Source organism: Hippocampus bargibanti, linkage group LG03, assembly GCF_051943395.1.
Source record: "Hippocampus bargibanti isolate YZ-2025 linkage group LG03, ASM5194339v1, whole genome shotgun sequence".
NCBI lineage: Eukaryota > Metazoa > Chordata > Actinopteri > Syngnathiformes > Syngnathidae > Hippocampus > Hippocampus bargibanti.
In genome coordinates, this window is record NC_142736.1 from 1 (window position 1) to 60,000 (window position 60,000).

At 42.4% G+C, this 60,000-nt stretch overlaps 2 protein-coding genes and 1 long non-coding RNA gene across 8 annotated transcripts in view; all 3 read right to left on the reverse strand.

Moving 5' to 3' along the window:
• Positions 1–3,066: 3,066 nt before the first annotated feature.
• Positions 3,067–4,526, reverse strand: LOC148899882 (uncharacterized). Its single transcript, XR_016114588.1, has 5 exons — positions 4,439–4,526; positions 3,649–3,699; positions 3,422–3,530; positions 3,264–3,338; positions 3,067–3,188 (listed from the first exon to the last, which is right to left on the reverse strand). It is a non-coding gene; the product is annotated as an uncharacterized LOC148899882 (long non-coding RNA).
• Positions 4,527–11,453: 6,927 nt separating this feature from the next.
• On the reverse strand, positions 11,454–30,218 carry cdh15 (cadherin 15, type 1, M-cadherin (myotubule)). Its single transcript, XM_088991357.1, has 14 exons — positions 30,002–30,218; positions 20,700–20,852; positions 20,431–20,586; positions 19,439–19,583; positions 19,180–19,361; positions 18,987–19,115; positions 18,681–18,863; positions 18,272–18,516; positions 17,525–17,661; positions 17,181–17,411; positions 16,843–17,082; positions 16,621–16,769; positions 15,898–16,077; positions 11,454–13,841 (listed from the first exon to the last, which is right to left on the reverse strand). Exons 1-14 carry the CDS (start codon positions 30,062–30,064, stop codon positions 13,641–13,643), a joined length of 2,394 nt encoding a protein of 797 aa, XP_088847483.1. The 5' UTR covers positions 30,065–30,218; the 3' UTR covers positions 11,454–13,640.
• Positions 30,219–56,874: 26,656 nt separating this feature from the next.
• acsf3 (acyl-CoA synthetase family member 3) overlaps positions 56,875–60,000 on the reverse strand; it is a 36,803-nt gene continuing 33,677 nt past the window's right edge. For 3 of the 6 annotated variants that reach the window (XM_088991358.1, XM_088991359.1, XM_088991360.1), the window contains one exon: positions 58,340–58,959. In XM_088991358.1, the coding sequence (XP_088847484.1) occupies positions 58,830–58,959 (130 nt within the window). In that variant the 3' untranslated portion in view covers positions 58,340–58,829. The other 3 variants (XM_088991362.1, XM_088991361.1, XM_088991363.1) reach the window with 3 other exon arrangements.

Below are 60,000 nucleotides of genomic sequence, written 5' to 3' on the forward strand. Positions count from 1 at the left end.
CCAAACCCAAACCCAAACCCCGAACCCAACCCCAACCCCTAACCCCAACCCCAACCCCTAACCCCAACCCCTAACCCCAACCCCAACCCCAACCCAAACCCTAACCCTACCCCCAACCCCAAACCCCCAACCCCTAAACCCAACCCTAACCCCCAACTTTAAAACCTAACCCCAACCCTACCCCCAACCCCAAACCAAACCCCAAACCAAACCCCAACCCCCTTAAACCCTAACCCCCAAAACCCCCCCCCCCCGGGAAAAAAGAGAGAGCGAGAGAAAAAAAAAGAGAGGGGGGGGAAGAGAGAGAGAGGGAAAAAAAAGAGGGAAAAAAAGGAGGGAGGGGGGGAAAGAAAAAAGAGAGAGGGGAAAAAAAGAGAGGGGGAGGGAGAAGAGAGAGAGGGGGAAGAGAGAGAGGGGGGCAAAAAAAGGGGGTCAAAAAAAGAGGACAAAAAAAAAAAGAGGGCAAAAAAGAGACAGAGACAAAGAGAGGGAAAAAAAGAGACAGAAAGACAAAGAGAGGGGAAAAAGACAGACAGAGTGAAAAAGACCAATTAAAAAAAATAAAATAAAAAGAACAGACATGGAAAAAAACGAAGTGAAAAAGAACCGACGTGAAAAAAGACGTAAAAAACGATGTCTTAAAAAAAAAGACGCCTGAAAACTAAACTCCTAAGCCTGGAAAAAAATAAAATTAAAAAAAAAAGCGACACCTGAAAAAAAAAAAAAATATCCCTAAGCCACCACACCTAAGCGTAAACTCCAATTGCCTCGGACCTAAGACAAATCCCCCCCCCCCCCACAAAAAAATATAATAAAATAATAAAAGCCATGGACACAGATAAAGCTTTATTGTGACAAGTCTTTATTCAGTTGGAGCAGCATTGAAAAATAGACAGGAAATGGATGGTAGGAGGGAAAACATTTATTAGCCACCATTGAGGGGGAGGGAGGGCAGTATGTGGAGGAGTTTAGACTGAAATGATAGAGATTAGGGTTTAGGCCCTGAATAAGTGCAAAACAGCAAGGGCAGCCCAAACTGTTGAGGATAATCTTAGGCTATTGTATAAAGTTTGAGAGAAAAGTGGGTAAGGATGATCCTATATTTAAGCTAGGGTGATTTGGTTCAGCATTTTCGTTAAGAATGAAAGTACTAGCAGCTTCCATTGGTTACGGATTGAGCGCTTGGTTGGAAGTTTTTTTTAGCACATTAGGGTTTAATGTTCCAAACTTGCTTAGGTTTTGTGAAATTATCGTGGTTATAAAAAGTCCTGCCTTATTTCCAGTTATCCAAGGTGCAACACAACAGAATCAATTGATCAGGATCGTAATGGAGAGCTGGCTGATGAGCTGATCGTTTGATTTAGGTGTATTAAACCTTGAATAGATGCAAACCGGGAAGGACACTTTGACGTCAAGGGCCCAAGTATTTATTAGATCTGGAATTCATCTGTTGAAGCTAATCTTTAAATTGTTATGATATTATCGTCATTTTCACAAGTGGGTAAGGTTTATAATTATAATAAATTTTATTTAAGCGCTTTTCAAAACCCTCAAGGACACTAGTCATAGGATTTTTTTGCGGGTGAGCAGCGGCAGACACACACACACACACGCCAGCGTTCACTCAACCTGGAATTAATAAAGTAAAATTCCAGAGATTTAAAGTGAGGTCATTTGAGGTTTTCAGAGTTTGATAATTTGAGGATACGTATTTTGAGGTTAAGTGCGAGTAGACGGTTTTATTTTGGAGTTTCTTTAGTTTGGGACATTACGGTTTAGTGTTCAAAATTTGGTTAGTTTTGTCAAGTCCTCCCTGATTTCCAGTTGTCCAAGGTGCAACACAACAGAATCAAATGATCAGGATCGTAATTGAGAGCTGGCTGATGAGCTGATCATTTGATTTATGTGTATTAAACCTTGAATAGATGCAAACCGGGAAGGACACTTGGACGTCAAGGGCCCAAGTATTTATTAGATCTGGAATTTAGCAGTTAAAGCTAATCTTTAAATTGTTATGATATTATCGTCATTTGCACAAGTGGGTAAGGTTTGTAATTATAATAAAATTTATTTAAGCGCTTTTCAAAACCCTTAAGGACACTAGTCACAGGATTTTTTTTTGCGGGTGACCAGCGGCAGCCACACACACACACACACACGCCAGCGTTCACTCAACCTGGAATTAACAAAATAAAACTCCAGACATTTAAAGTGAGGTCATTTGAGGTTTTCAGAGTTTGATAATTTGAGGATACGCATTTTGAGGTTAAGTGTGAGTAGACGGTTGTATTTTGGATATTGTTTAGTTTGGGACATTCGGGTTTAGTGTTCCAAATTTGGTTAGTTTTGTCAAGTCCTCCCCGATTTCCAGTTGTCCAAGGTGCAACACAACAGACTCAAACGATCAGGATCGTAATTGAGAGCTGATAATTTGATTTAGGTGTATTAAACCTTGAACAGATGCAAAACAGCAAAGACACTTGGACGTTGAGGGCCCAAGTATTTATTATTTTATTTATTCTTTAATTTTTACGAGACGTGGGTAAGGTTTAGAGTGAGTTGGAGGTGAGTTGGGAAGTTTATGTTTGACAATTTGTAAGGGTATTTAAGTGTATTAGACCTGAATAACAGGAAAACAGAAAGGCCAGCTAGACATACAGGGCTGACTATGTTTGGAATTTATGTATTGTGGCTAATCTTTGGCTTTTCTCTAAAAAAGTTTAGACAATAGCCTGACTGGGGCACTTTACTCCCAGAGCACGGCATGCCGAGGTTTTTGATTAGAGGTTATGTGGAGGGTTTAGGGATTATGGAGTCAAAGCAGGATTGCAATTAATTTAACAGTTAGCAAGGTTTGGGTCAGGTACTAGTGTTATGGTTTAGCTATGGGAGGTACTATGGAGATATTGGTGTTAAATGATTTGAAGGGGAGATGAGATGGATCAGAATTTAGGGGTTGGTGGTGGCGATGAAGCAGCAACCTGGGCAAAGACCAAAGAATATCTCTATGCAGACATTGCAACACTTAAACACAAGTATAAAGTTTTTGAGGCCATGCCCCAACTTACATACACGTGGAAGAGCTGCGCACTGCTTAGATTTCCAAACAAAGCCAAGCACGTCCACTCTGTCACCAGCGTGCATCTTGTTGATCATTCCATCAGTCACGGTGAAGCTGCCCATCAGCGCTGGGGGTGGCATAAAAAGACGTGTTCATGATGATTGAATGCATAATGAATTATTTATTCTTGGGTTATACTGACCTGCGCTGATGAGCTCACCTCACCCCAGCAATGGGTCAAATATGCCATATGCCTGCAGCCAGCATTAACACAATCCTGGACAACCAAGAAAACAGACAGGGCGGCGGTCATTGAGGACCAGGTTTGGACATTCGGTGGATTCTGGGGTTCGCGATTACGAGTTAGTTGGCATGACTCATGCATCGGGAAGAACTGCACACCGCCAACCACGTCCACTTTCTGTCGCCGGCGGGCATCTTGTTCAGGATTCCGTCAGTCTCGATGAAGCTGCCCCATTTGACCACCGGCGGTGGGGGAGGGATAAACAGACTTGTTCATGATGATTGAATGCACTACGAGGTTAACATTGTAGATATTTATTTTGATTTCGAGGGGTTATACAGACCTGTGCCGAATGTAGGTAGGTCATCTCAGCAGGAGTGGTGCTCAGCTCTTTCTGATGAATGCGAGTAGAGCTCAAGACCGACGTACATGAAACTGACAAATCCATCTGTGTTCTTAATTTGCGTACCACAGCAACCTAGCTGCCTAACAGTCAAACTAGTTAACCGGCTGCCTAATCAAACTCCATCATGATTTTATTGTTTTATGTATTGTTTTTATTTTAAAGTGTCCTTGGGTGTTCAGAAAGGCGCTTGTAAATTAAATGTATTATTATAAACCTCCTGTATAATGCCTGAATTCTACATTAAACCCAAAGCACACCCCAAGTCGAATCCACGATCCATAAAAACAGGGGTGTCCCAACTTGGCACCCGACCGCTGTCCTTCCATAGTCCAACTTCCCTGGGTGGGACACACCAGATTCAAACAATCAGCTCATCAGCCAGCATTTGAACGATCCTGATTGTTTGAAAGAGATGCGCTCATCCGGGGACAGCAAGAAAACAGACAGAACAGTGGCCATTGAGGGGCAAGCTTCGACACTCCCTGGTTTCTGGGTTTCCCGGATTACGAGATAGGTCGCCTTACTACCCATCTATTTAAAACTGCATTTTCTGTCTGGCTCTCTTGTTAACATTTATAATTGTATTTTATGCATTATATTTATGAATGCATTATTTATTTATTTATTAGAGTACCTATGCTTGACTGTGACTGTAAAGTGTCCTTGAGAGCTTTGAAAGGTGCTTAAAATAAAATATATTAGTCATTCATCAGGAAGAGCTGCGCACCGCCAACCACGTCCACTTTGTCACCGGCGAGCATCTTTTTCAGCATTCCGTCAGTATCGATGAAGCTGCCCATCTGAACACCGGCGCTGGGGGAGGCATAAACAGACGGATTCATGATAATTGAACGCACAATGAATTATACTGACCTGCACTGAATATTGGAAACTCCCCTCCCTCCAGCAATGGGTCAAACACACTGTATGCCTGCAGCCAGCATTAACGTCTCCTGGAACATCAAGAAAAACAGGACGGCCGTCATTGAGGATCAGGTTTGGACATTCCCTGGTTTCAGGGGTTTGCAGATTAAGCGTTCGGTGGCGTTACTCATTCATCAGGAAGGGCTCCACACCGCCAACCACGTCCACTTTCTGTCGCCGGTGGGCATATTGTTTAGCATTCCGTCGGTCTTGATGAAGCTGCCCATCTGACCACCGGCACTGGGGGAGGCATAAACGTCAGTCATGTCAACATTGATTTAATAAACTACGGGGGTTAACATTGTAGATATTTATTTTGATTTCTAGGGGTTATACAGACCTGTGCCGAATGTAGGAGTGGTGCTCAGCTCTTTCTGATGAATGCAAGTAGCGCTCAAGACCTCTACGTACATGAAATTGACAGATCCATCTGTGTTCTTAATTTCCATGCTGCGTACCACAGCAACCTAGCTGCCTAACAGTCAAACCGGTTAACCGGCTGTCTAATCAAACCTCGGACCGCTTAACTTTACCCAATCATGATTTTATTGTAAAGTGTCCTTGGGTGTTCAGAAAGGCGCTTGTAAATTAAATGTATTATTATAAACCTCCTGAATAATGCCTGAATTCTACATTAAACCCAAAGCACACCCCAACTCGAATCCACGATCCATAAAAACAGGGGTGTCCCAACTTGGCACCCGACCGCTGTCCTTCCATAGTCCAACTTCCCTGGGTGGGACACACCAGATTCAAACAATCAGCTCATCAGCCAGCATTTGAACGATCCTGATTGTTTGAATGAGATGTGTTCATCCTGGGACAGCAAGAAAACAGACAGGACAGTGGCCATCGAGGGGCAAGATTTGAGATTCCCTGGTTTCTGGGGTTCGCGGAGATACGAGATAGGTGGCCTTACTACCCACCTATTTAAAATTGCATTTTCTGTGTCGCTCTCTTATTACCATGCATAATTGTAATTTATTTAATTAATTTATTTGTTTATTTTATTTATGTATGCATTTGTTTTTTATTTACTTATTTTAGTACCCATGCTTGTCTGTGACTGTAAAGTGTCCTTGAGAGCTTTGAAAGGCGCTTAAAATAAAATGTATGACTACTCATTCATCAGGAAGAGCTGCACACCGCCAACCACATCCACTTTGTCGCCAGCGGGCATCTTGTTCAGCATTCCGTCAGTATCGATGAAGCTGCCCATCTCAACACCGGCGCTGGGGGAGGCATAAACAGATGTATTTATGATGATTGAATGCACAATGAATTATTTATTCTTGGGTTATACAGACCAGCGTTGAATATTAGGAACTCGCCTCACCCCAGCAATGATGAAATGTATCTGATAGGGTGCAGCAAGCCCAATGAGCCGATGCCGAATGGGAGAATGGTGTGCCGGGAGTCATTTTAACTGCCACTGATTGAACCGACCTCCACCTGTGCAGCTGCAGGCGGGGCCGACGGCATCACCCATTACACAAATTGCACACACGTTTTTTCCTTTGCTCACATAATCACAATGGCTGAATCATTTGACAATACAAGATTAGTTAATTTAAAGAGCCATCTGTTGAAAAAACCCTCACCATAAAATGCTATCGACAGTACTGGTGTCAGGGTGTGCCAGGTGGTGATGGCGGCGGATCCACCCCCAAAAAAAGCAGGCCAGAGGGAGCAGCAGGGTGTATTTGACAAATTGGACTCAAATAAAGTCAGCAGGAACAAATCCTCAAAGTCATCTGAAAAGAAGAGCACAAATTGTCAAAGAAACCCATGAGTTCAAATCTGCGTACAAGATGAACCGTACCTGACAGGGTGACGCAAGCCCAATTAGCCAACGCTGAATGGTGTGCCGGGAGTCCTTTTAACTGCCACTGATTGAAACGACCTCCACCTGTGCAGCTGCAGGCGGGGCCGTCGGCGTCACCCATTGGCCAACCACAACGTGAAAACTGGCCGTATACTGAGAACTCATCTTAATTTGACTGCAATGTAATGTTTTCTTCATTCTAAAAGCAGTTTAATGATGAATCTAATAATAAAGAACCATGGCCTTTTTATTTAGGTTCAAGAGCCTTAAATCAGAAATTTGGACCTAAATATTCAGGATTGAGCATACTATAATAGCAACAATGCATCATAAGTTTTAAATATTCAAAATAACACCAAGGGGGACGAAAATGTTTTGGAAAAACTGCCGTCGCTGCCAAAATTACTTTAAATAATAATTTCAATCAAATGTAATTGAAATTGGGCTTCAATGTTAAATGCACCTAAAAAAATGAAATGTCAAAACTAAGCATCATTTTATTAAGGATTAACACAAGGTTCAATATTAAAATAAGGCAATTAGCAGGTGGCAAACAAATTGTTCAATGCCTTTGATGTGGCTGCTGTGGGCCCACTCGGCCTTGTTTGGTGAGCCCGTGAAGCGCAGAAATCCACAGCGAACAAGCAAAAAGCATTGAAAAAGAAAACTGGGGCATCGTTCAAGGACAGGCCAGCCAATAGGAAATGTCGTTGCTTTGATACTATCATCCATTATCAAGTTGATGACGGACAACGACCAATGTAATCATTTTGTGGGCTCCGCCATGGTCATGCATTGGCCGGCAGGTGCGAGTACACTCAGGCTTGGGTTTGATGAGCACACCGAATCACACCAGAACATGGGGCGCTTAGCGCAGATATTTATTCGAACAAAATCGAATTTGTTCAGCGTATCCGTGTTGACATCACATGACAGGAAGAACGTGGGAGCCCGCGTCAAAGAAATCGACGGTGCAGTAGCGAAAACGCATTTCAAGACAAAAAGGGATAAACACGTGAAAGGTAGACGTCATCTGAAAATACACAGCGAACACGCGCCGCCGTTGATGACGGCGCCAAAAAAAAAATGACGTTCGACAGGCCGGCCAATCTGAGCATGTTCAGAGGACTTCGCATGGGCCCTGCTTTTTGATGACAGGTTGCTACTACGCGGCGTGTCCACTGGAGGGCAACAAATGCGGGAGGGACGTCAGAGAATGACGCTTTTGTATTTTTCGGGACTGAGACTTCATGGCGTTTTGAACGTCATGGCCTTATAATAATAATACGTTTGAACTCAAGGCACTTTTAAAAACTCTCAAGGACACTTTAGTCACGGGCTTTTATTGAGCGGATGAGCAACAGCAGCCATTCGCGCCAGCGTTCACTCTACCCGGAAGTAACACAGCAGCAAAGTTACGAAAGAGGAAAGGAAAGGAAACAAAAAAAACAAAATAATAACAAATAATATGACAACACAAACACACAGAGAGATTCACCGACAAGTGTTTTTGCCTCCGAGGCGCGTCTCATCTTGATGCCGTTATCACGGATGACATTGAATGTTTCCATAGATATCGTGCTCGTGGATAGCAGTGGCAATGAAAACGAACACATTCCGTCCTCGAGAAGAAAAAAAACGAAGATGGTTTTGGAACAACTTGTCATGACTCATTTAAACTACCAGTAAGACTTTTTTATTGAAATTGTAATTTTTGATTGAGCGTAGTTTAAGCCATATATATAGTGATATCATGAGAGGCTGGCTCTCTGTGGGACAGGACAAGAAGTGCAATGGACGACAGGTTTGGATACAAACAAAGGTTTTAATCAAAGGTTTCAGGGGGGATTCACAAGCAACAAAGGTTTGAATAGTGTCTCTTCCAATACTTAAATCAAAATAAAGTCTCTTCTGAGGTAAAACTGAAGACGGAGTTCTTTTCCAAGAGTCTCTAGGCCTCACCCCTCTTGACGTCCTCCTCATGTAGCCTTAGCAAGGTCCAAATCCAGTGTCCTGTCGTGTGGTCCCAACTGGCAATGAGTTCCACGCAGCAATCAACATCTTCACAGAGCACAGCAATCGACCTTGTCTTTCCCCAAGCTCCACACTCAGGGGCTCTCTGCCTTAAGAGCCTTGCCTGCCAATCCCGCCCTGATCAGCTGCAGGTGTGTGGTTTTAATTGCTGCCTTCCACCATATGGGGCCAAGACTCTCTCTGGGTGAAGCCATCTTAGGGGGATGTATTTGCCCTCCAGGACACAGCGTCTCGTGACATCACTATATATATATACAAGAAACAAAACTAAAATGGATCAATATGATTCGATTTGTTGATGGCGTGGTCTGTTCAAAGTTGACAGAAATATTGTTTTAGGTGTTGGCCTTGCTGGTCTGTGATGAAAAGATTTAGGTTACAATTAAAATTAATAAAGTTCAAGATATTGAAGCCTGATTTTTTTTTCTTCAGTTTTTGTCACGGTTTGCAAGGGTGTATTTGACATATTATAATAAAATCAAGTCAAACAAAAATCAAACATCATCTGAACAGAAGTAGTTCAAAGTATCAAAGAAATCTAGGAGTACAAATCTACCAAGATGAAACAAACCTGACAGGGTGAAGCAAGCACAATGAGCCAACACCGAATGGTTATGCCGGCAGTCCTTTTAACTGCCACTGATTGGAACGACCAACACCTGTGCAGGTGCAGACGGGGACGACAGCGCCACCCGTTGCTCGCCAACCAGAATGTGACAGTTTTTCTTTATTATTTTCTTAAACCTGTTCCGATTTCAGTAAGCAAAAATTCAATCCCAATATATTAGGATGGTTAATACAGTAGTTCACTGGATCTTAAAGATAACACAAACAATTTTAAAAATGTAGTCTAGCCCTCGACAATGTTTTTTAATTTTTTTATTTTGGCCCTCTGAATTTGAGTTTGACACATCTGATGTATAGTAAGGCGTTTTCAGCCTGAATAAAACAACCGTGTATAGGAAGGCGTTTTGGTTCACTTCTGGTCTGTGTACGACGGCGCGTTGTGCTGCCGCTGATCTCCGGCAAACCTTCGATTTTCTGCCACCAGCGGATTACATCGATCTCATCCCGTTACATTTTTTGAGCCTTCAATCCATCTTCTCTACCGTTTTGATTGCTATTAGCGATCACTTGCCTGCTATTAACAATCATTTGCAACATCCTACCTGTTGGCTCCAACTGCCCGTTGTCGGCTCCAAGCAATTCTTCCACCAGTTGAACGATGGCCCCACTTTCCTACGACAGAGCTGCTCCACTCTCGCTGGATGAGCCCTCCACCGACGTCTATTCACCACCACCCCCGAAGGACGGCTCAAATATTCAGCGGCCAAGCTCCTTGCTATCCGCTCAAAATGGACATGCTCCCTCTGCCAAATCTCCACTTCGCTGACATCGCTCGTCGTCCTCCGCAGAAATACATCCACTGTGGGTCTCATCGGATGTTCCCCGTCGATGACTCGAGGGACTTCACCTCGCTTCGATCATCCCGACGCTGGATTCGCAGAAATAACCGCCGATCTGTGGATCACAGCATATTAGCCAGCCTTGCTAGGTACGAAAACACTACCACAAAGGACTCCATCGCTGTCATATTTGGCCTCAGTTTCTCACTATTGACAATTCGACCGTTTCTCCCTCCCATCAGGTCAAAAGCGTAGGTGTCATTCTTGACAGCACACTATCTTTCCACTCCCATGTAAATAACTTAACCCGATCTGCGTACTTCCACCTACGCAATATCAATCGTCCTTGCCAGTCTCTCACTCCACACCCCCCTGCGATCCTCGTTTATAGTCTTGTCACCTACCGGATTGATTATTGCAATTCACTTGTCTTTGGTGTCCCTCAGAAACTACTCCACAAACTTCAACTCGTCCAGAATTCTTCAGCCCGGATCATCACCAGAACCTCATACTTTTACCACATCACGCCCGTCCTCCAAGAGCTCCACTGGAGAACACAGCTGTTCTGCATATATATATATATATATATATATATATATATATATATATATATATATATATATATATATATATATATATATATATATATATACTCATCTCACCCAGCATGGGTGGTGTCTGTCCCCCATTTTTTTTTTAGCTCGGGTCCTTTACCAGAGGCCAGGAAGCTTGAGGGTTCTGCGCAGTATCCGTGCTGTTCCTAGCAGTGCGCTTTTCTGGACCAAGATATCTGATGTTATTCCCGGGATCTGTTGCAACCACTCGTCTAGTTTGGCGGTCACTGCCCCGAGTGCTCCGACCACCACAGGCATGACTGTCACCTTTACCTTCAAGGCTTTCTCCAGCTCCTCTCTGAGCCCTTGGTATTTCTCGATTTTCTCATGTTCCTTCTTTCTGATGTTTCCATCACTCGGGACCGCTACATCCACGACAACGGCTTTCCTTTGCCTTTTATCTATGACCACGATATCTGGTTGGTTGGCCATCACCATCTTGTCAGTCTGTATCTGGAAGTCCCACAGGATCTTTGCTCGGTCATTCTCTACTACCTTGGGAGGTGTTTCCCATTTTGACCTTGGGTTTCCAGTCCATACTCCGCACAGATGTTTCGGTAGACTATGCCAGCCACCTGATGGCGCTCCATGTAGACCATCCCTGCCAGCATCTTACACCCTGCAGTTATGTGTTGGATTGTCTCAGGTGTCTCTTTGCACAACCTACACATTGGGTCTTGCCTGGTGTAGTATATCCGTGCCTCTATGGCTCTGGTGTTCAGGGCCTGCTCTTGAGCAGCCAGGATGAGTGCCTCTGTGCTGTCCTTGAGGCCAGCCCTCTCTAGCCACTGATAGGACTTCTTGGGATCAGCCACTTCAATTATGGTTCGGTGGTACATCCCGTATAGAGGCTTTTCCTCCCATGATTGCCCCTCTTCCAGCACCTCATCAATATTTAGTGTCAATGGTGGAACACATGCTGGAATAAAACAAACATGCCAAACAACGACAATTTATCAAATAAATTCATAACAATCCATAATAATAATAAAAAAAAGAAGTACAGTAAATCCGATACATCATAGACTAAACATTTCAACATGTTCGACTCCTGCATGTTTTTTACCTTGTCAAGTTCTCTTGAACTGTGTACTTGACTCCAATTCTTCCCAAGCAAATTGTGATGTCACACACTCTGTCCGGTAAGGCACACAGCGATGAATAATATATCATCCTTTTCCAGTGAAACCCTTAAAAAAGGCACGCCGTGTTTTGCTCACCGCTGTTGAATCATTCGACACTTCCCCTTTCAAAGGACAACCGAAACCTCCCGACAAAGTTGCGTCCATAATTTGTCAAATGACTTCAAATAATTTCTAGTGAACGCATTTGACAAAGATTCCAGCGCATATAGCTAGATTTGACCTTTTAAAGGACAACTGACACCTTTTTTTTGTGTGTGTGAGAGAGAGAGAGAGAGAGAGAGAGAGAGAGAGAGACGAACTAGAAAGGGAGAGCATTTATGTGGCGCACAATGTGTGACGCGATAGGATGTGACTTAATGTAAATGCGACATCATTTAAGGGAAGGCAGGATATGACATATCAGGAAGTCCAAAATGTAAACAAAGGTTAAAGAGCGATGTTTAGAGATGTTTGTCTTGCGAATTACCCCAACAGTCCTGCCCACAGTTCGTGACGTCACGCCAAGACAATGGCTTCAGATTGGGAGATGATGCTTTCTTGTTACTCGTCCAGTTATGAATATGATTCAAATAGTTCTGAAGAGGAAAGCATAAATGTTTGCAATCGCTTAAAGAAGTTCTTCTGGGTCATTTTGAGGCGTCAGGACGGATAAGTAGCATCTCAGAAAATGCAGAAGATGGCGCCCAAGCTCCATTGGAAATGGGATGATTTGTCTGCTGGGAATTTGTGTCAACTCGTATCAAATAGTAGTCTTGGTGCAACACACAACGATTCACCATCGCATTATTTATGTGTTTTCCTTCTAATTTCGCCATCAACACACATGAAGTTTTCAGAACAAACAAAGTACCCAAAATGCATTGTGTGTCGCTTTCTCGGTCAGGGGCATTCCCTCCGTCACCAATTCAAAAACAAGACTTCCGGTATATTCAGCGCGAGTCTTAAAACTTAAAATATAGCAATGTGATTTTACAAATTATGGACACAACTTGTCCGGAGGCATCGGTTGTCCTTTCAGACTTGCGCTGAATATTCAGGAAGTCTTGTTTTTGAGTTGATGATGAGCCCGTTAGTGACGTCACGGAGGGAATGCCCCTGACCGAGAAAGTGACACACAATGCATTTTGGGTACTTTTTTCGTCTGAAAACACAGTGTTGACGGCAAAATTAGAAGGAAAACGACATAAATAACGCCATGGTGAATTGTTGTGTTTCGCAGCCAAGGGCGGTAACACGCATAAAGAAGGTGTAAGTTGACACAAATTCCCAGGGGACAAATCCGCCCATTTCAAATGGAGCTTGTGCGCCATCTTGTGCATTTTCTGGGCGCTACGTGGGAGTCCAGACGGCTGGAATTGATATGGAAGGTCTTCGTGAATTGATTGCAAACATCAGAATCAGAATCATCTTTATTGCCAAGTATGTAGAACACACAAGGAATTTGTTTCCGGTAGAACACGCTGCACTAGTATCGTCGTCAAAAAAACTGCTAAGTGGCACTATACAGTTTCGCGTAGGATCGCAAACAACAAATGAAAATGACAAAACCAGGAACAATACCCTCTTCAGAACTCTTTGAATCATATTCATAACTGGATGAGTAACAAGAAAGCATCTTCTCCGAATCTGAACTCTCTGAAGCCATTGTTTTGGTTCTGGAGCAATGCATTTACGCATTAAGGTGGACGAGGCCATGAGTGACGTGCCGAGGTTGCATTGTTGTTAAGTCCAAGTCAAATTTGTGAAGGAGTATCCTGGCGTGATGTCACGAAAAAGGGGGCGGGACTTTCTGAATCTCCCCAGTTCCGAGCTCATTTTGTGGCAGTTTTGGGACACTTGAAGTCATTTTTATTGGTGTTTTGAATTTGACTAAAACTATGAGCCTGCGTGTTATGTCTATTTTAGATGCTATAAAACGTTTTTCTGATGTCAGAAAACAAAAAAAATGGTGTCGGTTGTCCTTTAAAGATCACTTCCCCACCTAACGTGGGTCATACATGTTGGCTAATTTCTGAAAGCGTGGTCCCCATTCCTTGAGGTAGTCATAGTCCTGGTCGTCATCCGAGCTGCCGGATGCGATGGAGCTGAGGCTGCCCGCCAGTGAGCCCTCTCCCTCAAAGTCGTAGATCAGGGCCGTGTCATACGGAGGCACGTTGGGGTCCTTATCGGCAGCTTGCAGACCCTTCGGACAAGAAAGGAAAACATGGCATTGGTCTCAAAATCACGGAGGTCATCCTGGTTGGCTTTTTGACACTGGATTGTGGTGTCATATAATAATAATAATAATGGGTTTTCTCCGGGTCCTCCGGTTTCCTCCCACATTCCAAAAACATGCATGGCAGGCAGATTGAACACTCTAAATTGTCCTTAGGTGTGAGTGTGAGTTTTTTTTTTCCAAGATGGCGCCTGAGTAGGCAGCCATCAGCAAGTGCTCTCACGAGCCTTGCTTTTTTGTTGTTTTTGTCTTGTTATTGTGTTTTCTTTTGTCACTTTATGTTGACTGTGCTGAGCGGTTGCGCCTTTCGGCAGCATGAATATGCCAGTGCTGTTTTTGAATGGGAGGAATGTCGGAGCCATTTGACTGCCATCGCTGGACAGCTCTGGGGCCATTGTGCTTTTTTGCGCTTGTAATGGCCAGCATCTTCACAGCCCCGCTTTGTTCAGCGGAAAGGTCAGTGCTGTTGGACAGTCTGCGGTTGGATGGATGCATGGCTTGAGGAGCCCGCGATAAGAAGAAAGAAGTGTCAGCGCAGAGCGCCGATGCGTATGTGGAACTGTCGCGGCTTGGAATTGAAGCGGATTTATGTGGGACAGGAGATGTGAGACAATGTATTTTCGCCAATGGATGCTACAGCTTCGTGTTTGCTTTCAACATTTAGCTTGTAGTAGACGTACAAATTCCACCATGACGTCTCTGATCCACTGCTGACATGGATGCTTTGATCCTCTCTTCTTTCAACTAGAATTGCTTCATGTCATCACAAAGAGGGTACAGCAAATCCTGAAGAATGAATGACTCTGTGTCTTTGTGTTGTCATATTTGTTATGTTTTCAATTTTTTTTTCCCAGGATGGCGGCACGTGAACACGCAGCGGCTCCCCTCTCCCGGCAAATTGCCGTTTTCATGTTTATTATATTTGTTAAAGTAATTATAAGTGCCTTGCATGCTGGGTCCGAGAGGACAGTAATTTCATCTGTGCTGTATGTCATGCATATTAGCATATTTAACAATAAAGCTGACTTTGACTTTGACTTGACTTGTTTGTCTCTGTGTGCCCTGTGATTGGCTGGCAACCAATTAAATTTGTTCCCCGCCTCGTGCCCGAAGACAGCTGGGATAGACTCCAGCACCCCGAGTGAGGAATAAGCGGTACGGAAAATGGATGGATCTCTCTCTCTTTCTCTTCCTGTCTCCTCCTCGGCCGACCTCCCACAATGTCTCCGCTGTCTTCAAGATTAAACTAACTTTCTGTCCAACACGTGGCTTCCTGCTGATTTAACCATCCTCCACCCATTAATAATAATAATAATAATAATAATAATAATGATAATAACAATACATTGCATTTTTAAGCACCTTTCAAAACTCTCAAGGTCACTTTACAGTCACAGGATAAGTTTTTTTTCTGTGGGTGAGCGTTCACTCAACCAGGAATAACTCAGATAGAAAGCTAGGCAGATAATAGCTAGCTAGCCAGCCAATAGCTAGATAGCCAGCCAACAGCTAGTCAGCCAGCTAATAGCAAAAAAATAAAAATATGACACCATAAAGACAGAGACAGTCCTTCAATCTTAAGTATTTTCTGCAGCCTCTTTGAAGCAGTTCTAGATGAAACAGGAAAGGATCAAAGCATCCTTTTCACCAGTGGATCAGGGACGTCATGGTGAAATTTGCACGTCTGCTACAAGCTAAATGTTGAAAGTAAACACGAAGCTGTAAACACGAAGCTGTAGTATCCATTGATGATGATGATGACGTTTCACATCTCCTGTCCCACTTAAATCCGCTTCAATTCCAAGCCGCGACACGTCCAAATACATTTTCAGGAAAGTCCACTTTCATCTCTGTTATAAGAAATGTTGAAAATGTGTTGAACGGTCCATCCGTGATGCGACCCGCGATGATGTAATATAAATAAGAGCTAGCTTGCTAACTGGCTCTTAGGTAGCTTGCCAACTATGTTTATTCTTTTCCCACATTCATCTGCAGACTTCTCGGATACGCCAAGGCATCTTACATTGTTGATGTAGTCCTCGATATCAGTGGGATCTGCCGGGGGTCTCCGAGGGTAGGCGGGCGACGGCAGGTTATGCGGCGCATCCTTTCTGACGGGCTGCTTGCCCTGAACTCCAGCCAACGGGATAGGGGTCAAAGGTGCGTCCAAAGGACTCCACAGTAGGTCGATGTTAAAGGCATTCTGTGGGGTTAAGGGGGGTGTCATTACTTTTTACTTTAAATTTGAAAACTTGTTATTTATTAACTCATTCATTGCCAGACAATGTGCAGCGTGAATGATGGCTAACTAAATAATAATAATAATAATAATAATAATAATAATAATAATAATAATAATAATAATAATAATAATATGATAATAATAATACATTTGATTTATAAGCGCCTTTCAAAACTCTCAGGGTCACTTTACAGTCACAGGATAAGTTTTTCTGTGGGTGAGCAGCGGCAGCCATACGCCCCAGCGTTCACTCAACCCGGAAGTAACTCAAATAGATAGAAAGCTAGCCAGTTCGCGAATAGATAGCTGATAGCTAGCTAGATAGCCAGCCAGCCAGATACTTTTATAGGTAATTGATAGCTAGCTCGTCAGCTAGATAGCAAATAGATAGTTAGCTATATAGCTAGAGAGATAGCTAGATAGCTTGCGCGGAACCCTGTTACTAAAGGAAATTGTTACTCCAAAGTGGCTAGCGGTAAAACATTTTTGACTACCTTGACTTACCTCATCTTCCTCACCCCCTCCCTGCTCGTTATAGTTGAGCACATTGTCCCGGATGTCGTCCTCTGAATCTGCCACGAGCAGACCGGTTCCTTTCTTGATACCATGGCGTCTCCCACAAGAAGTCACCACCGCGGCGAAAAGGAGTAGTACTGTAAAATAAAAATAAAAATACATTCTTGTATTCTCAGGATATGACCCTGACAGGGTCAAAGGGTCACTTACGCAAAAAGAGGCCAACACTGGCCATGATGATGATCAACGCAATGAAGCTGATGCTCATCCCGGAGGCGAAAACCGCCCCCGTTTCAGATTTACAATCTCCGAAGGAGTCACAGAGACACACCGTGATGTTGATCTGAGCGTAAGAACTAAGTATCGGCTTTCCAGAGTCGGACACCAACAGCGTGACGACATATTCGCCCTCCTCCGGGTCAACAAGGGGCTGCAGTTTGGCGTGCGTGTCTGAAGTCAAAAAAGATTTAGGAAGGTAAACGTGGCTTGAATTAGTCACGCACATGCTCCAGTCTGTCTGCATTTTTTTTTCTCATTACAAGCCTGACCGTTGACTTTATGGACAGTCCAGTTGGCGGACACGTCATCGGCCATTTCGAAAAGGAACGGCGCGGCGTGCGGAGCAAGGTCGTTATCTTCGGCGGTCAGCAGCAATCCGGAAAGGGGTCTTTGCGCATCCCTGCACAGGGTTACCCTCCGTGGAAGGAGATTTGGGGGAAAGTCGTTGGTCTCCTTCAAGGTGATGATCACGTTGGTAGTGGTCGATACGCCGCCAACGTCTGTCAGGGTCAAGAGGGACCGTCAACTGATGCAACGGAACCAAGTTCGGATTGCGTGTGCGTCGATTTTAGTGAGGTGTTTGAAACCTAAAGAACGGGGCGAATGTTCTGACCTGTAACCTTGACAACGGCGAGGTAGATGTTGTTTTTAACGTGTCGCGATCGCATGTTGAAGGTTCTCTTTGCAGTTATCTCCCCCGTGTGTCTGTTAATGTCCAGCCACCTCTCGGGATCTCGGCTGATCTCATACCTTCACCGCAAAATACAATACAATACAATACATATTGTTTAATCTTGCGCTTTAACAACAGCTGACTCTGGAACACAGCGCTTAACACATGGACAGGTATCATATACAGGAAATAAAGCACTCACTCATAGGAGAAAGCACCAGGGAGTAAAACTAAGATCAATTCAGAATCATCAGTCATATGCCAAAGAGTGTAAGTTAATCTTAAAGAGGCGGGTTTTACAAATGGGCAACAAGGAGGCTTGCCGAACGTTCCGTGGCAGGTCCTTCCACAGAGTGGGAAGAGAACAGGTTAGATCCCCTCTGAGCCTCCGTTTAAGTTTTGGCACATCTATTATTGTCTGCTCAGAAGACCTAGGGTGTCGGGAAGGTGTGGAGGGGTGGATGAGCTCGGAGAGGTGAGGCCATTTAAAGATTTGAAAACAAATAAAATCTTGAAAAGAACTGTAAAATGTATATGTATAGTTATATGCTCCTTCCTACGAGTACCAGTCAAGAGGGGAGCAGGAGCAATCTGGACCAGCTGGAGACGCTTCATGGAGGATTGGCAAAAGAACCGACGAAGGATTTTCAGGGTAAGGAAAGAATGGAATGAGAAACCTCATCATACCTTAGGTCGGATTTATCGGGGTCGAATGCGATGTTGCTTTTCAGGAGAGTCCCCGGAGCTACAGATTCGGGTACGACAATCCGTATGGGGTCTTCCCTGAAAAGCGGCGCTTCATTCTCGTTGATGACCGTCACCACTACAATAGCGCTACTGACTGGCAAGTTCGGAGCCTTGTCGCTCAGCGGATTGATGTTCTCCACTGTCAGGAACAGAATATGCTCATTCTGTGCCTCATAATCCAGGGGCTACAAGGCAAAGAAGAAAATGGAACATAGAATCAATTCATTTCTATATTTTTTGTCTTTATTTAAAATGACATTTTTGTCATAATATCTGATGTCGGAGAAAAGCATTGCCCTACGTGTCCACCCAGAAGTCCCGAATACACTTATTTTTGCTTCGAGCTTACCTTGGCCACCCTCAGAATACCCTGGTTGGTGACACTGTCCGTTGTGATGGCAAAGTTTCTGTATGGGTCGTTGGAGATGAAATATTTGGCTTCCCAGTTTGCTGTTCCCCGATCATCAAGGTCCGTCACATTGACACGACCAATTTCATAGTTCATTCGGTTCTCCAAGGCTTTGATGCTGTACTGGATGGGCCAGATCGACAGAATGTAGCTTTTGAATGCAAGTACTGTTCCGCTTGAATCATTTACCGGTTGTCCTCGTGCTACCCGGGACATATATGCGGTCTTCTTTTTAAGGGGGCTCACCGAAGTAGGGTGGAACTCCGGTGCATGATTGTTGATATCAGACACGTGGATGATGGCCACGCCTTCGCCTGTCAGACCCATGCCACTCATATCAGCAACTTGCAACATAAGCCTGAAGGTCTTCACCACCTGAGGGAGACAATACCATAGTAAAACTGCCAGGAAAACAGTTACGGTCTTGATGGCGTCTTACCTCTCGGTCAAGTCCTACATCTCTTGAGTAGATGGTTCCCGTTTCGTTGTTGATGCCGAACATGGTTTTGGTAACGGCATTGGACGGGAAGCTCTCTTGGCCAATAATGGAGTAGCTTAGAAAAGCATTTTCTGTCATTGGGTCGTCTGCATCGGTGGCTGACACCGACATGACCGACGTTCCTGTTGAAAGCAGTTTTTAGACGGTGAGTCAATGTGACTTTGCTCGAATTTTGTGCAGCTTGGTAAAGTGGATTTACCTGGAACTGAGAACTCAGAGACGGTAGCGGTGAATTGTTTTTGGGTAAAGACAGGTCTGTTGTCATTCTGGTCCAGTACTACAATTTCGATGGTGGTTGGGTTTTCCAGTCTTTCGCCACTGGTCGAGAGCGCAAAGGCTTTTAACTACACATAGAAAGAAATAAACAAGCATTATTTCATTGGTCTTATTTTTTTTCTTATGGACGACCAGTCTCACACCTATGCTTTATGCAGCTAACTGTTCAACAAGGAGCTCGAGGCTATTCCTAGTGTGTCTATATCATCACAAATCAAATAGGAGGAAATATGCGAAGGATGTCTGGTCAGAAGTCATGGGTTACATCACAGACATCTTGTCTGAAACTATGTGTAGTGGCTCCCTTGATGACCGTAAAGTCCTTCAAAAATTGACCTATGGCAGTCACGCCTGAGACGCATTTGCTTTGAGGGAACGTAGCATGACTCATGGAGTGTACGCGTGTGAATCCTACTGCCAAAGTAGAATCTATTTATCTATCTCTAATCTGTCTATGTCCGTTCGTCTGCCCACCCATCCATCCATCCATCCTAAAATATGTGAATCTAACTGGCAATATATGTAGCTAAGGAGCTAGCAAGCAATGTATGTCGCTAGCTAACTGGATGACCCCCACCCCTCTCTATCTGTCTGTCTGTGTCCGTCCGTACATCCATCATCCATCTTTCCTAAAATATTTGAATCTAACTGGCAATATATGTAGCTAAGGAGCTAGCAAGCAATGTATATTGCTAGCTAACCGGATGATCTCTCTCTCTCTCTCTCTCTCTCTCTCTCTCTCTCTCTCTCTCTCTCTCTCTCTCTCTCTCTCTCTCTCTCTCTCTCTCTCTCTCTCTCTCTCTCTCTCTCTCTCTCTCTCTCACTCTCATACACACATTTAGTTAGTTAGTTAGTTAGTTAGTTAGTTAGTTAGTTAGTTAGTTACATGTGTCACGGCTATAAAAATGTCCTCACCGTGAAGCTGCTGTACTTCTCCCTGTCAAGTGGACGCTTGCTTCTGATGATTCCCGTTTTATCATCGATCTCAAATAAATTTTTGGGTGGTTGATCCACACCAGGACCTTCTAATTTATAAATCACGTCGCCCGTGAAGATTTTGTCCGACTTAATCTGTTTGGGGACAGGAGATGCTGTTAGTTTTTACGATTTGGGGTTGGGCAAGCAATGAGTTTGAATGGGACATGTTGAAGATATTCTACTTTGTTTTTAAAGTGACTCATTACCTGGACCAAATTTTCTGGGACCTGCTTACTGTTTTCCAGAACTCTGATGGGAGGGATGATCCAATCTCTCTTGACCCTGACCGTCAATCCTTCGCTTTGTCTCCTCCATGGGTAAACCTCCTGAATCCGTGTGCGATGTTCAGCGTTCAACACCTAAACAAAAAAGCTTGCTTTTAGCCTGAACATTGCCACAAACTTTACCATAATAATAATAATAATAATAATACATTTCATTTATAAGCGCCTTTCAAAACTCTCAAGGTCACTTTACAGTCACAGGATCCATTTTTCTGTGGGTCAGCAGCGGCAGCCACATGCACCAGTGTTCACTCAACTCGGAAGTAACTCAAATAGATAGAAAGCTAGCTAGCTAGCTAACAGATAGCAAATAGATAGCCAATGCATAGCCAGCCAGGAAGCCAGCTAGATAGCTAATAGCTAGCGACTAGATAGCTGATACCTAGCAAATAGATAGCGAATACTTAGTGAATCGATAGCTATGATTACATTGTATCTTCTTCTTTTCCTTTGGGCTTTTCCCTTCAAGGGGTCGCCACAGCAAATCAGTGGCCTCCATCTTTAGATGTTTGATCCGCATGTTTGTTTTGGCCAAGCTTTTACGTCGGATGCCCTTCCTGACACAACCCGCTGTATTTATCCGGGCTTGGGACCGGCACAAGAAGACATATGTCCCTTTGTGGCTACAGAACAAGCAACTCGCTCAGTAATCCAAATAAATAATGACATTATTCATTGTGCTCGTAAAAAAGGAAAAGATTCAATTAGCCCCTGCGCATGTAAATAAAAATAAATGTACAAATCGAAATGAATGAACAAACCCAAATAAATAAATAAATAAATACATACATGATTAAATTTTCCCCTGTGCCTGTAAATAAATAACTACAAAAACACAGAAATAAACAACAAATAAATAGATGAATAAATGAATGAATTAATAAATAAACACATAATCCAAATAATTTATGACATTATTCCTTGTGCTTGTAAAAAATGAAAATATGAAACTATCCCCTGCGCCTGTAAATAAAGAAATAAAAATAAATGAACAAATCGATAAATAAATGAATGAACAAACAAATCCGTGTGTGCTGTTCAGCGTTCAAAACCTCAACAAAAAAGCTTGCTTTTAGCCTGAACATTGCCACAAACTTTACCGTGTTGGGTGAGGAGCAGAAAGAAGTGTTTCGGGTTTGGTTTACTAATCCCCAACTTTGTCAGCATCCTTTGAACTGACCAGAACCTTCATTTCGGGATCAGGAAATGCCTTTGGTTCACTACATAGCTATTCACACAAAATACATCTCCTTCCCACACATTAACAGCTGTCCACTCCACTGCGGAATTAGATCCTGTTCTTTCTCCGCCACATTCCCACTTCACACATTCCCTCCCTCCCTCTCCCTCTCCCTCTCTCTCACACTCACACAAAACACACACACACACACACACACACACACACACACACACACACACACACACACACACACACACACACACACACACACACACACACACACACACACACACACACACACACACACACACACACACACACACACACACTCCCCTTTATGCTCAGCTCGGCACCTGACTGGGAGTTTAGGGGGTCACCTTACGAATGGACTTCGCAGTGGGAATTGGTGAGACACACTCACACATAGTGTTTTTCATGCACGTGGAGACGGCCTCAAGTGACTCGACGCAAAATAGCCACCCACGCGCGATCATCTATTCACATTTCCGCAAGTTGTTTCGCTCGTTGGGTCTCTGTGGGGGAAATCACTGGAGTCCACGTTGCTCGCCATATGTTGAAGCGCTCAAACGGGCCTCTTCGCAGTCAACTCATTTGTAAAGAAAGTCGAGGCCGACTTCCTCTTTCTGTGCAACGTATGTATGTATGTATGTATGTATGTATGTATGTATGTATGTATGTATGTATGTAGGTACGTATGTATGTATGTATGCATGCATGTATGTATGTATTTATTCATTTACTGTTTTAGTTTATTTGTTTATTTACCAATTTGTTTACTTTTATATGTATTTATTTACTTCAGGATTTATTTATTCATTTATTAATTATTCTATCTATCCATTCGTGTACATACCTATTTGTTTCGTTATTTTTTTACGGATTTATTTCTTTTTATTCATTTATTTATTTATGTACTTGGTCATTTATTTATTTATTTATTTATTTATTTATTTATTTATTTATTTATTTAGTGATGCATTTATGTATTCATGTATTTATTTATCTATTATGTATTTATGTATTTATTTATTCATTTACTGTTTTAGTTTATTTATTCCCCAATTTGTTTACTTTTATATGTATTTATTTACTTATGGATTTATTCATTCATTCATTCGTTTATTTTTCTAGCTATCTATTCATATACGTACCTGTATTTATTTGTTTCGTTATTACGTATTTATTTTTATTTATGTACTTCGTCCATCCGTCCGTCTTTTTGTCTGTCTGTCTATTTATTTGTTCATTTGTTTGTTTTCGTTTGTCTAATTGCTATTTCTAAGATTTGACGGAGAGGAATGACGGCGGAGGTTGCAGACAGCGTCGGAGGGGGTGAGAAGGGGTGCACACTAATCTCAGACTCCTGCGTCCTCTCCGTCGTGTCTATTCGTAGCCATCATCATGACACGCTCCGAGAGAGCATGTTTCCACATACATTCCTCCAGTGCTTTAGCATCAACACAAATTCATCCCGGGCACCATCTGTGTCCAGCTACGCTTGTTTAATCCTTCAAGCCTCCTGTGACACGGACGGCGTGCCTTCTTTATTGTTATTTCAGTCACAACGTGCCTTACGTGTGATTCATGGGCTTTTTGGGCCCAACGCCATAGAGAAATTTTCACGCTGGGAGATAAATGCAGGCTCACAGACAGAATCTGGAAGAGTCATATGTTATTTGACGTTTACGTTGGAGTTCCCTAGACCTTTACGATGCAATGGTATCCCATATTAGACTTTTATTATTTCAAAACTCTCAAGGTCACTCCACAGTCACAGGATCAGTTTTTCTGTGGGTGAGCAGCGACAGACACACGCGTCAGCGTTCACTCAACCCGCAAGTAACTCAAAAAGATAGAAAGTTTGCTAGCTTGCTAGCTAATAGAATGCTAGATAACTAATAGCTATCTAGCTAACTAGATAGCTAATATGTTTCCTGACTTAAATAGCCAGCTAGCTTGCTATATTGCTAATAGATAGCTCTCTAGCTAGCTCGGTAGCTTGCTAGCTAGATAGCTAATATGTTTCCTGACTTGAAGATTGTATCGGTAAATTAACTTTATTATTTGTATTTCTTATTTTTATTTATAATTATAATATTTAATGTATTTTTATAACTTTAAAATTTATTATCATTATTATTATTACACTGAGACCTCGGTTTACGAACCCCTTGGCTGACGAACTTTTCGGCTTACGAACGTTACATTTATGAAAATTTTACCTCGGCAGACGAACTATTTTTCGGGATACACACGGAGCTGCCACAATGAGTGATGTGTCGTTCGCGAACGAGCCTGTTCTCCTAACATGAAAATGGTGGCCACCGTTTTTGTCCTCAATTCCCCGCCCCCAGTCTTCGGTTAAAGCCACGTGATTGGTCAAGAACGCAGCAGTGGGGGATGGGGTCACAGACAGATAGAGAGTGAGGCCGTTCTCCTAAAAAACACAATGGCGTCTTCGGTTAAAGCCACGTGATTGGTCAAGAACCCAGCAGTGTGTGTGTGGGAGGGGGGGGGGGGGGTTAAACATTAAAGAGACAGGCAGACAGAGAGAGTGTGAGAAAACATTCACACACACGAAAGGTAGATGACAGAGCTTGAAACAAAAAAACAAAAGTGTGAGAATAGTGTAGAACACTTGTTCAGGCTCCACAAATAACCCGCACAAGTCATCTGTACACTTGATACAAAAAGCGATCAACCCAGCTAAACAGATCACAATTGATGAAGAACTAGATACAATCATCACAGAGAAAGCACCTACAAGGGATCATTCCTCAAGATGGTGAAAGAAGCCTATGTTCCTCATCAAGTGTTTAATGCTGAGGAAACCGGACACTCCATTCCATCAAGCCATTAATGACCAGCACAAAGGTAAATAAAATGTACCTGGAGAATGCTGGGAGCACGGTGAGGATCACGTTCTTCGATTTATCCAGTGCCTTCAACAACATCCAGCCAAATCTACTGGGGGACAAGCTGCGGCATGCCGGAGTCGACCATCACCTCACATTCTGGATTACAGATTACCTCACAAACAGGCCACAGTACGCGAGGGTAAAGAACAGTGAGTCGGACAGGCCTCTCTGCAGCACCGGAGCGCCGCAGACGACAGTCCTGGCTCAATTCCCGTTCACCCTCTACACCTCGGACTTCAACTACACCTTCAGAAGTTCTCTGACGACTCAGCTATTGTCGTCCTCATTACAGAGGGAGACGATAGGGAGTACAGGGGACTGACAAAGGACTTTGTGGACTGGTGCCAGCCTCTTCCTACTCAGGAAACGGAGGTCTTTTGGAGTTCAGGGGTCACTCCTAAAGACTTTCTATGAGTCTGTGGTGGCTTCAGCCATCCACTATGGAATTGTCTGCTGGTCAGGCAGCATCACCACCCGGGACAGGAAAAGACTGGCGCTTGACTTTCTGGAGGAAATGGGCAACAGACGGACGCTCGCTAAACTAAAAGCTATGATGGACAGCCCCTCCAACCTCCTCCTGCCCACCCTGACAGCACTGGGTAGCTCCTTCAGCCAGAGACTTACACCCGCGCTGCAAGAAGGAGAGGTACCGCCGCTTGTTCCTACCGACTGCTGTCAGGCGTTGCAATTCTCAATGATCACATGTGGGGAAAAAACTGGACACTTGTAAATATGGGTTAATGCAATATATCAATATGCATTTCTTGATACTTGCACTATGTAGTTTTTTTTATGAAACGGTTTTGCACATTTACATTTGCACAGTATACAGTTGACATTTTTATTTTGTTATGCTTAGAATATTTTGTTTTCTATCCTTTCAACCCCCCCCCCCCCCACCGCATCCCCTTTCAATTGCTGCTGTGGACTGCAAATGTCCCCATTGTGGGATGAATAAAGGTTTTCTGATTCTGAAAATGACTTTATTGTATAGTACAGTTTATTTCTTTAATCATAATACTATAGCACATTTATTATGCATAAAATAAGGTATACTTTGTGTAGTTTTAAGGCTTACAAAATTATAAAGTAGAAAATTATGTTTTATGGGGACATGGGAACGGATTATTCTCATTTTAATGGTTTCCTATGGGAAATTAATTTTCAGGATAAACACTTTTCGCCTTACACACACTGTCTGGGAACCAATTAAGTTCGTAAGCCAAGGTCCCACTGTATTATTATTATTATTATTATTATTATTATTATTATTATTACTACCCAGTTGGCTATCTGGCTAGCTACCCAGCTGGCTATCTAGCTCGCTACCAAGCTGGCAATCTAGCTTGCTACCCAGCTGGCATTCTATTTGCTCTCTATTAGCTATCTGGCTGGCTCACTAGCTATCTATCTATTCGCTATTCATTGACTTATAATAATACTAATAATAATAATAATAATATACATTTTAAGCGCCTTTCAAAGCTCTCAAGGACACTTTACAGTCACGGACAAGAATAAGTACAAAAAGTGAACGCTGGCACGTGTGGCTGCCGCTGCTCACCCACAGAAAAACTGATCCTGTGACTGTAAAGTGACCTCGAGAGTTTTGAAAGGCATTTAGAAATCAATTATATTATTATTATTAAGAATTGGTCTTTCATTGGCATCGTTGGTTTTTGAACTATCAATAAAGTTGAAACAAGTCCAAATTTCACTGTTTTCTATCCATTTTCTCACCTTTCATTTTCATTTTTTTCACTTTTGTTTTTTTTTTGTTTGTTTCAAGCTTTGTCATGTGCCTTTCCTGTGTCGTGTTATATTCTCGCAAATTTAACGTTCATAAGGCGAAAAGTTTGTTAGCTACAGCGTTCGTAAGCCGAGGTATCACTGTACTTGGCCAATAAAGATGATTGTGATTCTGCCCTGCACCAGATGAAAAAGTGGTCTGCTCTTTCACTCTGCTTTCTTGCCTCATCCATACTTGTCTTGTCCGAGAGGAACCAGCGTTTGTTGACGGCCATTTTGGATACCGTCCAGCCTCCGCCACCTCCCCCAATGTTTTTACCAGACGCGGATGCAGTCGCACCACAGGGTCACGTTACCAATTAGACGTTTGGTTGACGCCTGCGACGGGCTGAGTGATGAAATCACACACGCGCACACGCAAACTGTTTTAGAAGCTTTTCACAGGTACTTTTGATAGCCTTTGACCCTCGGCCTAAAGTCGTGATCACTTGTTTGAGGACGATATACCAGCTGCAATCACAATCCCCCTCCTAAGGGGGTGATTAACTCATTCACTGCCAGATATGCAAAAATATGTCCGCTCCAGTGCCAGGGGTTTCGTCATTGTCACTTGAATTCCAGGACCCACAGAATATTGCATTTTAGGACTACATAAATAATAATAATACATTACATTTGAAGCGCCTTTTCAAAGCTGTCAGGGACACTTTACAGTGACAGACATGCATAGGTACTCTAATAAATAAAATACAATCACAAAGAGAATACAAGAAATAAAATACAATTATAAATAGAAACAAGAGAGAGAGCTGCACAAAAAATGCAATTTTTAATACGGTGATACCTGGGCTTACGAACTTAATTTGTTCCCAGAAAGTGTGCGTAAGGTGAAAAGTGTGTATTCCAAACATTAATTTCCCATAGGAAACCATTAAAATGAGAATAATCTGTTCCCAGGTCCCTCATAAAACATAATTTCATATGCAAAGTCACATAAATTGGTCAGCATAACTTGTTTCCACGATGGAAAACGACAACTTGCACTTTTCGACACGTCTACCTTGCGGTTATTTCCAAAACGACCTCACAATTCAACAGCATTTTATTTGTATGTTTGGAATGCTCACCCCCCTCCCCCAACAGGGAGTAAAGTCTTTGACTGATTGTTTCCGATGAGTGAGACCTCCGTGCCAGCTGGCCGCCGCTAAACGCACGTATGATTTGTACCCGATTTCATGGTCCAGAAGCGATCCGCTCTTCTTTCCACAAGGGGATTACCTAGCCAGGCAAATGGCATCGCGTATGCATCTGGGAACAGCTGCGACCGCGGCCCGTTGCTCCCCAAACATCCACCAGCCGCTCTCCACACCCGCACGCTAAAAAACAGCCGGCCTCGGGAAAATGGAGTGAGTGCGTGTCGCAGCGCAACTGAAAGCGATCGACTAACAATCATAAAATACCAGAGACCGTTTGATTTTGCCGAGTTTAAAGGACAACTGACACCTCCCGACAAGTTGCGGCCATAATTTGTCAAATCACTTCAAATGTCTTCTACTAAGTGCATTTGACAAATATTACACCGCATTTAGCTGTATTTTACCTTTTAAGACTCGTGCTGAATATTCATGAAGTCTTGTTTTCGAGTTAATGACGACTTAACTGACATCAGAAAAACGTTTGATAGCATCTAAAATAGCCAAAACACGCAGGCTGATATTTTGAGTCAAATGCAAAACACCAATAAAATGACTCCAAGTGTCCCAAAATGCCACAAAATAAGCTCGGAACTGGGCCGATTCAGAAATTCCCGCCTCCTTGTTCGTGACATCACGCCAAGACGTCTTGCCTTGCTCCAGAATCAAAACAATGGCTTCAAATTCAGAGAAGATGCTTTCTTGTTACTCATCCAGTTAGAATATGATTCAAATAGTTCTGAAGAGGAAAGCATACATGTTTGCTATCGATTCAAGAAGTCTTTCCGGGTCATTTTTAGGCATCAGGACTCCAACGTAGCACCCAGAAAATGCACAAGATGGCGCTCCGTTGAAAATGGGCTGATTTGTCTCCTGGGAATTTGTGTCAACTAGTATCAAATAGTAGTCTTGGTGCAACACACAACGATTTACCATCGTGTTATTTATGTTTTTTCCTTCTGATTTCGCCATCAACACGGATCAACAAGAAGTTTTAAGACCAAACAACGTACCCAAAATGCATTGTGTGTTGCTTTCTCGGTCAGGGGCGTTCCAAATGTGACGTCACGTGGGGATCGTCATAAAGTCAAAAAAAAAAAAAAAAAAAAAAAGACTTCCTGAATATTCAGTGCGAGTCTTAAAAGGTAAAATCTAGCTACATGCGGTGGAATCTCAGAAGTAATTTGAAGTGATTTTACAAATTATGGACACAACTTGTCCGTAGGCGTCGGTTGTCCTTTAATTCTTTAATGTGATTTCACTTGCATCATGAATCACCGACGACACTACCGTAGAACTACAAACAAGGATAAAAATAGAGATATTATTTAGCTATCTAGCTAGCTATCTATTAGTTATCTATTAGCTAGCTAACTTTCTATCTCGAACGCTGGCTCGTGCTACTATCTATTCGCTATTTACCTAGCTAACCAGCTATTTGCTATCAAGCTATCTATTAGTTATCTATTAGCTAGCTAATTTTGGATTGGGTTTGCCTTTATTCGTCTCGCACTGAAGATATTTACATTTCACAGCAGCAAAGTGATGAAAGTTTTCTATCTATTTGAGTTATTCCGGGTTGAGTCAACGCTGGCTTGTGTTGCTATCTATTAGCTATCTACCTAGCTAGCTATTTGCTATCTATTAGCTATCTATCTATTAGTTATCTATCAGCTAGCTAATTTTCTATCAATTTGAGTTATTCCGGGTTGAGTCAACGCTGGCTTGTGTTGCTATCTATTAGCTATCTACCTAGCTAGCTATTTGCTATCTATTAGCTATCTATCTATTAGTTATCTATCAGCTAGCTAATTTTCTATCAATTTGAGTTATTCCGGATTGAGTCAACGCTGGCTCGTGTTGCTATCTATTAGCTATCTACCTAGCTATCTCTTTGCTATCTAGCTAGCTAGCTATTAGCTATCTATTAGTTAGCGAGATAGCTTTCTATCTATTTGAGTTACTTCCAGGTTGAGTGAACGCTGGCGCGTGTGGCTGCCGCTGCTCACCCACAGAAAAATTTACCCTGTGACTGTAAAGTGACCTGTTTTGAAAGGCGCTTTAAAAAATGTATTATTATTATTATTATTATTATTATCATCATTATTATTAAAATGGAAAAAACAAAGAGTATTTGAATCGAACGAAGAAGACGTATTTTACCTGACAAATGGCCACCGCGGCTAGCAAGCACGCCATCAACGTCCTCCTGGCCATTCTCTCCATCTGACTCCTCGCCGTTCAAACAGACTTCCTCCGACAACACTTTAACCGCGTCAAGCGCAAACACGCCGCCAGCTCTCAAACTTGCCTCTATTTCTCCGACTCTGACTTTAGAGCTCCTCCCTGTCCATAGGGTGGGGTTATGTCTTATGTCGCGGACGAAGGGGTTACAATTTCAGCAGTGGCCCCGATGTGGAACCCCCCCCCCCCCCCTTGAAGCACATGTGCCGTCACTCACAGTCTTGGCAGCTTGCAGGCAAGATGAAGAGAGAAGCAGGGGGCAGCTGTTGGTGCGCAGTCGACACAAGCGACTCAGCCGTTCAACTCGTTTTGGACGCCACAAAACAAAAGTGGGAGCACGAAATGAGAGTGTTGACGGCCAAGAAGGGTTATTTCCTCATTTCTTGAGTGATACTTTCCCAGAAAGTGTGTGGAAGGCGAAAAGTTCATCTGCCGAACACTTATTTGCCATAAGAAACCATTAAAAATGAGAATAATCCGTTCCCAGGAACCCATAAAACATCATTTTCGACTAAATAAGCCTTGAAACTACACAAAATAGTGATACCTCAGTTTACAAACTTAATTGGTTCCAAGAAAGTGTGTGTAAGGGGAAAGGTTCGTCCACCAAACACTTATTTGCCATAAGAAACCATTAAAAATGAGAATAGTCCGTTCCCAGTTCCCCATAAAACATAATTTTCTACTAAATAAACCTTAAAACTACACAAAATACAGTGATACCTCAGTTTACAAACTTAATTGGATCCAAGAAAGTGTGTGTAAGGCGAAAGGTTTGTCTGCCTAACACTTATTTGCCATAAGAAACCATTAAAAATGAGAATAATCCGTTCCCAGGAACCCATAAAACATCATTTTCGACTAAATAAGCCTTGAAACTACACAAAATAGTGATACCTCAGTTTACAAACTTAATTGGTTCCAAGAAAGTGTGTGTAAGGGGAAAGGTTCGTCCGCCAAACACTTATTTGCCATAAGAAACCATTAAAAATGAGAATAGTCCGTTCCCAGTTCCCCATAAAACATAATTTTCTACTAAATAAACCTTAAAACTACACAAAATACAGTGATACCTCAGTTTACAAACTTAATTGGATCCAAGAAAGTGTGTGTAAGGCGAAAGGTTTGTCTGCCTAACACTTATTTGCCATAAGAAACCATTAAAAATGAGTCATCCGTTCCCAGGTCCGCATAAATCCAGTTTTCTACTACATAAGCCTTTTCTAATAATAATAATACATTTTATTTCAAGCGCCTTTCAAAACACCCAAGGACACTTTACAATAAAAGCAATAAAACAAAGCACATAACAATAAAACCATAAGTAAAATGATACATAGTAAAATAGCAGATAGAACTATACATTGAGTGGGTTTTGAGGTGAGCCTTGAAAATAGGCTACTAAATAAGCCTAAAAACACACAATATACCTTGTTTTATGTATAATAAATGTGCTATTGTATTGTAATTAAACAAATAAACGGTTTTGGAAAATAAAGTGGTTTTATCTACCTTTGTGATAGTCGTTGATGGACTAACCTGTAACTTTTCTTCAAGGTGGACCAAGCCAAATTTGACGCTCACGTCTGAGAGCGGATGCTACCGGCAGGTCTTCCTCTCCGGGGAGATGCAAAAATGATCCTCTGCTGCCCACTTTTGGTTGTGACTTTGCACATTCCTGGTAAAACAACGCATCTGTCGTCAAGTTGATTGCCAAATTAAAATTGAGTCTAAAGAGGCGTTTTAACCAGTTCAGTAAAAATTGTATTTTTCTTCATGTGTGTTTCCCAACCAAGATGGCGGTATGAGGTGGAAATAAAACAACAACAAAATAATAAATAACAAAAAGACTCGACTCAATCACATTGGAAGATTGCGCTCTTGCTTCTCATCGCCTGATGAAACAAGTCATATCCACTGGTGAAAAGGACGCTTTGGTCCTCTCCTCTTTTACATAGTACTGCTTCATGCAACAAAGATGGTGCTTAAGATCGAATGACTGTCTTTGTATTGTCATTTTTGACAAGATGGCGTTGCGACAGTGGCCGCCTTTCCAGCAGCTCCTGTATTTTGTTTTTCTATTCTTTCTTTCCTTTCCTCTTCCCTTAATAACTTTGCTGCTGTGTTACTTCCGGGTAGAGTGAACGCTAGCACTAATGGCTGCTGCTGCTCACCCGCACAAAAAAAATCATGTGACTGTAAAGCAGGGGTCGAGAACCTTTTTGACTAGGAGAGCCATAAAAGTAATTTTTTTTAGAATTGTTTTTCAGTGAGACACACACACGCGAGCACACGCACACACACACACACTCACACACACGCACGGACACACACACGTACACACAAACACGCACGCACGGCGGCTGTTGCGCTCTCCACTATAGTAAGGGAGATACGGTGTTGTGGGATCCAGAAAAAAACCACAAGACAAGCAATGTGATACGTCTTGACTCAACAGTGGTTTACTTCGAATGCCCCGATCTAATGCAAACGTATGTGCACAACAATTTCCGGTCCAACGATCTAAATCGGTCTGACACGAAACACTAACCGAAGCAGGCGTTCCATGTTTAAATAAACATTTTCGATATATATCATTTGTAAACCAATAGAACTACGCGAATGTAACCAAAATAGGAAATACGATAATTTACAACCTGTCACATACTCCCCCTCAAAATAGATGTTGTCCCCAACATATGTACTAGTAAATACATAACTACGCTGGACGACGTGCCCAAAACAATGACGCACGGTATTATGAACTGCATCCAAATATGAACTATAATAATGAACAGTTTACAGACTGGAACTCTTTTCATACATTCTGTTTACATTATAACAATCAACAATTCACAGACTGGAACTCTTTTCATACATTCCGTTTTACTTATACATGGCTCATCGGGGTCTTCTTGTTTCCATCTCACTGTTCTATTAAACCGAAGTGTCGATTAACCATTTCTGTAGTATTTCGTGGCATAATAGGGGTGTGCGCCATACATCCAAGGCATTGTCTGTTCACCATGATATGGTACTGTCCCTACATTGTAGCAAGATGGCGAACCAAGGCGATCATACGTGAATACCTTGGGTCTCCTGTGTTCTCATCGTGGCCGTTGATTTCCCCCAATATCAGGATTACTGGGGGGTGGCTGGGGAAAAGGGGGACACACTGTCACAGGTGGATCATTTTCCGGACCAATGTTGCCCTCCTGAGATTGGTCAACTTCCGCAGCTCCCGGCTCCGTCCCCGGCAGTTCATTCCCCAGTTGATTGTCATCATGGTGGGTTGTCTCCACAAAGCTCACGTCCCGCGGTTCTGGTGAGTCTGGTCGGGTGCTCTGGCGATGCAACACTGGATAATACTCATCCTCCTCATCATCCTCTTCCGGATCCATTTCCGGCATCTTGTTCGGTCGTTGCCGAGTGGACTTTTCCTTGGACTGGGACTGTAGTGAAGTCTCTAATGGCAAATGATCACATGGCAGCAAGAGATTGCGGTGGAGTATCCTAGATCTGCCCTTCCCCCTCTCAGGTTTCAGCTCATAAACTGGAATGTCTTGGCTGACTTGACGAACCACTGTATGAACAACATCCTCCCAGTGGTTTCTCAGTTTGCCTGAACCTCCACGTGGGGTTAAGTTTCGAACCAGAACACGATCACCGGGCAACAGGGTAGAATACTTTAGTTTACTGTCATATAGTCTCTTACTCCTGGCAGCAGCTTTGTTGTTATTTTCTTGCGTGATCGCATACGCTTCCTCCATGCCCTGTTTCCACTTCTTCACATAGTCCTTCTGGTTGGTTTCACCCTGGTTAGAATCTGGATTCAAACTAAACAACATATCAACTGGCAAACGTGGTGAACGTCCATAAAGTAAGTAAAAAGGTGAAAACCCTGTCACCTCACTTTTGGTACAGTTGTAAGCATAAACGAGTTTGTTTAGTGAGTCTTTCCAGTTACTCTTTTGTTTCTCTGTCAGTGTCTTTAACATCTGGATCAGTGTTCGATTAAATCGTTCAACCTGTCCATTTCCCTGTGGATGGTAGGGGGTTGTCCTTGAACCCGCAACCCCACAATATTCCTTCAGTTGAGCAAAAAGTTGATTTTCAAATTCACCACCCTGAACATGGTGAATTCGAAGGGGGAACCCAAACTTTAAAGCATAGTCATTAAAGATTTTGTTTGCCGCTGTTTTGCCAGATTTGGACGTTGTAGCATAAACTTGAGCGAAACGTGTAAAATGGTCTACTAGCACAAGCACGTATTCATAACCACCCTTACATTTGTCAAGATGTGTCAATGACATGAAACCCTATGATAGGACACTGTTGCTGGTCACCTTTTAGTACTAATACTGGTACAAGTAGCCCTGGATCATTAGCACCAAGTTTAAATGGTATCTCAAGCCATCCTACATAAGGCATATCCGTTCCATTAGCTGCCACAATATTGAGAGTGTTATCAGGGTCAATAAGTTCATTCACATTTTTCAATGACACGTCAGGTAAGTTTGTTTGTTTCCATAACTCATCTACAGCACACACCTGGGACCCCGAGTCCCAGAGTGCTTCAACCCTTTTGTTACCCAAAAAGCACAGAATAAGACATTTCTTTCCCACTAACTCCCTGACCGAAGGTAATTTGCCACACTGTTTCTTATCTGTACGCTCGACAAATGACTGCTTACGTCTCTTCTGAACGGGGCCACATGTGTGGGGCTTACATTCCATTTTCATAGCACCACTGTAATACTGGGACCTATCTGTCTCTGTGGTCACACCATGTCCCACTGGGGTAACCCTTTCTAGTTTAAAGCGTGGTTCCTAGCTGAGTTCTGTGTTTTGCAGCCTGCTCTGAAATGTTCACTACTTCCACATTTAAAACAGTGCTGACAATATTCTTCACCTGTCTGAATACAAGAATAACACCTGGGCTGAGGGCGACGGGGCATGTAGTACTGCTGAGGGGCGAACCGCTGCTGGAACTGTGCTGCCCCCCTCATCGGCCTGGGGCCTGATGCTGGGTGGTACTGCTGAAGAGCTGATGGGGAGTGCTGGGTGTAGTAGTGCCTGGCTGGTGGATCTACCTGATATTGTGAAGGTGGAATGAAGGCGACCTGTTCAGGGTAGTGGTCAGGCAGGCGTTCAGGTCCTCCGCTGGTGGTTTCTGAATAGTCTCTTTGATCTGGGACACTTCTGCACGCAGCTCTTTTAACAGCATCATCTCTGACCTCATCTCTTTGATCTCTGAAAGGAGTTCATTCGGCACAGTAACAGTATTCTGCTTTAAGACTGTCTTCTTCCCAATCGGGACTGGTGTGTCATCTAACTGGACAGTGTTCAGCGTCACCCGTGCAGCAGCATTTTTCTTTTTTTCCTGTCGCTCTTTTTCATTTGCACATGCCATGTTTAATTTTTCTAACAGTACTTCATCTGATGTGGTGGTTAGCAGGAGGAAAGGTTGCATGTCACTCTTTACATTGTCACTCTGTAACCCCGTCAGAACTGTGTGCAGGAATAAACTCTGGACCAACGTGGGATCATACTTCACCCCTGATTCGGCTTCTTGAGATGCAAAAAGAATCCTTTGACGAAGATCCATTGCACGCAGTAGAAATTTCTGTGGGGACTCTTTATTAGTCTGCACTTCCGATGAGAGCTGCTTGTACAACTCAGTGGCTCCTCTCTCTTGATAGTGAGATCGGAGAATCCTTCGTAAAGAAGTTAGGGTAAGATTTTCTTTCCCTTCGAGGTAGCTTCTCAACTGCAGACCTGGTGTTATGGCACGAACCACTGCATCGATGATCTCATCCCCCTGGTAGCCTTTACTGAGCCCACTTTCTATCTGTCTGACCAAATTAGGAAATGTGAGTTTATCTTTTTGTCCGAGTTCCCCTATTTGTCCAGATATTTTGAAATCTTTGCGCCAGGGGGCAGTGTCTGGGGGCACTATGCTTCTCTTTCGCACTGCATCCCGACATTTTTCACTTGGGTTGGCTATTCCTAGTTCAAAATCTTTTATACTTTCAATCAAGTCCTTTACACGTAGCAAATCTGACATTCCTCCATCTTCTAGCTCTAATTCAGCTCTTTCAATGTAGGTTGACACAATATTAATTAGTTGGCCTCGAGTCTTTCCTGTAAGTTGCTCTCTTTCCAGTCCAGATATTTGGATTTCAGCACATAACTCTGACAACTGTCGAAAATTCAGTCCAAATAACTTGCCTTTGATGTCCAACTGTAATTCCTCCAACGCCATTTTCGAGAGGGTAGACGCAGTTCAGCTGGCCGGATTCACTTCAAAGTCTTCCAGTGCCCTCTAGTGGTGGCTGTACGCACAGAGATGCAACTAGAGCACATGTAGAAACAAACCAGTAAACGGCGACGCCACTCCGACTGGGTTGATTGGGGATATTCGGCGCGAGCTTCTACCCACGGCGAGTAGACAACACTCGAACGCAAATATCCCAGCGGTGCCTCCAAAATGTTGCGCTCTCCACTATAGTAAGGGAGATACGGTGTTGTGGGATCCAGAAAAAAACCACAAGACAAGCAATGTGATACGTCTTGACTCAACAGTGGTTTACTTCGAATGCCCCGATCTAATGCAAACGTATGTGCACAACAATTTCCGGTCCAACGATCTAAATCGGTCCGACACGAAACACTAACCGAAGCAGGCGTTCCATGTTTAAATAAACATTTTCGATATATATCATTTGTAAACCAATAGAACTACGCGAATGTAACCAAAATTGGAAATACGATAATTTACAACCTGTCACACGGCCACTTCAACAAAATGTCAGGATGTATTATTTAAAATAACTTTGTGATAGTACTCACCGTTAATAACATGAATGGTTTTCCGTTCCTCGTGATTGGTAAAAATCCAGGCAAACGATCGGAATGAAAGTCAAGTGGCCATAGGCAAGGTTAGTGCTAGCTAGCACGGCTCATTAGCTTGCACGCTTGCTTTTTGCTGTCTCTCGCAGAGTATACTGATGCTAACGTTCGCACGGGGCTTGTTAACATGTCACTGACATTCGACTGTTTCATCGATGGTATTGTTTCATTGCAAATTAGAATCAGAACATTTTCTCTCCTCAAAGGCGAATCCTTCCGTCCATTCAAGCTAAAGTGTACTCGTGGGCTCATTTAAAGGGGCGTCTACCTGTTTCAACATGACGGCCAGTATCATCCAATCAAAATTGCGCTTTCCGCCAACTGCGGCCCCAAGAGGAAATGAACAGCGAATAAACAAGAATATGTATTTAGTTTTATCGGCGAGCCAGATGCAATCATCAAAAGAACCATAGGTTCCCGACCACTGCTGTAAAGTGTCCTTGAGAGTTTTGAAAGGCGCTTAGAAATTACATGTATTATTATTATTATTATTATTATTTTGATTATTATCATTATGTTGATGATGTTGATTATTATTATTATTATTATTATTATTATTATTATTATTATTATTATTATTGATTGTTGCTGTGCTGATGACCATTTTGTGTTTGGGAGCCTTTTACTGAGCGAGTTGCTTGTTCTGTAGCCACAAAGGGATCTGAAGATGGAGGTTACTGATTCACTGTGGCGACCCCTTGAAGGGAAAAGCCGAAAGGAAAAGAAGATTATTATTACTATTATTATTATTGGGCTTTACGAGGAAAGCTATCGACTGCGGTTGTGGGCCTTGTCGAACAAAACTCATTGTAACATTTCCTGTCAGTGCCTGTAAATCAACGAGAATGTGCAGATGTGCCTTCTTCCCATTCCTGCACTGACTCACATTCACATAGAAAAGACAGCTGAGTTACTGGATCTTAAGAATGACACTTGATGGATATTAAGGGACTCAGAGCGGGTATTTTGGTGCTGCACTCAGGAGCGCTTCTCAGATTCTCATAACCCCGCCCACCCATAAAAAATAAATACATCTAAATGTCATCCATATGGAGTTCTACCGATGATAAGCAAAACAAAGAGGATACGTTTTATATCTATATCCAGGTAACATCCGTGTTACGACCGGGTTCCGTTCAGACAAAACGGTTGTAAGTCAAACAGTCGTACGTCGAAATCCATTCAAAATGGCAGACGTGACATTTAAACGACAGGATAGTATACGATGTCAGTCTGTTGTGTTTAAGCAACGTTTTCAAGTGAATACTATTATATACCAAACTGTTTGTAGTTCATTTATACATTTTATACCTTATAGTGTCGTTTTTATCATTTTATATTTCATATTATCGAGTTTTATTACTGTATAACTGTACCTGTAAGGTATAAAAATGTGTTTACTGTAGAGTTAATTTATAAATGTTATACTTACCTTTTAGTGTAATTTTTATCATTTTATATTTCATATCATCGATTTGTATTACTGTTTAACTGTACCTGTGATGTATAAAGAACTGGGTACTGTACAGTTCATTTATATGTGTTATACTTACCTTTTAGTGTAGTTTTTATCATTTTATATTATGGATTTTTTATTACTGTATAACTGTACCTGTAATGTATTGTATACACAACTGTGTACTGTACAGTTCATTTATACATGTTATACTTACCCTGCTTTTCCTGCTAACGACCAGAAGAGGTCGCCCAAGACACACGCTCGGACTCGGGCGGACGCCGAAGGAAAAAAAGCAGTGAACAGTACTACAGGAGATGTTGCCGAGATGATATCTGCACTGTACGTATAAATACTCTATTGAGTGTCGTCACGTAGGAGATTGCTGTGTGAGTGTGTGATATGCTGGCTGGCCAAAATTGGAGTACGTGTTGCCGGCTACTTGTGCGTTGTGGTGCCATGCATATAATAATTTTTAAAAAAAGGGTCTGGCCGTCGTGTTCGTAAGTACGGGTGGTCATAAATCGCGCCAGTCATAACTCGGATGTTACCTGTATTTATATAATTTTGTAAACGATATTGAATGAAATGCTAATTATGTTCTTCAAAATGCCACAAATTAACACGCATAAAAAAAAATATGTCATCGACTCATCCAGTATTCGACTTTTCAAGCACATCCCAGCAGTATTTAAACAAAAACAATCTGCACCGCAACACACAACAATATTATTATTTGCTTTATAGATTCACATTTGAATATTGACTTTGAATTCATTTCATTATCTTTGTTCTTGAAACAATAGCTTTCTCCTTTCCCTCCTAAAATTAATTTAGTACCGGATTAAGAATTGTGCTACTTTTGTTGAGTTAATTTAGCAGTTTTTAGCTTTTGTGTGCTTTGTAATAGAGGGAAAGAGATGATCATATACGTGTGTTGTGTGTGTGTATATATATATATATATATATATATATATATATATATATATATATACTGTAGCTGGAAGATAAAGCATCTTAAAGGACTTTGAAGTTCAGTTTGTGATGTAATGTAGGGAAAGAGATGCCCATTTCACGGTAAGATCATTGACATCAAATGGTGAGTAGCATTTTTGCTTTTTTGAATGTTGCTGTTCCGATGACCATTTTGTGTTTGGGAGCCTTTTACTGAGCGAGTTGCTTGTTCTGTAGCCACAAAGGGACATAAGTCTTCTTGTGCCGGTCCCAAGCCCGGATAAATACAGAGGGTTGTGTCAGGAAGGGCATCCGACGTAAAAGCTTGGCCAAAACAAACATGCGGATCAAACCTCAAAAGATAGAGGACACTGATTTGCTGTGGCGACCCCTTGAAGGGAAAAGCCCAAAGGAAAAGAAGAATTGTTGCCCAAAATGGTTGTTTGCCTTGCATGCTGGGTCCGAGAGGACAGTAATTTCATCTGTGCTGTATGTAATGCATATTAGCATATTTGACAATGATTCTGACTTTGACATTTGAAAAAAAATTAACTATTAGTAGCAGAAATGATGACCAACATTAGGGGGCAGTGTTTCACCATTTACTATATCAAAAAAAAGACAAGGGGAGAGGATAGGAACTAAAAAGAACAGATGGGGCACAAGACTCAAGAAAGCACATTTCGATCTGGGGAAGACAACAAAGGGGAGGTTGTAAAGCTACACATATACACACAAACACACAAAGCTACGCAACAGAAACATGTATTTAATATCAGTCGGCCATTCAAGAAGTTTACTTTTTTTTTCATATTTCATATTTTATCTTGACAAATCCTAGAATGAGAAATACAAAAGAGAAGCACAAAGGTGCCAGTAGTGCCGAGTGCGTGTGTGTGTGTGTGTGTGTGTGTGTGTGTGTGTGTGTGTGTGTGTGTGTGTGTGTGTGTGTGTGTGTGACGATCCAGAAGATATTGGCTCGACTTGTTTGTTTTTTGTTGTTTTTTTTTGTGGGTCAAACCATACGTTTCAGTGGTGTAGTATAAGACAATTGCAATTGAAAAACATATATACACTGGTTTACTTCTCACTGACATAATCAGAATAAAAAAGCCTTTAATCATCGCACAGTGAGGACATTTTTTTTAATATATTATGTATTTTATATTACAGTGAGACCTCAATTTACACACTTTTTGTCTTACAAACGTCAAATTTATGAAAATTAAACCTTATAACAAGCACTATTTTCATAATACACACCCACCACGGCTGGCGGAGTGATCTTCGGCAGAAGCACACGACCGAACAGCACCAGAGGTTAAGTTAACAACAGTCCTTATGGAAGGTGACACTCCTTCCATAAGCCATCAACGACCATCAAAAAGGTAAATAAAACTTTATTTTACAGCACAGTTTATTTCTTTAATTACAGTTATGTAATGCGCCTCTCTTTCCAAACAGCAATTCCCTTTGACCTTCGACCTCCAACGCCATTCCATCAAGCCATAAATGACCATCACAAATGTAAATAAAGTGACTTTATGATACAATGCAGTGTATTTCTTTCATTACAATACAATAGCACATTTATTATACATATAATAAGGTATGTTGTGTGTAGTTTCAAGGCTTATTTAGTTGAATAGTATATTTTATGGTTTAATGGTTTAATGGTTTCCTATGGGAATTTTTTTTTTAGATACACACTTTTCGTCTTACACACTCTGTCTGGGAACCAATTAAGTTCGTAAGTTGAGGTCTCACTGTATATTATAATATACTATACCTCTGAAGATGGAGGTAAATGATTCGCTGTGGCGACCCCTTGAAAGGATAGGCCGAAAGGAAAAGAAGAAGAAGATACATATAAATATATACAGGAAACATCCGAGTTACGACCGGGTTCCGTTCCGATAAAACGGTCGTAAGTCAAACGGTCGTAAATCGAACTCCATTTAAAATGTTGAATAGAGACTCAGAGGCTAAATGACTCACAAACTCCCCCTCTTAAAATGTTAAAAATAGGGCCTGGAGTTCGTGGTCGTAAGTACGGGTGGTCCGAAGTTGAGCCGGTCGTAATTCGGATGTTTCCTGGATATATAGTAAATTATAATATAATATAAAATACATAATATATTAAAAATAAAAAGTCCTCACTGTGCGATGATTCAAGGCTTTTTGATTCTGATTATGTCAGTGAGAAGTAAACTAGTGAAGGTGCACTTGTTTTGTGTACCCTCTTGTCCATACGGACAAAGTTCTAGTTTATGCTTGGGAAATAGTCATTCGTATGCACTAAACTAAATACCTCAGCTCATAAACTTAATTGATTCCCAGAAAGTGTGTGTGTGGCAAAAAGTTCGTCTTCCGAACATTTATTTCCGATAAGAAACCTTTGAAATGAGAATAATTCATTCCCAGGTCCCCATAAAACATCATTTTCTACTAAATAAGCATTAAAACTACACAAGATATACCTTATTTTATCTATAATAAATCCGCTATTGTATTGTAAAAAGAAAGCTTTTCCCTTCAAGGGGTCGCCACAGCAAATCAGTGTCCTCCATCTTTAGAGGTGTGATTTGCATGTTTGTTTTGGCCAAGCTTTTACGTCGGATGCCCTTCCTGACACAACCCTCTGTATTTATCCGGGCTTGGTACCGGCACAAGAAGACATGTCCCTTTGTGGCTACAGAACAAGCAACTACTGTATAATTGTCATTTTATTTACCTTTGTGATGATAGTCGATGGCTTGATGGAATGGAGTGGGAGGAGGAGGGTGGGAGGGAGTTATTGTATGGAAGGAGAGCAAAGGTACTACACTCGATAACAAACCATGTCAAAGAAAGGGGTGACAAAAACTAGTCCGCCAGCCACCGTGGCACCGTGTGGTTTGGTTCGTCCGCCGAAAAGTAGTTTGTCGACACTTGATGAGGTTAAAAGCGACCGCACGGAAACAAGAAGACAAGTGTCGATGGCGACAGGAAAAAGACGGAGCCTCCCCTCCAATCCTGAGCTTCCCTCTGTCCCAGCCCCTCCCCCTTTATGCCACAGACGAGCATATGTGGGCTGACAACGTGACCTTGCCGGCAAAAAGAGAGAGGGGGGGAGAGAGAGAAAGACCAAGAGCCAAAATAGCCCTGACATCTCCGATTGTGACAGCTGATGGAGGCAAATTAGCCTCACGCACGCATACAACTGTCAAGTGTAGTCTGAAAAGCAAAGCCGCCTCCTCTGGGCTGCAACCAGCCCTCTCCCCTATTACACCCCCACACACAATAGCATCGACTCCAAAAAGATAATCTCTCTCTTTGTGCCGCTTCCCGACCAAACACTCCTGGATGAAACCGATGATGTTTCACGGCCGCCTTTCTTTTCCATTTTGACTTCTTTGTCCCTTTCTTAACTCTTTCACTGCCACAAATTTGCAAGAAAAGGTGTCCACTCCGGTGCCAGAGTTTTTGTCATTGTCACTCAAATTCCAGGACCCCCAGAAGATTGACTTTTAGGACGACATAAAACATTCAATACAGCGTTAGAAACTTGAGACTCTTCTTTAATCAGAAAAACAAAATAAATAAATAAAAATCGCATTTAAAAAAGTCACATTGATCCAATTTGGAAATGATAACTGGTCAACACGTAATTTAAAGGACAACCGACACTCCGGAAAAGTTGCATCCGTAAATAATTTGTCAAATGACTTCAAATGAATGCACATTTGACAAAGATTCCATCGCATAGAGCTAGATTTGACCTTTTAAGACTTGCTCTGAATATTCATGAAGTCTTGTTGTCGAGTTGATGACGATGCCCTAAGTGACGTCACGGAGGGAACGCCCCTGACCGAGAAAGCGACACACAATCCATTTTGGGTTCTTTTTTTCATCTGAAAACACCGTGTTGATGGCAAAATTAGAAGGAAAACAACATAAATAACGGCATGGTGAATCGTTGTGTGTCTCAGCCAATGGCGCTAACGCGCATCAAGAAGGTGTAAGTTGACACAAATTCCCAGAGGACAAATCAGCCCATTTACAACAGAGCTTGTGCGCCATCTTGTGAATTTTCTGGGCGCTACATTGGAGTTCAGACGGTTCAAATTGATACGGAACCCATTTTTTGGTTGTAAACAAAGTCATAAAAAAAAACCGAAATTTTTGGTCTAAAGTCAAAGTCAGCTTTCTTGTCAAATATGCTAATATGCATGACATACAGCACGGATAAAAATGACTGTCCTCTCGGACCCAGCGTCCAAGGCACTTATAATGACTTTAACACACATAATAAACACAAAACGGCAATTTGCCGGGAGAGAGACCGAATTCGACGAGAACCGAAACGTTTGGAAACCGGGGTTTGACTGTAAGTGGAATCAAATGATGGATTCTCCTTTGAGTTCTCTTTTCTAGTTTTAACTTGGATGAAAGGATCTTTTATGTAGACAATCATTGTTTGGAAAAAAAACGGACACAGGGCAGAAAGGCATTTTGGCAAGCGCTTGTGTATTTCCGTGAAAGAAACAGAAAGCTGGCATTTTACTCTCTGACAGGTAAGAGAAGAGTGACTGGGGGCTTCGGGAGGGAGCCTTTTACGCCGAGGCAGACTTGCACCCTGGGACACAATGTCATCGATCGTGCTGAAGGAAGAGGCCTATTATCTCCAGCCATGGTTCAAGCGGGAGAGTCAAGTGTGTCATATTTGTTGCCTCTAATTGGCAACCCCGCCCCTGTGGAGGCGGACTGGGGTGAAGGCACTGCAGCACAAACTCTCACAACACACACATTTGCGCAGTTCGAAAACAAAGAAAAGCAACATGTCCCATTCGGCGACTAAATAGCCATCCGCGATGCGTCTCGGCAGGTAGCTCGCACACGAGTGACGAGGTCCATCTATTAATAACACAACCTGGTCGACAAACATCCTACTCTGCCGATGATAAATTACCCCCACCCCTTCCGGCTCAGCCTTCAGAGAAGGCCGGAGGGAGAGATGGATGGCTATGAAGGGGAAAGAGACAGTTATGGGTTTGAAAATAGACAACTGGAACTAGAACGAGATGACGTTCAATTGAAGATGAAATACAGTCAGAAAAATGTTCAAAGGAAATAGAAAAAAAGGACATTTTTGAATGTATTCATGAATTGAAAAGTGTGACGTGGGGCGCCATTCCCAAATTTGTATTCTGGTTTTGTTTTTTCTTGCGGGGGTGTCGTCAAGTAAAAGGATATTTTGCGCAGGGGACGCTGGAAAAGACACGCACGGGTAGGGGGGATGCGAGGACAGCAAGAGGCAGTCTCTTGTTGTTCCGCGGCGACCCTGCCCTTTGACCTCCAAAAGAGCCGTCTGCAAAATGTCGCGGCAAAAACACGCGCGCGGCTGCCATCATCATGGCACGAGACAGACAAGAAGGACGGACCCGGGGACACGTTTCCGCATGGACGCCCTCGTATGTGGAGCCGGTCCGTGTGGCCCTCCCGGTGAGTGACCCCACCGCCCCCCCCCCCGCCCCCCCACGATGACTCGAACGCTATGTGGCAGGGGGACCTCCAGACAGATGTTCCCTGCCACCGGCATGGTGTTGAAGCAGGGCGACGCTAACAGAGAAATGGAGTGTTTGAATGGAGTGTTGGGGCTCATTCAGCCAAATTTAATTGGCATTTCCATTTTGGCTTCTCGCCATCATACAAAAAAAAAAAAAGATAAGTCAAGCAAAGTCATGAATGAGCCAAATGGTGCTGCGACATGTTTTCAAGTTTCACGATACTGTATTTATTTTTTTATTTAAATGTGTATTAATTTTGTTATTTATATTTATTTATTATGTACATGTATGCATTATGTATGTCTTTATGTACTTATTTTGAAAGGCGCTTCTAAATGAAATGTATTATTATTATTATTAATCTACCTGTTTATTTATATTATGTATGTGTGTCATTATTTATTTATCTATGTATTTATCCATTTATTTTTATATATGTATGTGTGTGTGTGTGTATGTATTTATTTATATTTATTATGTATTAATGTATGTACTTATTTATCTACCTGTTATTTTATGTATTTATATTATGTATGTAAATATTTATCTGTTTATTTATTTGTTTGCTTTTAAATGTATCTATTTATCTATGTATTTGTATTTATTATGTATTCATTATGTATTTATTCATGTATTCCTGTATTTATTTCTTTATTTATTTTTATTTATTATGTACGTATGCATTTATTTACGTAATTATTTATCTACCTGTTTTTTATTTATCATTGTATCATTTATTTATATTTATCAATGTATTTATGTATGTATTTATTTATATTATCTATGTATGTATCTATGTATTTAGGTAATTATTTATCTTTGTCGATATAGTTATTTATCTTTTTATTTATTATTGTATGTATATATTCATGCAATTAAATCATCTATTATTTAAGTGGTTAGTTAGGTATACATTTATTCATTTATGTATTATTTAATTGATTCCCACAGACATACATTTTCACAGGGTACGGCACAAAATATGATGATGATGATAATAATAATAATCATCATCATCAAAATAATAATAATAATAATACATTATTTTGTAAGCGCCTTTCAAAGCTCTCAAGGACACTTTACAGTCACAGACAAGCATAGGTACTATAATAAATAAAATACAATAAATAAAATACAATTATAAATAGAAACAAGAGAAAGAGCTACACAGAAAATGCAATGATCCCAGTCTAGCCCCGAGACTTGTAAAAAAATAGAGCAACAACACAAGTGTCAATAAATGATAGCTGGATGACAGAGATGGTTGGTTTCCAAAAGATGAGTTGTAGCAAAGGTGTGCACGCAACAGAATAAAAACGCAGCAGGCTCTCGTACGCGCCGAGATGGAAGTGACACGTTCGTACTGCATTACACGTTCATGCTTCATACATCGTAGTTGGAGGCCATTTTGAGTGTCATTAGGAATCCAGTCAAGGAGGAGTGGGGGAGGGGGGGCGGTGGTGCAAGGGGGGCTTAGTCTGAATAGTCAGCAGATGCGACAGCAGGAGGGAGAGGAAGGATTTTTAATCTTTGCCCCTGAATCCTTTCTTTCTTCACCTCCCCTCCATTTTTAATGAGCACACTCATGTCGCCTCCAACCTCAAGGGTCATCAAAGTCACATCACGAGAAACGCCCGAGTGAACGTCTTGAAGATTATGATTGCAGACTTTTTTTTTTCATCTCCAATGGCACTTTTGGTCGAGCAGTACAAGGACCACAGCAGTAACTGCGCGAGTAGAACAACTCCACAGTACGAGTAAAAATCTCACCGTGACATTTTTTCGACAACTTTTGTCCTACGAGTACATGGAGCAAGTTCAATAAATAAATAAATAAATAAACACTGAAGTTAAAACCAAATAACCACGCTAATGAAAAATCCGGCGCGATGACAACGGCATCACGTTTTCACAGCGGCAACGGTGCATGAAATAATGCTGTAACAAGCCACTCTTGTAATGGACACGCAGTCATATAACAAGGCCAAAGTGTGCAGCACTACCCGAAGGGTAATGCTGCACATTTCCCCTCTCGGCTGCCATTTTAATGAGCAGTCAAAATGGCCGCACTTGAATAATTAATATGCGGGTCCATTAACAAGGCATTAGAATGCATTCTATTTCCTATTGATTTTTTTTTTTCTCCTTCCGATCCTTTTTTCTCGTTTTCTTTTTTTCCACCCTCCCCTCAGTTGAAAACTTTTTACTCCGCCCGTCGACCACTGCGTCCAGCGGCGAGAGTGAAATATGGCTGCTGCTGTTTAAATGTCAGCTTTGTAATTACACATGGAGCCACGAGACGGGCAATCCCCCGGCCTGAGGGCTTCTGATCGATGGTCGGCCACTGATGGCAACAGCACAGACACGTACAGACAAATGCATTCACCCATCAAAAGGATTTCGCCCAATGTGCGCGCGCACACGCACGCACACACACACACACACGAGCTCATTGACTTTTTTCAACAGGCCGATGCTTTTAACACTGTAACCAAAAACACTACAGGAAAATAAAATATTGTGCCGTTCTCGGTACAATTTCAACCTTTGGTCGGGTTGCACCTTCGTGGAAGAACGACACTTGTTGGCCTTCGGGTTTAACAAGTATGGCTTTAAGGACAACCGACACCATTTTTTTGGTGGCTCAAATAGCCAAAACATGCAGGCTGATATTTTTAGTCAAACACACCAAAACCCCAAGAGAAATGACTTCAAGTGTCCCAAAACTGCCACAAAATGAGCTCGGAAGTGGGCAGATTCAGAAAGTCCCGCCCCCTTGTTGGTGACGTCACGCCAGGATACTCCTTAAAAAAACTGCCTTGCTCCAAAATCAAAACAATGGTTTCTGAGAGTTCAGATTCGGAAAAAGATGCTTTCTTGTGACTCATCCAGTTATGAATATGATTCTAATCGTTCTGAAGAGGAAAGCGTACATGGTTGAAATCGATTACATCACGTCACCAAGTGGAAAACAAGACTTCATGAATATTCAGCGCAAGTCTTAAAAGGTCAAATCTAGAGACATGCGCTAGAATCTTTGTCAAATGGGCTCAGTCGAAATCATTTGAAGGCATTTGACAAATTCTGGACGCAACTTGTCGGGAGGTGTCGGTTGTCCTTTAACAGTTGATGGAAATGGTCCGACAATAAGAATTGAAAAGCCTGACCATGTTCTTGCAATTTGTCGCTTTCGTGTTACATCATTGAGCAACATCAAATAGGTTCTTCACCAAAAGCAAAAGAGATGTACAAGATGAAGCCGGGCGCAAAAATGAATTGAAAGAAAATTAACTCATTCACTTATTTATTTATTTAATTTATTCAGGAATTTTAATTGAATTTATCTGGAATTGAGTAACTATAAAATAATAAAAATAATAATATTAATAATAATTGTATTAATCAGTACTAATAATAATAGTTCAATGGGGAGTTTATTCTGGAATTGAGTAACTATAAAAATATAATAAAAAAATAATAATGATAATAGTTTCAGGGGGAGTTGAGAGTTTGCTGTGATGCGGGATTTCAGCCGCGACACTGTGGGAGTGAAAGTATTTGAGCTGCTGGCCTGTTTTGTTTAAAACTCATTCACTGCCATTAACAAATTTATTCTGGGAATTGAAAATATGACATAGAGCACCATTCCTGAATTTGTTCGGGTTTTGTTATTTTTCCTGCTTGAGTGCCGATAAAGCGCTGGTCAGACCGCTGTCAATGTTTTTCCCTTCCACAAGGAGGCAGCATTTCCCTGTTTTTCCATGCTAGCGTTTCAAATGTTGTTAAAGAGCTATGAACCAATATGTACGTATTGCATTGGATTTTGTACACCTGCCCCCATTCCAAGCTCAGATAACTCCAGATCTATATAACTCAGGAATTAACTCTTCTTTTCCCCATGAAAGAAGAGAGTCTAAGATTTCTTACGCTGAATTGAATCAGAATCAGAATCATCTTTATTGAACACGCTGCACTAGTATCGTTGTCAAAAAAAAAAAACTGCTAAGTGGCACTATACAGTTCCATTTTGGCTACTGTTGAAAGAGTTCAAAGAGTTAATGGCTTGGGGGAAGAAGCTGTTTAAATGTCTGCTGGATTTGGTGCGCATGGATCGGTAGCGCCTGCCTGAGGGGAGTAGCTGGAAAAGGTGGTGGGCAGGGTGCGGAGGGTCCAATGTTGGTTGATGTAGTCCTAAAAGTCAATATTCTGTGGGTCCTGAAATTTAGGTGACAATGACAAAAACCCTGGCACTGGAGTGGACACATCATCTGACAATGAATTAGTTAAATGACTCATAAAGGTGTGCTTTCAATTGACCGTACTTTCCGTATTATATGCTCGGTCAACTTTTGAGACTGAAAGCAAATCTGTAATAAAAAACATCACCAGTTTCAAGATCTGGGGAAAAAACTGTGTTGGGTGTAAGTAACAGCTCCATAAAGGCTTATCTGAAGTCTAACACGCATCTTATCTGACATCTATGGATTGGTCTTAGTTAACGGACACTCTCAACGGAGGTGGGGGGGGGGGGGGGTAGCGCTTCACGTCAATGCTTCCCCACAAATGCATTTGACTCCGAGCCTATTTTTTAGTAGTTTGAATGCTCTGTGGTTGATCGATGAAAAGGTTTCTTCAGCCGTCATCTGTACTTCTTTGAAGGTGTCAAACCTTTCGCTTCTTATCCAAGATGCTTCTTCAGCGAACTAAAGTCTATTTTAGCCTCCGAGTTTCTATTCAACATTTAGAATGGATTTCGACTTACGACCCTTTTGACTTACGATTGTTGGGTCGGAACGGAATGGGGCCGCAAGTCAGATGTTACCAGTATCTCAAAATTTCCAAATAAAATGAGCACAGCTTTATAAGGCGCTGCAGTAGAGGCTGGGTTTCCGCACTACTTCTACAGCAAGAAATGTAGTCAGTGGCTGCTGACAGTAGTTGCGAGGCCTGTTGTGGCTCAATATTACTTCACAACAGTTGAACAGTAGCCCAAATGGAAGTGTATAGTGCCTCTTTGCATTTTTTCGATGATGATACTAGTGCAGCGTGTTCGACCGGAAACAAATTATGTGTTCTACTTACTTGGCAATAAAGATGATTCTGATTCTGACATCTATGGTGCCCCTGCGTATATCTAAGACGTAGGGTCATCTTTTGAAGAAGAAAATCAAGGCTTTTGGGTTCGCCTTATACACCGGGAAATACGGTCATAAGAGTGTTTGAAATAGCGTCTGCCCGGTGGCCCAGGGCGTGCAACTTTTACGTCGGGCGTACAGCTTTCAAAACGTCTCGGCCCAGGTGGCAAACAACCTCTTCTTCAAAATATTCAACAACTTTTTCAAATCAAATGTTTGTTTTATTCAATAAAGCAAAAGCTACAAACAAAACACCACAAGCCACGTGGACTCCTCTTTCGCAGCGGCTTTCAAAACTCTCAATACACTTTTCAGTCAGGGTGTAGTCCGAAGTATGTAGTATGCAAATCGCCAAACGAACGTTCGATTGGCAATTTACATACTGGGCACCGGCAGCCAATCAGAAACCTGCTTCGGACTACACGCTGACTGAAAAGTGTACTTTTGAAAGCCGCTTCGAAAGATGAGTCCACGTAGCTTTGAGCAGACAACACAATGCAAACATTGCATTGTGCACCATGACAACAAACGACAACTGCAGCAAAATCTTCAGCCAGATGGTAGGCGCAGATACCTACTGAGAAAAGCAATCTACATGTGGACGAATGGAGGAGGAGAGGCAAGGAAAAGGCTCAGATCGATAGATATTGATACGTGCGGACACGAGAGGAGAGTACAGTCCTTGTCAAGTCATTTTCCCTCTAAGTGGGAAGATTAGGAATCTCTATGAGATGCTGAGTAAGATATGTTTGGGTATAAGGGTGGGAAAAGGGGGCGTGGGGGGGGGGTAGTGATGTGAGAAGCCGCAATCACAATGAGGTGGGCGGTTCTATTGTCGAAAGGGACTCCTTGCCGCGGAGCTCGGCGTCGTGGCGAGCGCCGATAATAAATGCCTCCGTTCCACATGGGCGAGGCGACTCTGCAAAGCACTCCATCCCCATACCCCCATCTACCTTCAATTCTGCCAAATTAAAAGAATTGCACCAAAACGCACACGTTGTTGCGCTATCCATATGGAGGCATCTAGTGGCGGGCCGTGCATGTCAACCCTAGGCCTTCAGTAGTGCTAGGTCTAAATCAGTCCACGAGAGGATGCCGTTAGCCAGGAAATCACTCGTGGCTTGAAGAAATGGAAGAAATACTGTCATTAAAACTGTTCGAATTATTATTTTGAACATCTGGATTCATGATAACCTCATAAAATTGCAATATTATTTGCTATTTTTGCTAGCTTCGGAGCTGACCAACCTTAATGATGTCCATCTATTCTTGAAAATGGCTTTAACAACATATCTGCAAACAAATCCAGTTCTTCTCCCCCTTCAGCCATTGTGGGTTGACAAAACCACTGTTAAATCAACACAAAAATGTATTTGCTTATGCAGCTCGCTACCGACAAAGTGTGCTAGCTCTAGCCACTATGTTCTCATCACCAGCGACTAGTGATACTATGATTGGCTACTGAGTAGTCAATCATGTGAATAGCCAACTCGAACTCTGATTGGTTAAAGCAACAGTATGATCAACATTATTTTTTTTATGCTCCAGGGCTTGCAGAACTAATTGTGAAGGCATACAGGTAGATTTCCGCAACTGGTAACAAATGATGGCTGAAATATGATTGGTTAAAATGCTCAACGATGGAAAAGCAATGAAAGGAAGCTGAAAGACAATTATTTCAGAAAAATTCATGGACACAATATAATTAAAAATAATAATAAGAATACATTTCATTTCTAAGCGCCTTTCAAAACTCTCAAGGTCACTTTACAGTCACAGGATCGGTTTTTCTGCAGGTGAGAAGCGGCAGCCACATGCGCCAGCGTTCACTCAACCCGGAAGTAACTCAAATAGATAGAAAGCTAGCCAGCTAGCTAACAGATAGCTAATAGAGAGCCAGCTAGAGAGTTAGCTAACTAGCTAGATAGCCATATAGCTAATAAATAGCCAGCTACATAGCTCGCTAGACAGATAGCTAATAGATAGAAAATGGATAGCAAATAGATAGCCAGCTAGCTAGATAGCAAATAGATAGCCAGCTAGGTAGCTAGCTAGATAGCAAATAGATAGTGGTTCCGATATTTTTAGGCCAGCAGAGAAGGCTTCGCAGGCCCGGATGGCCCACCACTGGAGGCATCACATTTGCATGTCTTTCGTATCCGTTTTCCCAACCCCCACCACAAAAAAAGGACAGGGTTGGACATGCAGGTGCTTGATAGTATTTGTGCCTCTGATCATTCATCGAACTGATCGATCACTTTCCCGGCAGTTCTTATTAATGATCTTGTCAGGCCGCCTGCTCTCGGGTGCAGCCGCTCGTCCGGAATGATGGATCATTAGCTAGGCCGCCTACTATTTATTCTGTGGTGACCTTGTCTCCCCATTGTGGAGCGGGCCCGACTTATGAGAGCTGGTGCGTGATGATGAAATCTAATATTGATTCTCTGTTTTTTGCTTTTTTTTTAGGGATGTGGGGGGGGGGTAGTGTTTGACTGTGAAAAAGTGATGTATGAATAGCGCCCTTTTCTCTCAAATGTGTTTTGTCCACATTTGAAGTTATAACTGCCACGATTACGGGATCACACAAACACAATACATCTAAATAAATATAAAATAACATCAGTAGAACTTAAAAACATTGTAAAAAAAAGAGTCAAGGCAGAACAGTTGTCTTGGCTCAAGCGTAGCTTTGCAGGTGTCCCAAATGAAGCGTATGCAAAGCAATGAGGCAAAGAGGAAACGTTTGCCCGAGAGGAAAAGTGGGAAAAGGTCAAATGCAATGAAGGAAGAAATAGAGAGAGAGAGAAAGAATCAGAGGGTGAGAGTCAGACAGAGAGTCCGAAAGAGTCAGAGAGAGTGAGAGAGAGTCAGAGAGATACTCAAAGAGTCAAAGAAAGGGACGCAGGGAGAGTCAAAGAGAAAGAGTCATAGAGAGAGTCAGAGTTTGAGAGAAAATCAGTGGGAATCATCAAGAGCCCGAGAGAGTAAATCGGAGAGTGAGTCAGAGAGAGAGTCATCGAGACAGAGAAAGAGAGAGAGAGAGAGAGAGAGAGAGAGAGAGAGAGAGAGAGAGAGAGAGAGAGAGAGAGAGAGAGAGAAAGTGTCAGTGAGAGAGTCCGAGAGAGTCAGAGAAAGTGTGTCAGAGAGAGAGAGGGTCAGAGACAGAGTCTTAGAGAGAGGTCAGAGTCTAAGAGCGACAGAGAGCCCCAGAGAGAGTCAGAGACAGAGAAAGGGAGAAATAGAGAGACACAGAGAGAGAGTCAGAGAGAGAGAGAGTCAGAGACAGTCTGAGAGAGAGAGAGATCAAAGAGTCTGAGAGACAGAGAAAGAGAGAGTGATGGAGAAAAAAGAGAAAGAGAGAGAAAGAGACAGAGAGGAGCCTGAGGCTGAGTCAATGTCGAATAAACTTCAAATAAACATGAGCAGCGTGTAAACAATGGCAGGCCACCTAAAAGCGTCTATGCCGCACCCACAAAGTCCTTCAGGGGTTCTGACTTCACTATGTGGGCCGTGCAGCACCGCGGGGGTCCCGGCGACCCGTCGAGTTCCTCCCCTGAGACGCCATTCCAAGCATCAAGCCCCTCGTGGTCAACAAGTCGCCACAGGACTGGAGCCTTTTGTGAATGTCCAAAGTGTCCACGTGTTTTGAGATGGTACCCCGGTATGTGTCTGCGGTCGAAGGAAAGGGGTCAGCGGGATGTGGCGGCGGCGCTGCCAAACCGGAGGCAGTTCTTTGTGTGCCTTTGCCGGTCCGGATTGGATTGGAGGAGAAGTGTCAGGAACAACTCGGGGAAGGGAATTTAGCAACCCCGTGACGGCACGGAATCATGGAGGGAAGTGTTTTGGAAAATATATATATATATATATACAGTAAAGTCTCGTTATATCGATATTCAAGGGAGTCCGAAAAAATATCGATATAACCGGGACTATCGATATATCCGACCCTGTTTGCATGTAATTTTCTCCGTGCGTGCATAGAAATAGTATCGATATAACCGGGACTATCGATATATCCGATATCGATATAACGAGACTTTACTGTATATATATATATATATATATATATATATATATATATATATATATATATGTGTGTGTGTGACGGGTGTCACAACAGTGACTGTCTTCATCTCCACGATGCTGCCGTCTTAATGAAGACGAGACGCGTGGATGTGTCTTTTTATTTCTTTTATTTCTGCAACACAGTATGGCAGAAGGGATGGGTTTTTATCCAATTTGGAAATGAGAACTGGTCAGCACATATTTCATGTTGCTACAGGTTTCCGTTTTAGTATGCTGTCCAACGTATCGTCCGATTTAAAGGACAACCGACACCATTTTTTCGTTTCCTAACTGACATCAGAAAAACGAAAAAAGAAAGAAAAAAAAGAAAGAAAATTCACAAGATGGCGCCCAAGTTCCGTTGCAAATGGGCTGACTTGTCCTCTGGAAATTTGTGTCAACTTACACCTCCTTTATGCGCGTTACCGCAATTGTCTGTGACACACGATTCACTATGGCGTTATTGATGTCGTTTTCCTTGTAATTTCGCCATCAACACGGTGTTTTCAGATGAAAAAAAGTACCCAAAATGCTTTGTGTGTGGCTTTCTCGGGCACGGGCGTTCCCTCCGTGACGTCACAAAGGGCATCGGCATCAACTGGAAAACAAGACTTCCTGAATATTCAGCGCGAGTCTTCAAAGGTGAAATCTAGCAACATGCGCTGGAATCTTTGTCAAAGTCATTTGACAAATTATAGACGCAGCTTGTCCTGAGTGTCAGTTGTCCTTGAATGGATATACATTTCGCAGAGGAAAAAACCCAGAATCCACTCAGTGATCGAATAAAGTGTCATCTAAACTCTGCCAATGAGGAAAATGACTTTTATAAACGTAGCGCTGTTTCCATTTTTGGTGCATTTGTGAAAGCAGCTGCTTTGTGTTAAGGCCTAATGAGGCCATCAGCAAATGGTCACGCAGGCACTCTGCTCTAAAAAGATACGTCGTGACAAAAGGGCACAAAAACGGCGTGCAACGCCACCCGCATGTGACCAAACTGGGCTTTTACGTGTGTGTGTGTGTGTGTGTGTCATACCTAAACAAGCTCACCAGTGTCCTCCTCCCCATACATGCCATCCTCTTGGACCCTGGGGTCCAATAAGCAGCCATCTGCAAACAACCTCTTGCACCATGCACCGGCAAACACAGCCGCAAATGTGTGTGTGTGTGCGTGTTTGTGCGATTGGGTGTGAGGTGGAGTTGTAGTTCAAGGGCACAGGACTTGATCAAGCTTCAGTGGAGGGAGGAAACAGGCTCCCCTTTTTCATGTAATAATAATAATAATAATACATTTCATTTCTAAGAGCCTTCAATACTCTCAAGGTCACAGGATACGTTTTTTTCTGCAGGTGAGAAGCGACAGCCACATGCGCCAGCGTTGACTCAACCCGGAAGTAACTCGAATACATACACAGAAAGCTAGCAAGCTAGCTAACAGATAGCTAATAGATAGCCAGCTACAGAGTGAGCTAGACAGATAGCTATTACATAGAAAATGGATAGCAAATAGATAGCCAGCTAGGTAGCTAGCTAATAGATAGCAAATATATTGCCAGCTAGGTAGCTAGCTAATAGATAGAGAATGCATAGCAAATAGATAGCGAGCTAGGTAGCTAGACAGATAGCTTATAGAAATCAAATAGATAGCAAAAGGATAGCCAGCTAGGTAGCTAGCTAATAGATAGCAAATAGATAGCTAGCTAGCTAGATAGATAGCAAATAGTTAGCCAGCTAGGTATGTAAACGTCGTCATAAACGCACAGCGAGTGGATAGCCCAAGGTTGTTTTAGTATTGAAACCCTAGTTAAAGCTCAACCGTGGACATCACAGGGTTAGCGTTAGGGTTCTCTCTTCGGCATCTCTTGGACCCTCTGCCCTGACCGTCCGCTCTGCCCACGGATGGACCTGGCCCATTTCTAGATTTCTGCGTGGGTGGTTGGAAGGGGCAGGCCGTGGGGGTCTGGAGGTGGAGACGTTGGGGGGTTCGGGGGGAGGAGGCCACGGATGGCGTCCTTTCGCGCTCCTGCTTGCTCATCCATCCTGCTCTGCCAGCCCACAGATCGATAGCTCGGCTCTCTTAATCAGGTCTCTGGTGGCTGTGGCCAGACCCGTCTATGAGTGTCTGTTGGTGTGAAGTCAGGAGCTTGTTCCAAACCATCATTTGCAGTCGTGTCTTTCCATCTTGGAATTCTCTGGCTGTTCATTAGGATTGTTTATCCTGACTGGATCGTCTTAAGCGCACACACCCTTGTTTTTCTTCTTCTAATACAGTGTTACCTCGGCTTACAACGCTTTAGCGAACGAACTTTTCGCCTTACGAACTCTAAATTCCCCAGAATATAATTTTGGCATACAAACTAGTTTTCGGCGGACGAACCAAACCGCACAGCGCCACGGTGGCTGGCGGACTAGTTTTTGGCGGATGAACACCAAACCACACAGCCGAAAAGCACCGAGCAGAAGAAGGAGATCCTCGAAAAACACCAACGAGGTGTGCGTTTGTGTGTGTAAGCTAAGTCGACCATTGCTATGTGTGGCTAAGGGTGTTTCTGTGTTGTCTCAGCAACATTCTCAGGCAAAAGAAGAGGTCGAAAAACTTTTGTTGATTTGGATGAACGAAAAGCAGCCAGCAGGGGACAGTGAGCTAGTGTATTATCGCCGAGAAAGCACGGCAACTTCACTCGGATATCATCAAGAGGCAACTACATCAACAACATCACAAATGTCAATAAAATGACTTTATTATACAGTACAGTTTATTTCTTCAATTACAATACAATTGCACGTTTATTATGAATAAAATAATGTATATTTTGTGTAGTCTTAAGGCTTATTTAGTAGAAAATGATGTTTTGTGGAGACCTTGGAACGGATTAGTCTCATGTTTAATGCTTTCTTATGGGAAATGAATGTTTGGCAGACAAACTTTAAGCCTTAATACACACAATATAGCACATTTATTATACATAAAAGAAGGTCTATTTTGTGTAGTTTTAAAGAACAACCGACGTCTCCGGACAAGTTGTGTCCATAATTTCTAAAACGTCTTCAAATGACTTCTACTGAGCGTATTTTACAAAGATTCCGCCGCATATAGCTAGATTTTACCTTTTAAGACTTGCGCTGAATATTCCGGAAGTCTTGTTTTTGAGTTGTTGACGAGTCCGTACGTGACGTCACTGAAGGAATGCCCCTGACTGAAAAAAGGACACATTGTAGCAGTCCTTCCATCACGTCAATGCATTTTTCTTTGGTCTGCATTTTACTTTGGTCTGAAAACGTCGTGTAGGACCAAAATGAGGTAGAAGAGGGTGACAAAGCTCCATGTAAGGAATTAATCAGCCTGTGGAAACGGGCTGATTAATTCCTTACACGGCTTTGTCGTCATTTTCTGCCTTTTTTGGGTGCGACATTTCCCACCCCTGATGCCTCAAAATGACACGGAATAAATTCCTTAATCGATTGCAAACATGTATGCTTTCTTCTTCAGAACTATTTGAATCATATTCATAACTGGATGAGTAGCAAGAAAGCATATTCTCCCAATCTGAAGCCATTGTTTTGATTCTCCAGCAAGGCAAGACGTCTTGCCGTGACACCACGAACATGGGTGCGGGACCCTCTGAAACTGGCCACTTCCGGTTTCAAATTGAAGTACTTTTTAGACACTTGAAGTCATTTTTATTAAAAAAATATCATACTGCGTATTTTAGATGCTATAAAATGCTTTTCTGATGTCAGTTAGGAAACCAAAAAGTGACGTCGGTTGTCCTTTAAGGCTTATTTAGTAGAAAATGATGTTTTGTGGGGACCTGGGAACGGATTCTTCTCATTTTTAATGGTTTCTTATGGCAAATAAATGTTTGGCAGATGAACTTGTTACCTTTCTGGGAACCAATGAAGTTTGTAAGATGAGGTGTGACTGTATTTGTGACTGTCCCGCCTTCTCCACACCCCTTTCCTCTGGTGTCTTTCTACACCACTGGGCCGCACCCAAAGTGCATTCGAGTGTTGGGTCGGTGGCTCGGCAATCTGTTACGAGTCGCGATGAAGACGGCGGAGGCCGAGCGGGAAGGGAAATTGAGAGGCGAAACGAGAGCTCACGCGGCGCCAGAGTTGAGATGAAGTGGCAGGCGTCTAATCACAACCCGAGAGAACCCGCTTGCAAGGCCCCTCCACGCACCTGTGTCACCACACGTGTTCATTCAAAGGAAATGCGGCACATAAAAGAGGGAATACTTCAAAATTGTCAAGCTTTATTATTATGATTATTATTATTTTTGCTTTTTCGGGTTCCGTGGGGTGAGTATAAGGTGGTCTTGTCAAATTGTCTTTTGCTTCATGGCCTTATGACAATGTTGACGGTCTTTTCGGTTGCCGCGACGCCCCGCAAGTCAGTTGAGCTCTCTAACCAAACCAGAAATGGGAAATCTTTGCAAATATGATCAGAATTCTGTCAAGTATCATATTGAAGTTTGGATTCCGTCACAATTTCAGTCATAAATGATTTGAAAGCAACTACAAAAATTTTTCCACATGATACGATTGAGCACGATTTCCCATTTCATCACATACGCACCACCACCACGTTGCCCGAGGGCATTAAAAAAAACAAAAAACAAAACAACACATCCAAACCTCGATCCCGTGCAGGAGAAGGAAACGTCCCGTCCAACAGTTCATTCCGACGCCTTCACTGGATAGAATTGTCTCAGGAGGTCCTTCTTGTTGACCTTGCCCATTTGGTTCCTCGCTATCTCGTCCACCAGAAGCAGGCCGGCAGGCACGTTGTACGGCGCCATGCGCTCCCTGCAAAAAACACACGTCAAAGCTTCGCTTTACGACTCACTGCGGAGGGGAGATACATACAAGCTGACACACACACACACACACACACACACACACACACACACACACACACACACACACACACACACACACACACACACACACACACACACACACACACAGTGAGTATAACGTGTGTGTATCCAAGTGAAATGAGAATGCACACCAAAAATCATTTTACGTGAATTTGTCTCTCTGAAACTTTAACAGATGCATATATAGAACCTCTAGAAGCCTTTAGAATGAAAAACTTGTGAGGATTGCCCAAAAGTTCCTCACTTGGCAAAAATGTCCTCACTACGTGTGGTATAAAATGTTAGTGGTCCTCACAAGATCAGTCATACAAACACACACACACTCCCACACAGTGAGTAAAAAGTGTGTGTATCCAAGTGAAATGAAAATACACACCAAAAATCATTTTGGATGGATTTGTGAGGACCTCTCTGAAACTTTAACAGTGCATATATAGAACCTCTAGAAGCCTTTAGAATGAAAAACTTGTGAGGATTGCCCAAAAGTTCCTCACTTGGCAAAAATGTCCTCACTACGTATGGTATAAAATGTTAGTGGTCCTCACAAGACTAGTCATACACACACACACACAAGAAGCAAAATGGACGCGCGTGTCGGGTAATCGCGCGTGTGGAAAACAATCGCACAACAAAGGCGAGGCCTGTGGCGGAGCGGTGGCGATAAGCGACGTCCTTCATCCCTCGCTGTCGCACTCCTTTTTTGCTAATAACACAAATTTACCTTCCAGACACAGACAATCCCCCTCCCGACAAAACAATATAACCGGTGAGAGATTATAAAACAAAACAAACACCAATAAAATGTTTGCTTTCAACATTTAGCTTGTAGTTGACATGCACATTCCACCATGATGTCCCTGATCCACTGGTGGAAAGACGCTTTGATCCTCTCCTCTTTCATCTAGAACTGCTTCATGTCATCACAAAGAGGGTACAGCAAGTCCTGAAGAATGAATGTCTCTCTGTG

What these genes read in the sequence shown, in the direction of transcription:
- cdh15 (XM_088991357.1), bottom strand. Translation starts at nt 30,064, where the DNA reads ATGGAGAGAATGGCCAGGAGGACGTTGATGGCGTGCTTGCTAGCCGCG. An exon ending in TCCCAGAAAATTTGGTCCAG is followed by an intron (nt 20,587 to 20,699) that starts GTAATGAGTCAC and finishes GTCCCCAAACAG; the next exon opens with ATTAAGTCGGACAAAATCTT. An exon ending in ATGTAGGACTTGACCGAGAG is followed by an intron (nt 19,116 to 19,179) that starts GTAAGACGCCAT and finishes TGTCTCCCTCAG; the next exon opens with GTGGTGAAGACCTTCAGGCT.